The sequence below is a fragment of the Amblyomma mixtum genome, chromosome 5 (genome assembly GCF_055824585.1).
Source record: "Amblyomma mixtum isolate Tamu chromosome 5, ASM5582458v1, whole genome shotgun sequence".
Taxonomy (NCBI): Eukaryota; Metazoa; Arthropoda; class Arachnida; order Ixodida; family Ixodidae; genus Amblyomma; species Amblyomma mixtum.
In genome coordinates, this window is record NC_143016.1 from 119,600,020 (window position 1) to 119,672,108 (window position 72,089).

Below are 72,089 nucleotides of genomic sequence, written 5' to 3' on the forward strand. Positions count from 1 at the left end.
TTGTCGTCGCTGCGCATTTTCTTGCCTCTTTCAATTTTTTACGATGCTGATTTTGGTTCTCACCATCTCCAGTTGATTTTGGTTAGTTAGTTCCTTGCTTCCTTTTGCCTACTGATTTCCAGGTGTTGAGAACTGTTTGAACATCCCTTCCAATGAAATCTTCCACTTTATTTCCACCATTTCCGGAGCCCACGCCAGTTATTGTTGCATTTTTTCTTGCCAATTTCTTCCCGACTAGAACATAAAAATCATCCGTTTATTAATTAGTCACATTTTAGTGTGGTCTTTGCCGCCTTAACATCGGCGTAAAACCTTAAGGTGATTTCGTCTTTAGAAGTGGTGCGTCGTGTTTTACTATCTTGGATTTGTATAGCCTTTCAGTACAATTACCATGTCATATAACCGTTAATATAAGTAAAAAAATTCAGGAAGTAAAGTTAAGCTGCATTCTTTTGATAGGCACGTTGGCAGAATCAGTTTCTGCTGCCAGCTTGTTCGAGGTACTCGTGTTCACTGGCATCTTCTGCATCACTGCATTGCACCACGTACTTTTCACGAGCTTGTTCGAGGTACTCGTGTTCACTGACATCTTCTGCATCACTGCATTGCACCACGTACTTTTCACGAGCTTGTTCGAGGTACTCGTGTTCACTTGCATCTTCTGCATCACTGCATTGCACCACGTACTTTTCACGAGCTTGTTCGAGGTACTCGTGTTCAGTGGCATCTTTTGCATCACTGCATTGCACCACGTACTTTTCACGAGCTCAACAACTGGGGAGGATCGACGGACGAGTAATAGCGGTTTAAACAAGGTGGAGGGTGGAGAGAAGCAACTGTGCCACCACTCCCGCACCACAAATCTTTGAAGCCCAGACCAGTACCAGAAGCATTTAACCCCTGAAATTTGCGTCGTTTTTGTCTTTTCGCTAAGTACTGCCACGTGCTTTGAGATGCCTATCAACGCTATTAGGAGCGGACCTATCCCGGTACTGATCGAGCATGGTTGCGTTGGCGAGTCGAAGCGCATGGAATCAAACGGCTGCAGCTTCGATAGTGTCTGCCTGATTTCTTGATGACCTGCAACATCCATGTCATCCATACCATCTCAAAGCAGGAAGGTGAGAAAAGAGCTGAAATGAAATGCGTTTGATATCGTTTGTATCTTGGACTTAAGATCGTGCTGCTATTATTTTGCACCGCTTCTCTGCACATATCACGTTTTTCTAGGCGCCAATAAAGGTTCTGTCACCCTGGCGCCAAACCTCCGATGTCGCATTCCTGCGACACGGAGCGTTAAATTTTAAAGAGATAATACGACAAAGACTTTTTTTGTGTGAGAAATAAGGTGCTGATGAATGAACTCACAGCAAGAGCTAAATTGGAGAGCTATGTAGTCTTGGAATGTTTTTCTGTTTATGCTACTGGAGAAGAGAAATCGCACAGAGAGCAGCGTGCGGTCCACCGCACAATGTGTCCACCGCTAAAAACAGGAGAGGTGGTAACGCGAACACATTCGACCGGGGTTTCTGAGCAGCGTTCGTGTACTGCGAGATTGCAATATAAGCTGCTTGCGGAGATTAGTGTCAATGTGAACGACGCGGAAAGTATCTCAAATGGAAGCTTGGAGTTAAGAACGCTGCTCTTTGCTTGGATAATGACGGCACGGGGCGGTTTTCCTTGTTTGCTACGTTTGACGACGGCTCCCAAAAAGCTCTTTGTTTACCCAATTAATGTGGCCAGGCTACTGAAAACACTTCAGCGGAATTGCTCACTTGGGAGGCACCAAATAAAATGTCTGTCCTCACACCAAAAACACAGCCAGCCTGTCTTCCGTTCCCGACTGCTTGTGTGTTTAGAAGGGTAATTAGACAGTCTTCGTTGTAGCAAAGCTGCATCTAAGCTTTGTTTCCTTAACGCTATTATTTGAGCATTACTTAGTGAATGAAGCGATTCGTGTCGTCTTCACTTAGAGCTCTCGCAAAAGTAAAAACATGTATTAAATAATAGTAATTGGATAAAGAGTAACGAGTCTATAAAGGTGCTTAGTTCGTTTCATGAAATCTTCTTGTAGCAAATGAAAAACGGCATCATCAATGTTCTGGAGCATGACTGCGTACCACTAGCTTTTCTGAACAATGCATAAAGGACACGCTGTTTATTAATCTTCTTTGCGAAATCTAGTAGAAGAGGAGAGAAGGGTTACGGAGCGCAGTCACTTTTGTGGACGGCTATTTTTTGCCTCCACAACAAAACAAGTGCGAGGTATGGGCGCGTTTAATTCTTCTCCGTGCAGTAGTGCTTCCAACCTCCAGAGCCAATTCTCCCCAAATTTTCAAACATAAAATTCCTAGATTTCCCTAGATACAGAAAATAATGTTAAATTGTGAAAAAATGTATATTTATGCGTAGTTCAGTAGCAAGTTTTATCATGCAGCTACCCTATTACCAGGCGTTGGTAAGCAAATTAGCTGTAAATTTGAAATGAAGAACTTCTAAACGAAGCTACAAGATAAACCGTAGCGCTCTTTAGAAATTGCAAATTAAACGCTCTATATCGTGTATGTTTTTTTTTTCTCACTGTACAAAAGATATTAGTAAACATGCATCGGCATATGGAATTAAATGAATTTTTTTCCCTCATGTTGAGTCGGTTTAGACTTCAGCCGAAGGATACCACGTACAAAATGCCTGGAGATCGCTTGAGGAGTGTACTATCGCGCTCAATATGAGTTGCAACGCGCGGTCATCGACCGGGGTTCGTTCCGTGGTGTGCCTCCTCCAAACAGTCGCTCGGAATTCAGGGAGAAACTTTTTCCTGAGCGGGGGTGCTGTTGTTTCCTGGAACAGCAGTTTCTCCCAGAATTCCGAGCGACTGTTTGGAGGAGGCACACCACTGAACGAACCCCGGTCGATGACCGCGCGTTGCAACTCATATTGAGCGCGATAGTACAGAAACTGTGACATAAAAGCTGCTTGTTCATTTGCTGCGATTTCTCGAGAGGGTGGCTGACGTAACAGTTTGATTGGTTTGGTGGGGGTTTAACGTCCCAAAGCGACTCAGGCTATGAGGAACGCCGCAGTGACGGGATAGAGAAATTTCGACCACCTAGGGTTCTTTGACGTGCACTTACATCGCTTGCACTCGCACGTGATACAGGCTTTACTCTAGCGGGCGGCAGTGTTGTGCGGGCCTCCGTTAGCTGTAGAGCGAAAACAACGAAAAGCTTGTACTGTCTTCACAATTTGACAGTGAGAAAAAAAAACTCTCCGAGCAAATGAAATTTCCCTAGATTATGCAAAAAATCTCTTTTCCCCTAAATGACGTTCCAATTCCCTAGATCTAGAGAAAAATTCTTAGGGTTGGTAGCACTACCTTGCAGGTACATTTGTCCTCTAGTGCGAAACAACTTGCCTTTACGTTCCCTGCGTTTACAGCGATATCAGCATAATTAGTTGCTTTCTCTTGCAAATGATCATAATCAGTATAGCTGCGTCTACCACAATACAGGGCATCACTCATCGATATCCATTATTTTTTCGTTGTGTTAGCTAGCTCCTGCACTTTTAGTGAAGACTTCCACATGCAACTGCTCCACGAAAGCAAATTTGCGTGCGTGGCTCGAAGTTGAACTGGTATGCATGCCATGGACTGGGTGCTCTCGAGAACGTGTCGCACGTGCTCATGCAGCGCCTCCTAGGTTTCAGCGCCAAAGAGATAAGCTGGCTTCGGCAAATAAAGCCCTCTCGTGCTATCCCTCCCCTCACTTCTTTACTACTTTCCGTAAGCCGTCTGGTGCTCCTCACGTACAGTGACAGGGACAGAACGCCCCATCTCTAGCGATATATCGTGAGAACTGGGCCAACAAATTTCATTTTCTTTTTTTTCGAGCGGCCATGCTTAGTCGGGGAGCATACGCCGAGGTATGCCAGCAGATCGTGATATGACGTACGCCTCACTTCCCATCAGTTGCCCCTTATCGCCAGGGTAACCGAACCGAGGCGCCCACCGGTCTCCACAGTGTGAGGTAGCGAGGCGGCGTTGTAGCGTAAAAGTCTGACTTGTATTTCCGTATACAAGATGCCTAAATAATTACTAGCAACAACCCAAAAATAGAACGCGTCGAGCGATGCAGCTTAAACTTTTTCTTTTTTGAATAACCTAACATCACTTTGAAGGAAGTTTGACGCTGTGTAAAAGAGAGTCACAGCTGCGCTAAAGCGCACAGGCTGGAACCTCCTGCGTTGCTGTAAGCTTCACGAGCAGCTGAGGTTCTCTGAGAAATTTTAGTGGTGTCCTACATTTTTTCACGCACTTTACAACCGCTCCCAAGGCCACGAAGTTCCCAAGCTTAACGACACGCTTGCACGAAAGGCCGCGTAAAGGACGCTCTGTTTGTTCTTTTCGCACGAAGCGAACGCAGACCCGCTACCGAGAGAAGAGTGACGCAAATGCGGCGAGCCTCCTTAAATATGCGGAGTTGAAGGCAAACAGCGTTGCAGGGAAGAAAAAATGTGCACTGCTTGCAAAATGCAGCTGCCTATGACGTGCACTCTTACGTCTCAGCCAGAAGAGGTCCTGTGCCTGACGGCCCGGCTTTAAGCCTTCATTGTCTGTGCTTTGCCGCGCCGCTACAAATCGCTAGTCCTGACAGTAAAGAGCAGTTAATAGAGGCCTCGTTTGTCGCTACTCGATTACAAAGTGCTGAGAATATTGATTGTCTTTTTGTGAAGTGCGTGCTTGGGCCTCTCAATGAATGTAATGAAAGGGAACCTTGCCAGTATCACGCATGAGATGAAATGCATCTTTCTAAAACCGTGCTTTCGGAAATCGTGAAGAATTGGGCAGAACTTTACTCACGAGTTTGTTGCTGAAAGCTAATTAAGTGCAAACGTTTTCCTAGGCTATCGAATAACGAAAAAAAATGTAGCTGTGATATTTCCTCGGAATTTACAGTAAAATTGTTTCGCATCCGGTTTTCCTTTCCTCGTATTGCAGCGGCAGCGACTGTATAAGTGGCTGTACTATTTTAGTCATTTGCGGACTGTTAATTACTCGAGACAGTGGTTAAAACGAAACCAGGTATTTCGAAATTTTATACCACGTAAAGAAAATGCAATTTCAAGAATTTTCATCACAAACCACTGTGGCTCCTGTTTCGACAAAGTCTGTTGGGAAGAATAAGGATATGTGTTTGCTTCAAAGACAGGATTTCACAATATTGCGGTTACTACGGTCGCTAATCGCTTCAACACTGCAACACGTGAAATGCGCACAGTTTGTAAATAAGAAAGAAGACAAAGGTTCACACTTGTCAGCTCGTTGTTACAGTGTAAGACAGAGCTCGTTCCAAAGAATGCAGAAGATGTGATGGCTGTAACGCGGGCTCCAAAATGGGGCTTCCTTTCTGCATATCAGTGAAAAAGACACTTAGAAAGATTGTTACTGTAAAAAAAGAACAAATGAGGACGACAGTAGAGCTTGGTGCGACACCTCCAGGTACAGTCGAGCGTATTTAAGAGATGATTTAATGCTAGACAGGAGTGTTCACATAAATATTGCTGCATCACGTGTTCTAAAAATACATGGTTGTATGGAATAAGAATGTGCCATGGATTACTTTTGAAGTCAGAAGTTAGTGAAGCTATTGTTACGTGACAGCAAGCGGATGAAGACAGGACCACATGACACATGGCCGTCACACAACACTAATAATGCACATGTAAAGACGTGAAATTTGATTATCACATTATAGCTCTGATGTGATAAAATTGTTGAAATAAAATATAAGTTTAAATGTTTAAGTTTAAGTTTAAGTTTAAGTTTAAGTTTAAAAAATAAGTTTAAATAAAATATAAGTTTAAATGAAGTTTAAATAAAATATAAGTTTAACTTACATGTAGTCATGTGCAGTGTTCTATGTGCTAAATATAGGTGTCTTAATAGAAAAAGGATGAAGTGCGATACTTCATCCGACTGGCTTTGTTGAGAGCGGGAGTTATCACGGTCTAATTAATTTGTAAAAGTATCCATTTGAAGTGGTAATTAAGCAATATCCAACAATACACGAGTCATTCAACTACAGAATACAACAGACGAAATCTCTGATCGCAACAAAGAAAAGAGGTCGGAAGGAAAACCAATCACACTATTTAAACTCCCAATTGATTTACATTAAAATAAAGAACACATTTAGTCATTTTAGAAGCATAGAAACTATTATCAGACACTCGGATCAGCTCCATGTACTTTGTAGACGAAGAAAAATTTGTCTTTCTGCCATGTTCTCCTGCTATGGGGACTTTATACTGACGTTCTTTTGATGCAGTTTGATTGCTGTGTACTGCATTTTTCGAATTATTTTCGTTTGAAGGCTATGCTTCAGTGTGCTCATATGTGGGCCTGTTTTTGTACTTAAACTCATGGGGACGAAGGGCTTTTCCTCGCCGTCTGTGTGCGTTGTTTATTTTAGCTGTCCTAACCCATAAACGAATTTCATTGGACATGTTAATTTTTTTGAACGGCTTCTTAGCGTGGCGCGGCTGCTTTAACTTTTCGGCCCTGGCGGTGTCAACTGACACCAAAACAAATATTCCACTCGCACCTCAGTAACGGATGAAAATACTATAAATTTTTAATACCGTAGTTCCTCCGGGATCCCATTTGCTATCGGCATCGCTGTTCACGCATTTCCATGGAGCTGTGCGGTCTAAAGAAGAAGAAGCGGCAGCATGGTAGGCACGTAGTGAAGAAGCCAAAGTATAGAAAATTTGTAGGCTTATATCTGACTAACCATTCGTTCTTTTCCGCGCAGATTTTAAACGTTTTGTGAAACGCCTATCCAAGCTCACATCCGCGCAATAAATATTATTGAATGCGTAGACCCTGCGCTTGAACACATTCTTTACACATGCGATTTTGACACCACCAGGGCCCAACGATTGCCAGTGGTGGCCAATGAGTGATGATAGGTGGTCTTTGGAGAAGAGAATCTGCTAGTATTTTTGCACCATACTGATGCACTGATGCACTTATACTGATGGGATTGTTGGACTGCTGACAGGAATGTTCATCGAAGAAAATGGACGAAATCTTAAAATTAGCTTTCTGATGAAATACTAAATGAAAATTTTCGCTTTCTTACAAGGCGAATGTTCTATCGAGCATGAAAAAGACAATGAGATTGTCATCCGGAGAAAAGGAACAGAGAAAATAAATGCATGGCTGACCGTGCGTCTTTATTCTGTGTTTTTTTTCTACCGCTCTCCTCCTCCTGTGAGCATCGACTGTGAATTGCAAGAAGTGACCGGGGAATTCACACCGCAACTCGCACAGCGCTGCTCGTGGAGCAGTTGGTGAGGCACCCTCAACGCTGGGATCAATGCAGGGTGTTTAGCAACGGTTTCTCGAGAAAGCGTGTTTGGTGTGCTCACAATCAGCTGCCTTCTCCCCCGCCAAGAGATATCCACAACGCATAAGCCTACGGATAAGGGGGAATTTCTTGTCACCTCTAGAGAACAGCGTTTCGTCAAGATACAGACACGACAAATTATTGTCGAGTTTATGAATTCTTCTACAATAAACTGCTGGTTCGAAAACGGGCGCGAGCCAGAGGCATTGTGCCTCGCGCGAGCTTAGAACTTCGATGTGCTGAGCTTCGCGCTGGGCGTTACGCAAGCGCTACATAAAGCTCGGCAGAGGAGGGCGTAACAGATTTGGGGAAAGCCTTCATCTGGTCCATAGTGGCCTTCCATTACGCAAGTTTGCACATGAGTGTTGTAGACCTCACGTACACAAGCTGGAACACAAGCCTATAAGCAAGAAGAACGAAGAGGTATGAAACAAAACGAAACATAAACCGGAAACCTCTGTGGCAACTGCAAGATCCATTCACCCCTTACAAAGTAAAAAAAGGTTCTTCAGAGTTTATTAGAGATTACAGATTATTAAATACTAAAAACAAAAGCTGTCCTCATTTGAGTCTTGAGGCATTTCCGATGATGATACAAACTCGTCGGAGACACAACCGGAAAATCGGACCACATTACGGCGGCTCACAAGGTAGCGTTCCAGCCTTTCGTATAACATGTGGCAAAGTCCGTACTTTCTCATCTTCTTCAGACTACTACTACTACCACTGCGCCTCAAGATGTGGTTAAGCTCCCTATAAAAGTGTCATTGCCAGGCGAAAAGCAAAAGTTGATTGTGGACGTCAACAACTCGGAGTCCAAGCCATGCTATGATATGGTCAGGGTATGAGGTCAAATTCGTGGTCGCGAAAGATAATGTCCACGATAGCGTTATACTGTACGCTCTCGTGCCATTCATCGGCTTTCGAAAGAGTGCCGACAATTTTGGGTACAAATCGGCATTATCTCCGAGAAACGGCCGCTACCGCTGGCTGGCCTGGAACGCCAAGCCGCTCGGCCTCCAAGACAGCGTCGATTCCGTACTCGAGAAACGAGACTGTTTCATGGCCGACGCCCAGCAGTTAGCCGTTGTCGAGAAGACTATACGCTGAACGTATCTCTGCGGGGCTGTTTCGCTATAACCGCTCCTAAAGGCACATAGAGCGATGGACTCCTTGGGTGACTACTTCAGATTCCGCGGATATACTAGGCCCTACCGATGCACACGTTTGGCAGCAGGCACGACATCGCCAATGAGAGCTCACATTCTCCGAATACCTATCTCATTGTGTAAACGAGGCAACAGGAAAGATGATGCGAATCTGAAAGCTAGACGCACACGGATGGGGTTTTAGAGGACACTGAACACACTCGGAGCACTGCCGGAAAAAGCGCTGAGATCCCAAGATCCAAATGTAATGAAGGAGTACGAGTCGTGCGTGTTGGTAAGGATTCATACGGGAAGTAGTAGCATCATCAATACGAAAGCAAGCACGAAAGAAGAGCTCACAGGACGGGCACTGTGCGTTCGTGGTGCAGCTTTTTCACACACGAATCCAAATGTAAGTAACGCGGACATCGATTGCCAGGGTGGCTGATACCGAAATTCGTGTTACAGGTGCTTTTACTTCGCGAAAGAATCTTGTCAGGCGGTACAAAAGGGTGAATGGTGCTTAACCCAAAGGGAGGCCTGCAGCATGAACCATGCGAGTCTTTTCTTCCAATTCCAGCAGGGTGCGGTGCATAACATCCCGCTCTTGCACAGTGACTTGTGGGCTGTTCAAAGTCCCAGTGGTGTGAACGATAGCGCGAGGAGAGACACTGCATCAATGAAGTCGTCTGTGCCCATCCGAATTAGCATTCGTTAGTGGTCTAAGGTGTAGTTCTGTTTGCTGTCAAGCGTAAGACGTCGAAATAAGATATACAAGGACAAGCTCAGCGCGAAAACGTGGATAGCTTGCAGTAAATGTATATTTTCAGTTGTTTTTATTTTTGAAGGCGTATTGCAATTTTTGTCTGCATTATCGTTGTTCAAGTTTAATATGGTGGCAGTTTGGGCACGTTGGTGGCACATGACATACAAAAATAACGCAACAACACACAGCGCAAAGGAGGACAACGCAACGCCTAAGAAATCATTGAAACGTTCGTCTTCTGTATCTGCGCAATGCACACAACTTAGTATATATTTGCTGCCTCGCGGTTCACAAAAAAATGTTGGATGTTAGTACTCGTGTGTATTCTTTCTTCTGCCTGTGCGCTGCCGAGCTCTTTTTTTTTAACGTAATCGACGTCGTTCAAGTCTTGATAATTATTGGGCCACTCAAAATCGTTTTGAGTTCTTTGCTGTACTTATGTGAACCCTCTTTCTTGTGCAGCATTGACTTGCTTTATTTGGACGAAACAAAAATATCAAATGCGCTAGCTGCATGCTCTGCTGTGGCCGCCGGCATATGCTGCCAAAACCCCTTTAATTACAACATATCGGTGGAGCGCACGCTGCTTTGCGTAAACCAGACACTGAGTGCGGCTGAGTAGTTTGCATGATTCACGATCAATGGTCTGATTATCGAAGACCATAAAGAAAAAAAAAACATCACGGAAACTGCCACTCAGTATTCGATGGAGGCGGAACGTAAAAGGCGCCCGTGTGCGGTGCGATGTCAGTGCACGTTTAAGATCCCCAGGTGGTCGAAATTATTCCGGAGCCCTCCACTACGGCACCGATTTCTCTCTTCTTTCACTCCCACCTTCTTCCTTTCCCCTGCGGCACGGTGCAGGTATCCACCGAGACATGTGAGACAGGTACGACGCCATTTACTTACAGTTTTAGTACTCCCGATTGTCTAGTGCTGCCCTAGCGGCCCGGAGTTCTATTTCGCTAAAGGGAAAGTTGTAGTACAGCGGTATTTTAGCGGAGAGATGACATTTTGGGAACTCTATTGTTTCTGAAAATCGCGTAATTTCTATGATGTGGTGGTGGTAAAAACATTTATTAGGAAGGGGCAAGAGGTATGCTTTGATCATCCCGTAAGGATCGGATCCCTACAAGCACTAGGTGGAGGCCCCTAGTTTGGGACCCCAGTGGCGGTGGCCACCGCTCGGGCGCGCCCGACTAAGGCTTGTTGAGCTGCAAGTCGTAGCAGCCGTGCAAGAACGCCTAGTAGTCCTCCCGGGTTGGGTTGCGATCGGGGGAATAGGCAGGTCGGAGAGGCAGGCCCAAACCATGTGATCATGTGCCCACGAAGAAGAGGGTGAGCAGAAATCTTGTCCACGTCACCGGAGGCGCCAAAGATGTCCCTGGTGATGTCCACCAATGCTTTAGCCATGGACCTATGTTCGCTGTGGAGCGGAACGCTGCTGCGTGGATGGTGTGGATATTGTCATGCGAAACAGTGCTGAAGGAAAGAGGTTTCCGTTCAAAAAAACCATTTCGTATTTCAAAGAGAACAAATTGTCTTTGCTTGCCGCCGATAAAGAAGGAGGGTTTGTGATCCTACCGGAAAGCGCCCATGGGTCTAAGGCTGATAAAGCTGTCCAGTCTGTTTTTAACGTATGCCCTGATTCCTCTGCAGCCAAGATAAGAAGCACAGCAAAAATATTATGCCAGCAATTAAACGTAGCGAGGCTTTCTTGAGCAATAAAACATAATAGAATTCTTGTCTAGAAATGTTCTTCACTGTAAAAACGCATAAAGTTTCCGAGAAAAAGGCGTGGCCAAAAGACATTGCTTTATTCTTACAAGAGAAGTTCAGCTTGATCCCCACTAATGATCTTTTCCGAGTGAAAAAATGCAGAAGCAGTTCTGAGTTTTCTGAGGGGAAATCGTAGCGAGGCTTTCAGGGGTTCTCTATTGACGTTAAAGATTTATTTTATTCTATCGCTCAGGACCGCCTTATAAGAAGCGTACGCGACGCTATTTAATAATGTGGAGCAGTAGCCTCTCAAAACGAGTGTGCAATCTCTGTTGAAGGCTTTTTGCAGTTGCTCTTAGTCTAGCTGAAGTGTACGATCGCTGAGTGCAACGGTTCATGTTTTGTTAAGAACGACATTTGTATAGGGTCTTGCATTGCGCCTGTGCTCACAGCTTTTGCCGTGCCATGCACGACCGAGCGTTGAGGGACAACCTTGAGCAGTCACGTGTTCTAACAGTTTTCAGATATGTAGATGATTATCTGGTTCCTTTAGATTGCAGCAGCGTTGGTTTTTCATTCGAAGTGGCTCAAATCCTGAGTGTCTTTGAGATGACCTTGGCACCTCTGGGATTAACTCACGAGATTCCTGGCAATAGTTCCATTCGATTTCTCGAACTTAGACTTTCTTTCACGCCTGAGCACGTGTGCTGGGCTTTCGAGCCAAGGGGCAAATAACCTATCCTGGCATATGACTCAGCACACTCGAAGCTGGTAAAAAGAAATATGTTCAGTCTACTTTCAATAACCCACTGACTAAATCATGCGAGCATAAAATGGAGGAATGTTTTGCGACCCAAGTCAGCAGGCTCACTCATCAGGCTATCCGCATCAAATTCTTACCTCGGTTGCGGGAAAGATGTTAAGAAGCACCAGGAGTAGAGAAACCAACGCTTCAAATGAAGCGACAGCAAAATAAAAAGGTAGCCGTTATTTCCTATATGCATCCCACAACCTTAAAAAAGATAGGTAAAAATTCAGGTGTAGATGATGTTTTTTCGGCCCCCCAGCGCCTTTCCAGGCTGTGCCGGAGAGTAAATTCCGTGTCGAAAAAGAACACCGGTTCCACAACACGACACACAGAACCGCTGGTGTCATGTGCCTAGGGAGTTGTGTATTCTGTTCCTATGACATGTGGGAAGGAGTACATAGTCCAAACAGGCTGATGTATCAAAGAACTACAAATGGAACATAGAAGGACTTATCCGTAACTTCACTCAGGAACCTTCGAGCCCATTGTAGGGAATGCAAGCACGAACAGATAGACCCTGATTGAAAGTGCGTTCCTGTGTTTGAAAAAATCACGATTCTAGAGAAACGCCACAATCAGGTGACTTGCGAAATAATAGAGCAGCAAAGATTTTAAATCTCAAGTGTGAATGCGTTAGTACGCCCTCTGTTTTACTTTCACAAAAGAAGATTGCAACGGTGTCTGGTTTTATTTTATTTTACCTTCCTTCACCCACCGTTAACAGAAGCCATTCCATGACTTGTCTTCCCCCTGTAGTATTCAAATTTTAGATCTTCAGTTGTTACTTCTTGTTAATTTCCTCGATATTTTATTGCATAGCTGTATTCTTTGTTGGCTGTGATTGCTCCCACGTTGCGTTTTTTTTTGCCGTTTTTTGCCTTCACAGCTTCAAGGTTGCGTCTCTCTTTTTTCGCTTTTAATGACATGCTTGCTTGCAGGTGCATTTCGCGCATTTTTGGTCCATAACGCATTTGTCATCCTCCTCGACTTTCGTATAGCCGTGTTCCTTGATGGCTTTCAGGTAGATCATGTTTTTTTCCTCGGCTCCATGTTCTTAGTGCTTCCATATTGCCTTTGGTCTCGTCCTGTTTCTCACTTTTAAGAGCGCGTTTTTCGTGTTGGGTTTTTGTTAGTACCTTTTCGTTTTTTACGTAGAAAAGAGAGGAGGGGAAACTTCATTTGCACAACTTTTTCGCGCTGCTTGTTTTTTCACCCATCTGGGGTTGGCTTGTTATCTGTTTCTTTGTATAGTTCGACTCTGTTCGTGCCGTTTGATCCTGCTGATTGACGCGCGCTTTAATTTTCCCGTGTTTTTTCCTGGTGGGCGGCAGCTGTTAGGGTATATACGTAAGGGTATTGCGCTTTCCCAAATAAAGTTTCAGTTCAGCGCTCGTTTGTCTTTGTTCTGTGTTCCTTCGTCCGCGTCTTCCTGCGCTGGCCACACTGCATTTCTGAGCATGAAGGATTTTCGCCTGTGGCGTCTCTAAGCGTGCGCGTCAACCGGAGCTCTGTTCTCTCTGCAGCTCCTCCAGAGAGAAGTGCAGAGAAAAAGAAAGATGAAAGTAGTTTTGTAAAGAACTTGTGGCTTTGGTTCCCAACGGAGATGAGCACACCAAGAAAAGAGCCGCGACGTGAACGGCACCGCCCGAGCAGCTAGTCCGTGTTGTGTGTTGCTGCGAATCCCTCGTAATGTTCTGTAGCAGGCTGGGAAAATAAGGGTGGCTCAGGAGGAACTTGCTCTCGCCCTTGATGGAATCCCCGCCGCATGAAAGCTGCAGACGCACCTGCACCGTCGGCTCGCTGTGTATTCTTGCGGCTCCGTCGCTGCGCTGCTTTCCTGGGACGCTGCATCGATCCGGGATCGCTTACCAGGGGTCCCGCTCTTGTTCTCCGTATAGCTCCCTGTTTCGCTGTTGGCGCGGCCGCGGCCAAGCATTATGCATCAGTTGGCGTGGCTGGCGGCGTTGCCTTACACAAAAACTTATCGAAGCCTCAAATTACTTTACATAAAGCGACGTCTAACTTGGTGGTTCTATAAGGCTGCTCCCCAAGGACTGCAAGCAAAGCGCTGCAAGCAGCTTTTTACTTTCTGGGTTATAGCGGCAACTTTTTGGCTCTAAGTTTCAGTGCCATAGTGATGTGTACCGAAGAAATTTTCTACATCAGTTAGCTTGGGTGGCTGCTCTGCCTCTATTTAAGTAGACTGCAACCCTAAATAGACTGAATAAGGAGGTGTTCCGTCAGCATCCTCCTGAAAGAGCAGCGGCTTTCATTGCCTACAGTGTTTATAATGTGCAAACAATTTAAAACTAATTGGTGCATGTGCTGTCTTTCAGATAAGCACGTCTGACATTTTTAGCCCTGATGTTTCACGTTGCGACAATATCAGAATATAAGAATTAGCGAAAGGTCATTGTGTTTTTATGCATTTATTTCAGAGTTAGCATCTGATCAGTCGTAAAATTCGCTTATAGGACGAGACAGTGACGATGTCATCACACCACGGGACGTGCTACCTGCCACAACTGCCACTCTCCTCTCCCCGATGGTGCCTCTCTGCCCCCCGCCCCCCTCTCTAAACTCGGCGTTTCATAAAATTTGCTCATTGCTTGAGCTACCGCTGTGGTCGCTCATAATATTCACTGATTTGACAAGGTACTAATGACGTCATCAGGTTAAGTGATGCATCACCTGCCACTTCCCCACTGCCTCTTTCTCCACCCCCTGTCTCCACTTGTATCTCCGAAAAGTGAAGCCTTCTCACAGAAAAAAAATCTTCTTTTGTGGTGTTGATAAAACCCTCTGATTGGTTGAGATTATTTCGTCAACACGTGACGTTCTACCTGTCACACCTGCCTCCTTCCCCTCGCTTCCTCTCACCATCTGCATCGCCACAAACAAAAGCCAGAAAAGCTGACGTTATGGTCTATCATAAAATTCTCTGATTTTAATGATATCACATTCCCTACACGTAATGTAATTAAGTGTCCCCATAGTTAAATTTTTAAGACGCCTCTAGTTCTAAAGAAGCTGTGAATGAACGTATTATGTAAAGACACTCGCCGTCATACCCGTACGTTACTCTTCATTCAGAGAGGTAGAAGCGCAGCAATATCCTGGTGATTTGAGCATCCGACTCACATGCGTAAGGTGCGAGGCTCTATCCGGAGTGCCGCCGCATAACCAGCGGCGATGCGAAGGTTAGAAGCTGTCTGGCCAGATGAATGGCTTCTGAGGGGTGAAGTGCTTGCGAATGGGTGTTTGACCCGAACTAGTGTAACCCGGAAATATGTAGCAAAGATTGTCATTGCTACGTTATTTTTTGTACTTATCGGGTGTTAAGGAGTTTTCAAAGAATTTCTTGCTTTTTCTGAGGTAGTTTACGTCCAGCAGCCTTCTACGTCCAGAGAAACTAATCAGCAGTGACCAAAATCAAGAATATTTCAAGAACATTTAGATCAACTCAAACCAGAATAGCAGGGAGTAGATGCCTCCTGCTGGCAGTTAAGGCGGAGGAACATGGGCGCTGCCTCTATCTAACATGATCTGTCACAGTTGACCCTTGGGAAGTGAATGATAAGTCGTTTTTACAGTTTGATTTTAAAGGATTAGTAACATAACCAGCAATTCTGGGCAAAATCAAAGGGAAGTAGTTTATGAAAGTAATTCTTTCATATATCGTGACATTTCACTTATTACAGTTACTCTTTGTGTTTTGGTTATTATGTTACTTTTTGTTTGGTTATCTTCTACTTTTTCGATTACTACATTTTTCCTGTCGAAACCTTACCTTGTGGTTTTCTGTGGCAGTCTTAGCTAGTCGATGCGAACCAGGGGAAAAAAAAAACTTCAAAAGGAACCTCTTGCTACGCTTCAGTAGAATTGACCTTTGCCTTCAATATTTTCATACAGTTCCTTAGAGTATTCCAATATTCAAAATTTATGTTCAAGAACGCTGGACTTAGCTGGCATTCACAGCCAAGAAGTGCTTGCTGCTTTCACTCTAAGCCATTCTTATTCACCTGCAAATTACACTGTCATCGTCCTCAGCTGCAGTACTACTTGACGCCGATGAATGAAGTGCTTTGTTACCGTGACTTTTTGTTGCCCAGACAGCTCAAGACAGACTTACTACTCTTCATGCGATTCTTTAAGCCCTCCGTGGTACCTAGCTTTGTTTGCGTCCCTGCGACTTGCTCTAATTCATACCCTTAATTTTTTAGCATGACTATTAATTACCAGGAAATAATTAGAGTTATCAGGAACTTCTTAGGTGGTAACTCTGCGGTATTCTTCATTAATCCAGGTGCCTGATTCTGTTCAGTCTGATGGCGATAATAATTCAATGTGACAAGGAGAAAGTATACCAGTGTCGTGTTGGTGCCTTGCACTCCTGACCACTTAACAATTGCCATTTCGGTTTTCTTAGTTCGGACGACCAATGTGATGTAAAAGACATGAAGACAACCTCAACTCCCTTTTTGCACTACAGTTGCGTGAGCGGAATCATCAGCCCTGGTTGCATATCTACTGCAAGAGAATGCTCCTACAATTGATTTGATCTGCATTTAGCCATGTCCTGGGGAAGCCACGGCCACGTTATTCTAAAACCTGTTATTATCTCATCTGCCCACATTCTCAGTCTTGCCCTTAGAATCAGTTCTGTAATCCCGAGGCACCTTCGGTAATCTGTTCTGTGCATTCGTGCCCCTCCAAAATTCATTTCCTCCTGGTTATTTCTCACGCGAAATCATTAGCGCACGATTTTTCTGTGATCCACACTGCTGTTGTTTTCTGTCTCATGACAATACAATATAATTTTTCGTTCCATGCGTCCTTGTGCTGTTCCCAGATTAAATTCTAGCCTTCTGTATAGCATTCGCGTTTGAGCCCTTTGGTGTGAGTACGGGCGAGATACGTCCACAGCTTTCATATATGCTTCTAACTGAGAGTTAGCGATAAGTCGTTCTTCATCCCTTGATAGATTCTCTCGTTGCTGTTGTTTTTGTTGTGGGCTTTTTATGACATGGTGCATGGAAAAGACCAGTGCCTAGAATGAATTTGGCAGCGCTTGTGAAATGCACTCAAACGTAATCATGTTCTACCTCACTATTCCTTTCTCATGGCTTGGACTCCTGCGGTTACTACTGTGCGTTGATAGACGTACTTGCTTACTGCTTCAAATACCTTATTATCTGTATATTGAGCAGTATTACCTGTCCAGACTGTTGGCCGTTACATTTGTATTAACTACGCAAGCAGAACACTCCTTCTTAGGTGAAAAAGCCGTGGTCTGTGGGAAGCCGTCCCCACAGCGGCCCCCTGTGGTGGTGGGAGCAGAACATCGCTCCTTCCTGGTACTACCCTCCACCTTGCAGAAGGCTTACACCCTCCACCTGCTTTACCATTCAGAAGCCACCACCCACCAGAAATCCACATAGTAGCGGAAGGAAAAATCGACGGGGAGATCAAACTGGAACACGCATTGCGAAGGCGGTCAGTTTAAAAGTGAAGTGCTCAGCCAGTGGTGCTAACCAAGATCTGTATCATCACATCGTACAATATTCTGTTAGCTTTATTTGTTATTTTTTAAATATTAACGCCTATTTCCGTGTACGATAAGTTTTTACACGTGACTACATTATTTGTTGTTACCTGAGAAGTTTTATTCCTCTCTAGCTTGTAAAACACATATATCACGTGTTTCAACGCAGACTATAAGTAATTCTCAAAAATAGTTTTTTTTAAGTAAAAATTTGTCCTTTTCTGCATACTATTAGCAGTGTTGGCGGACACCGGTAAATCGCTGAATCGTTCTAAGAACAAATCTGGTTAAATCATTTTTAATAACTAACTTTCAGTTAGGCGCCTTGTTGCAATTGTAGATTTGTAGCTGGGGGTTAGTAATAGACATATTAGGCTTTAGAATTTAGAAAACCTTTGGCGATGTGGCTAGGCGAAATTCTGCGTTTTAGACTAGTTACATGGGCTGAAAAGGCTGGTTTGCTTGCATGCTTTTCAAAATCGTATGCATTTTTTGTAGTCAAATTTTGTCGAGCCACAGCGCTGAAGACAATCGCGTTTTAGAAATTCTAAAATCTGATATGCCTATGGCTAACGACCGGCTACCAATCTCTATTTGCAACCAGTTGCCTAGCTCTGATAGTGAAAAAGTTAATTATCACAATTTAATTAACCTGCTTTATACTTAATCGAATTCACTGGCTTTCCGGTGTCCGCCAACACATGTAATGCTATGCCGCAAAAGCCATATTTTTATCCCAAAATGCCTGGTTTTGAAAATTGGTTAGTCTTTCCTGAGGCACCTCGCTCGTTATATTCAGTGCAGTAATTATTTAAGTATTTGGCAGCACAAGTGTCCAAAGTGGTGGAGTGCCCCTAGAGGAAAAAAATTCCTGTTCCTCGATCGAAGGAAGTTCCCGCGCAGTTTTGTTCTGTTTCTCTGAAGAATGTTAAGACGGACAATAAAACAGTTTCACTCCTCCTCCTCTTAAAGAATGTTGGTAATGAATGGCTTCTTGGAAACACAGTGATCTCATAGATGCGTAGAATATGGGTGTTTTATATTATAGAATGGTGATCATGTACAAAAGAACGCTAACACAGTGATAACTTTTCTTTCTTCGTACTAGTAAACAGATATGACTGTCTTTTATGACCCATAAATTTTATGCATTAGTCAATATCTGCTACCGCGATATTGTAGCGCAATCTTAGCGTGCGACCTGCCGAAATGAATACGATTCATAGCTATCTGTCCATACTTGTATGAAGTAAAATCTGCGTTTTGTTTTCGGAAAGACTTCTGACTGCAGAAGGAGTGCGTTGTAATTTTGTACAATGCGTAGCAGTGGCTTTCATTACTGTAGTTTCTTACTACTGCGTAGCGAATGTCGTCTTTCGCTATCGCGATAGCGATATCCGAAGCCTTCCGTTTTCTACGATTCGTAACCGGAGGTTTTTCTGTACTCGTCAGCGCGGTTTACTCACGAGCCGAGCAGGGCAGTCAGAAACCCTGGAGGACCCCATGACGGTGGAACCAACGTATGCAGAAATATTAAACTACCACAGAGGGCGGAGATTCAAATACCCACCACCCCACACATCATTAACACAGCACGAGGCGGTCTGCTGGCGGAGACTGCAAGCAGGGACTTTCCACAATTGATACATACTACATAAGATGTTCCCTACACAATACAGGGACACATGTCCGTGGTGCGGAGCTACCCCCACGCTATATAACATCACATGGGAATGCGAACGTAACAGAGCATTTCACAAGCTAAATGACCCAAGTGCGGAACAATGGGAGGGCCTGCTGACCAGCAGCGAGCTCACGGCCCAAAGGGCACTGGTGCAGCACGCCTGCGAAGCAGCAAGACTCAGCGGTGCCCTGGAATAGGGGCGCCGACCTTGTGAAGAGGCCGAAGACATGAAGACATCGGCCCACCGCTAAAACCTGATTTTTGGAGCAATAAATGTTTTTCACTCACTCACTGCATATCGTTCCTCCAAGACCTATTCGAGCATATCGACTGCCTCTTTTTATGCCACATGGCAAGTATTTGAATACAAAAAAAAAACCCCCACAGCTGCCGTTTTATGTTTTAGTTCAGTTGTAGTTCATAAGAGTTTAACGTCCCACAGTGACTGAGGCTACGAGAAACGCCTTAGTGAAGGGCTCCGGAAATTGTGGTTACCTGGGGTTCTTTAACGTGCGGTGACATAGCACAGCACACGAGCCTCTAGAATTTCGCTTCCATCGAAATTAGACCACGTCTTTCCTGTCAGCAGCCGAGCACCATAACCACTTAGCCACCGCAGCGGCCCTTCTTATAATAAGGGAGTAATTGCTCCGGTGAAGCGGTGGTCCTGGGTTCGAATCCCGGACCAGGACGAATTTTTCTTTAACTACGAAGTTTCTGAGAAAGCTGTATAGCTTTCCTTTGTAGCCGTATGGCTGCGCTCGGGTGGATGCCAATGAGTAATTACTCCCTTATTACAAATCTACTCCACCTTGGGGGATTCCCCTAAAAATTTGACCAACACAGTTCCCACTTCGAGTTATTGATCAATTCGCTTTCGCCCTACCATAAGCTTGCCGTCCTGGTTAGCTCAATTGGTAGAGCGACTGCTCCGGTGAAGCGGTGGTCCTTGGTTCGAACCCCGGACCAGGACGAATTTTTCTTTAACTACGAAGTTTCTGAGAAAGCTGTATAGCTTTCCTTTGTAGCCGTATGGCTGCGCTCGGGTGGATGCCAATGAGTAATTACTCCCTTATTACAAATCTACTCCACCTTGGGGGATTCCCCTAAACATTTGACCGGCCCTTCTTATGTATTAGAAAGTGTGGCTATCAATAGGAATATGAACAGAAAGAAAATTTATAAATTATGAGTTTCGAGCTGGTAATTTACAGCATTAACGCTTTAGGATCAAGGTTCACGAAAGTATAAACATGGCGGCCGTCGGTAGCAGAACGCACACAACTGCACCGCAAATTACTAACGCAAACCAAAGCTCCCCACAAACGACTCTTTGGGTTCTTAAAGCACTGCGGCTTATCACTAGCTAATCACTTACTTGCCTTGCTTCTGCGGCACTTGCCTGTTTTATTAGGTTGTTTGTTTATGTTATATCCCACCCTGCTAAAATCTCCTGCGGGGATTGCGGTATACGTAAATATTCTAGAAGGGACATGTCGCGATGATGAAAGACGCCAGGAAGCGAGTTCACAGCTCGCCACGGGTAGGCAGAGAGTTTCGGCTCATACTTCCTCGATAATGGGCGCGAATTAAACGCAGAGAAATGGTTCGATTGCATATCAGAAGCACTGCACGCGTTGCCTGCATCTGCATGTTGTGCCGTAACACTCGATTTGTATGCGGGCACGCGCTTCTAAAAAGTTTAAGCTGGAAAATCTGGAAATGCGCCGTTATGCATTCGAGGAGTGCCCTCAATGTCTACTCTGAAGGATAAAAAAAAGGAACTTTAATTACCCGCATAGGATGAACTTTCTTTGCTGGCTTATTTTCGAGCTCATATCGGTGCACGTGTTTCATTTCTTTCCGCCTCGGGTGAGTGGCTTTTCAACAATGTGTTTTTAAATGTTTCGTTGCGACGCAATAACACGGCTTCTTTTCTAGAGAACGCGACTTCCTCGAAAAAACGAGGGTTTGAAATGTGCAATGCACCACTGCAATGACAGCTCCGAAATTACGCGCTTTGCGTGCCCCGTGAACAGGTCCTGCTGAAAGGCAGGTATCTCGAAACTCTCCACTGCCTAATCCTCTTGACATTTGCGCCAGAATTACTTTAAGATGCATTCATTTCATGCACCAATCTCTGGTGAGCGTTGAAAAGGAAGTAACAGTGTAGGGTTCGGCACGCTGCCGCCTCTTTTTGTACATGTGTTACGAACATTCCGCGGGAGGGCAGTGGCCTAGGCTGCGCGTCCCGTTTTGTTTTGTTTTGTTTTAGTGCGTACCGTTTGAAGGGGAGGAGCAGTTCGAACGCTCATGCTCTTCGGTGGGTTTCCCCGTTCGTTCTTGCGTTCACCCTTGTTACTCCAGACGGCGGGGCTCTCTGCCGGCATCGACCTTGGGCCCCTGTTCCTCGGCTTCCCGGAATCCTGTCTCCCGTGGGGGAGAAGCCGCCGCCCATAAACAAGCGAGAGAGGTCTGGGTTTCGTCGCGTTACGCGGCTTGCTGTGTACTAGGCCAGCACGGTAAGGAACCGAAAGTGTCTGTTAGCCCCAGACGTCTAGCGTGCAACCGGTCCACTTGGCGGAGGATTGCGCAACCGCGTAGGGAGGAATTTCGGGATGAGGGAAAAGACCCTGACATCAGTTCTGAGCTTTCCTATTCATTAAATCTGATGTCAGGCGGGAAGCTGTAGCACGGTTTATTTTTTCGTGTGGAAAGGGGCGCGGGTAGATCGATGAACTTGTGAAGAGACCCGCGCCCGAGGGCGTTTGTCTCTAGCTACTCCTAGCTGGCAGGCGCTCGGTCGGGCCGAGCGCGGTGGTAGCGGCCGTTGAGAGCTGGTGCAAGGCGCGCCAGTTTGACAGTTGGGACGTGGTGTCCCTCGCCTCTGTGCAGGCAGTCGGCTAGGCCGGCCGCGGATAGTTTGGCCGTACTGAATCTTGTACCCATCTGTAAATAGCCTCTATAAAAGTTCTTCGTCTCTCCCTGAATCGCTTCGCCTGGAAGTCAGTTCATCGAGAAGCCCTTCAAGCGGTGCACCCAATTGCTGGAAACCACCGGACCAACACCACCGGCACAACTTTACTAACAGTTTCATCGGTTACCAGCAGTAAGGCCTTCCTTGAAGTAAATGCTATGCTTCAGAATCTATCGTATTTTGGTTTTTAGGCCGAACCAATCAGGTCTTCATTTTCGTGATTAGTGGTTAGCTAGTACATGGCACCACCGATTTTACAAGCGTATGTTTGTAAGCTTCTATTTATTCGAGAATCTTAGACAGCAGCATCCATGAAGTTTAGAATTTCAAGCCTATAATATAAAAGGAAGTATTTCCGTAACCACTATAGCAGGCATGAAATGAACGCATCGCAGGCATAAAAAAAAATTCAACTATAATTCACTATACAATTTACCATGAAAGATATCAGGTTTCGTTGCGTGCAAGCTCTTGTATTTAACGGTTGGACCACTTGCGAAAAAGCTGTTTTCTCTGCACTTTGTATTTCTACGCCAGAAATTACTATGGTTGAAGAAAGTATTGGAAAAGAAGCGGCGACGTGCGATTAAGTGTTGTGGGTTTCTAAGTGGACACAGGCCACCACCCACCGCGGGTTCGAGCTTCGTGCGAGCCAAGGGCCCCGATCAGCCGTCACCACACACACACTGGGACACCGATGCGGTGCACTCAACCTCTGCTGGGAGGAGAGCGATTCGCCGCAAAGAAATAGGCCTCCAAGTTCACCAAGGAGACGTTTATTCACGTCGTCCTTCAGCAGTACACACACACTCAATCGTCACCCCGTCCCGGGGGCGCGCGAGGAGCAAGGCTCCGCTGGGTGGGCGCACGAAGCGACTCGAGCGATGCGCGCCGCTAGCACGCCGCTGCAGGAGAATGTCCCCGCGGCAGTGCTGTGATCTCTCTCTCGTGTCGGCCGTTGGGCCGGTTGCGAGAGAGAGTGGGCAAACAACGCAATGTACGCCTGTCGGAGGTCGCGGGACCCCGCTGGACAGGCTCGAGCCGCTGCAGGTCAGATGACACGTGCGGGCGAGCTCGAGTATGCACTGGTCCGAACGGCAAAGGCCGGCACGGACAAAATAGTTGCATACGCACCTTACGCGGTCTCGGAGGGATCTCTCTCTGGGCCCCGCTCGGACGGTCGCGGGGTGCGCGGCCGCCCAAAGCGGGTCCCAAATTCCCGCCAAAAGGCGCCAATGGCAAAGGCCCTTGGGGAGCCGGGGCGGAGCTGAGGCTAAATGACAGTGATTAGTCACCCAGCCGCCTCTCCACCGCCTGAGGCGGGAGCAAGGGAAAGAGGAGAAACAACGCGGGAGGCCGGCTAGCCGCGCAAAGGCGACGGCGGAAAGCCAGGATTCCCACATCCCCCTCTCCTTAAATGCCCTCCTACCCATCGGCAAAGCACGCGGCCAGAATAAAGAAATGAATAGAGAAAAAAAATAAGCTACACTTCAGTTCCAAAATAAAGAAATGAATACACACACAAAAAAAAAACTAGCTACACTTCAGTTCCAGCCACAACAACGTAAAAATAAAAAAAAAACACAAAGGAAAAACAAGGCAAACAAACAAACACTGGCATACGCTTCAGTAAATCAAAGCAGCCTGCAGATTATATACACGGTACACAAGGAGATGTGAATACCACTGTACAGCTGTGTTACAGGTGGATATGCCAGCCTCAAAGTTCGATGGCGCGGCCCAGTGGGCCTGTCGGCGACTCACCGCTCGCAGACTTCAAGTTGAACGGGTTGGGAGGGCCGACGACTGATGGCGGTCTTCTTTCCGTTGATGACGAAGGGGCAACGGCAGGGACAAACAGTTGCGTCGCCTTGGCTCATGGTTACGCGCGCACACAGTCACAGCCACAACCACGCATAAACCGGCAAGTGTGCGGACGCTGGTCGGCGACAACGATCCCCTCATCAGAAGCGTCCAGAGGCGCCGCGGCGAGGGTCAAAGGGTGCACTTTCCGCCCCCCATCGCAACCCATCGCCCCAAACGCCCCGCCAACTTCCCGTCCATACGGGCCGCACAAAACTCGCACCGCGACACACGGCTCCTTAACGAGCCAACCACCCACAGTCGGGCCGGAAATGAGAAAAGGCGCGCTGTACAAACGACACCCATCGTTTTCTTCTTGAAGATAAGAGCAAGCACGAGCTGGCTGAAGTTTGCCTATGTACAAGTCTGGTACGTTAGAACGAAAACAGACGAACAAGCGGGAAACGAAAGTGGCTAAAAACTGACTAAACAAAACAAATAAATAAACTGATAAACACACAAGGCTGGAACTGAGCATGCTGCAAAAACAAAAAACAAAAAAAAATAACACACCGTGCTTCGCCTAGGTAGGGCCTGACGAGAAAGCTCGCCAGCTAGCTGAGGCTACGTGCCTTCGGTTGCGGAAAAGTCCGCCGTCCGGCATCAATCACACCGGTGACCGTCGCCTCAGATTGTACCGGTGCTCCGTGCGCTTGCGTTCCGCAGCACCAGTTGTGCCTTTGCGCTTGCCTTTGATACCAATGGGTACCGGCGCAAGCTCGTCAGACCGTGACGCTTAGGCCTTCAGGTCATTGAACCCCTGCTTGTTCCTGGGGAAAGGCCCCATCAAATCGCAGGTGGCCATCTGCCACGGACGCACACTGTCAAACGGTTTCATCATTCCAGGCGGCTTGCCGCCCCGTGACTTCACCGCTTGACAGACATGGCAGGAACGGCAATAGCGGAAAATGTCACGCTTCATGCCAGGCCACGTCACCGAATGACTCAGTTTTGCAAAAACTTTGGAGCCACTCAGATGACCGGCCAGTGGTTCGTCATGAGACAATCGCAAAAGTGCGCCTCTCAGACTTTTGGGGATAACCACCTGGAACGGGTCGATGGACTCGTCATCGGTGGCTATGTACTTCAGCACGAGCCCGTCATTGTCCAGCAAATATGAATCCCCGGGGTTCGCCGCGACACACGCTGGCTTCTGCCCCCCTGCGCCCGCTACAATACAAGTAGCGTCACGGCGCTCCATCTCCCTGAGACCGTCGCTCACCTCGCGACAAAACGGGTCATTTTGCTGGGCTTTCAGTAGCTCTATAGGGCTGAAAACGATTCCAGTCATCCCAGAGGGGAGCCTGGTCTCGTCCCCACTCAGGTTTGCAGCAAAAATTTCCGTTCGCGTCGGCACTTCCGAGGCGCTCACGAAGAGCTTTGCCTCTCGACCGCTTTGCGAAGCGCTGCTTGCCTGGTTAGCGGAATGGGTTAACCCGTTTGCGGGCTCCCCCTCCTTGCCGCCCGGCGGCTCGTCCGCTGTTTCGCCCCCTCCGCTTACAGGCGTCAAGGCGCCGCTGGCGAGTGGGGCACGGGATAGCGCGTCAGCTACCACGTTCGTGCTCCCCTTTCGATACTGCACGGAAAAGTCGTAGTGCTGTATCAGGAGAGCCCAGCGCGCCAGCCGACCCGCAGGCTCGCGGAGCCGCTTCAGCCAACTGAGCGCACTGTGGTCTGTCTGCACCACGAATTGCGTTCCATCAAGGTAGACGTCAAATTTACGCAGTGCAAACACGATGGCGAGGCACTCCTTCTCGGTCACGGAATAATTCCTCTCCGAGGGCAGCAAGGAGCGGCTGGCAAAGGCCAGCTAGCGGTTGCAGCACGCCATCGAATTCCTGTAGGAGAACTGCTCTTAAACCCAGATCGCTCGCGTCAGTCTGGACTACGAACTGTCTGGTCAGGTCGGGTAGCCTGAGCTGCGCTGTCTCGACAATGGCATTAGACAGGAGGCGAAAGGATCGCTCTTGCTCGGGCTCCCATCGCCACGCGGCAGTCTTTCCCAAGAGCTAGGTCAGGGTGCCTGCACGCGGGCACAGGACGATAAAAGGTGGCAATTCCCACACAACGGCGCAGGCCGCGTACGTCCTTGGGCGCGGGAAATTCGAGTATGGCTCGAAGTTTCTCCGCATCTGGCTCAATGGAGCCCCGGCCTCAGCGACTGCACCCCTGCCTCAGTGGAGGCTAGGGCGGGCTGCACGAACGAGGGAGGCAAGGCTCCTAGTTCGATGAGCGGCGCGGTTTCCACAGGGAACCGGCCAGCGCCTCGCCGTTCCCAGAGCTGAATTGACTGCTCGCGGGGCACGGCTGCTGCTGTTCGAAACTGCCGGTTGCGGCAGCGTGACACGAACTGCTTTCGCACTGGGCGGAAAGCGTGCACAGCTGAGGCATGTGACCAGCGGATGCACCGCAGGGTGCTTCCGATACAGCTCCAATGGGAGCCACGTGGTCAACATTTTGGGTTGTGTCACCGTAAACCCCAATGGGGGCCGCGGCCAACCACGGTGTCTAGCTATTCGAAGGAACAGCAGCCAGCGGATCAAACGACGCTACAACTCCGTAGGGAGCCGACATGTAGCTGCCGAGTGCCGCGCTGGGGGTGGTAGACACGGTGCGCAAGCGTGATCGTCAAGGCGACCTGCTCGGCTAATGTGCCATCAAAGGCGTAAGCGCCAATGACTTAGCACGTTGGGCGCCAGTTGTGGGTTCCTACGTGGACAGAGGCCACCACCCACCGCGGGTTCGAGCTTCGCGCGAGCCAAGGGCCCCGATCAGCCGTCACCACACACACACACTGGGACACCGATGCGGTGCACTCAACCTCCGCTGGGAGGAGAGCGATTCGCCGCAAAGAAATAGGCCTCCAAGTTCACCAAGGAGACGTTTATTCACGTCGTCCTTCAGCAGTACACACACACTCAATCGTCACCCCGTCCCGGGGGCGCGCGAGGAGCAAGGCTCCGCTGGGTGGGCGCACGAAGCGACTCGAGCGATGCGCGCCGCTAGGACGCCGCTGCAGGAGAATGTCCCCGCGGCAGTGCTGTGATCTCTCTCTCGTGTCGGCCGTTGGGCCGGTTGCGAGAGAGAGTGGGCAAACAACGCAATGTACGCCTGTCGGAGGTCGCGGGACCCCGCTGGACAGGCTCGAGCCGCTGCAGGTCAGAGGACACGTGCGGGCGAGCTCGAGTATGCACTGGTCCGAACGGCAAAGGCCGGCACGGACAAAACAGTTGCATACGCACCTTACGCGGTCTCGGAGGGATCTCTCTCTCTGGGCCCCGCTCGGACGGTCGCGGGGTGCGCGGCCGCCCAAAGCGGGTCCCAAATTCCCGCCAAAAGGCGCCAATAGCAAAGGCCCTTGGGGAGCCGGGGCGGAGCTGTGGCTAAATGACAGTGATTAGTCACCCAGCCGCCTCTCCACCGCCTGAGGCGGGAGCAAGGGAAAGAGGAGAAACAACGCGGGAGGCCGGCTAGCCGCGCAAAGGCGACGGCGGAAAGCCAGGATTCCCACAGTGTTTCCTTGAAGCGCTCGCTGTAGCAAGAAAGTTGATTTGCTGGATGCTTACAGCAAAATAGTTTTTGTGCGCACTTCGCGAGTTTGGCATTTCTCATAAAATATGATTATGAGAAGAAATTTCCGGAACTACTATAAATAATATTTGAGCACTGTTAGCAAGCGGAGTAGAGCCTGTCTCTAAAGATTTGAACCAAGGAGGTTTCCCTTCTGAGCCGTGTCATGGTACTCCGGTGGCATTCGTGAAAGTCCAACCCATTGGAGGGAACCGTACCGAATGTCTTCTTACCTTCACGAGATTTTTGTTTCTTAGGATGCATTACCAGCCAGACAGTGTAGATCAGAAGCCAACTTCCTGGGCTCTAGACATGTGACATTTGAGGTGAATGAACGCTAATAAAAGCGCGGAGTGCAAAAATTTGGCGCAGAAGCTCCGCCATAATGACGTGGTAGCGTTAATGGGTTAATGCACCTATTGGTAATTCTCGATTTTACCTTAACGGCTAAATGGGGTCTTTATACGACTCCTGTTGCAATGGTGCCGCGGTTAAGCGATGCTCGATGGCACGCTCTGCACAGGTACAGCTTTGGTACAGGAACAGGTACAGGAACAGTCGTTAATTTAACTGCCATCTGGCACGGTGGAAAGTTTGCTCTCAATCGAGTGGACAGGTTGTGATGATGCCGCAATGGCACGTGACCTGGCTCACAACGCCAAATAGGATGCCGGACTTTCTGCAGAACGGGAGTCTTAACGCTACCGCGTTAAGATGTTTCGGCCCCTTAGCTAGCTGCACCGGAACACCGAACACGTCTGCGTTCATGTACTGTGCAAGCAAAAGAAACAAACTGACACATGATGACGGCAGTTGGCAATGAAAAAATTTGAGCGCAGCTCTTCACACCGCTATACATCTAGATTACGATCGCACATCTAGGCTAGGGTGACCCTAGTAATCTTGGTTATAATATGTCATACAGATTGGGCGGAAACGTCGTTGGGCAAAGGCTACCGGGTTTAATGTATGCGGACGGTATTGCACTGTTAGAAGATAGCCAGGAAGATTTGTAAACTCTGGTTAATTGGGGTGCAGACGAAGGAGACGCTCTAGGTTTCAGTTCTATTGCAACTAAGCCAGGTGTGATGATTTTCGACGATACAACTGATCAGGTGCTTACAATACAAGACCATGAAATACCTAGAGTGGCTGAAAACAAATACCTTCGGATATGGTTAAGCGAAGGACAGATATACAAGGAAAAACACGAACAGTCTCTTATTACAAAAGGGCGAGGAGATGCCGGGATAATGAAACACAGAACATTCTTGGGGTGCAACAAATATGAAGCACTGAGAGGTATTTGGAAAGGAATAATGGTGCCGGGTTTATTTCGGGAATGCGATTCTGTGCTCAAGGGCAGAAGTTCATTCGAGATTAGACGTAAATCAGAGAGCTGTCTGAAGATTAGCACTAGGTGCCCACGGTAAAACCACAAACGAGGCAGTACAAGCGGATATGGGCTGGGCATAGTTCTAAGCACGGGAAGCTCAGAGTAAAATACTATATGAAGAATGCCTGAGGAAATTGGACGATAACAGGTGGGCAGCTAAGGTATTTAAATACTTATACAGAAAGAGCGTTGACTCACAGCGGCGGAAAAGAAATAAGAAACTAACCAATAAGTATGCCGGACACGGGGCGGAGAAAGAAAGAGCATTAAACTAAAGGTTAAAAACGCGGGAAGGAAAAATTTGATTAATTAAATAGAAAAGAAGTTAGCGTAGAACTATATCAATACTCGAAAGGGTAGATCAGGAAGGAATTCTTCTATGATTACTCATGAGGCAGTTCCCTGCTCTTTGAAGCTAGCTCAGGGTGTCTTAGGACGCGCAGCTACAAAAAAAAAAACTTTAACGAAGAAGACACATGTGCTGTGTGTGGTAGAACTGTAGAAACAATGTAACATTTCATACTCGAATGTGATGGTATCCATCCGGATGTCGATGCAGGCACAGTCACTCTTCCTGAGGCCCTAGAGTTTAGAGATAACAATGGTCATGTAAATAAATCTGCGGTAGAAGTTGGCAAGAAGCGATTGGAAGATTCGGGGCTTAAAATAGTAAAATGCGACATAACGTTATAAGTGTAGAAAACCGTATTGAAAGAAAATGTTGAATTTCAATAATAATTTAGAGCACAGTTAAATGGTAAGTTAAATGGTTGATGGTAAGCCCTCGTCCTTGTCTACTTCTATGTCCGTGTCTTTTATTGCGCCCCTATGTCCTCCTGAACAGTTAAAGGAAAATTTGAAAAAAAAAAACGAGCATGATGGTAACTGCCACCACCCGGTTTCAAAGGGGACGTTTCTATCTTCCATCCATCCATTCATTGCACTCGGGGTTCTTCCCATCGCTTCCGCCGTGGCAGGTGGCGTTTCGCTCTGCTACTGCCTGGCAACACACCACCTGTCACACGTCGCAACGCATCATAACACGCCGACTAAGCCGACGATGACGTTGACGACGGCGCCGGCTGGACGCGGGACGCAGGAACGGGCACCTAAGAGCCGCGCTGTAGAAGGGAGTGAGGCAATTCGGTGGTCCGCTTTTCACGCTGTTCCTAGTAGAAAACGTATCATTCGATCGCTTTTTGGAACGAATTGCGAAATGCAGGCACGGCTGGGGGGAAACCTGAGGTCTCTGTCGTATCAACAGCGCCTTTTTTGGGAAAGAAGCAGGCCATATTTCAACCCCTTCCCTTTAAGACATCGTTCATAACGCTACGTTACATCGTTTTATTCGTGTTTTTAGTTTAATGCAACCAGTTTTCTTTAAAGTATGGAGCTGCTCAAGTGCATGAGATTAGGTTTATGCATGTTTCAGCCATATAAGTTACCGTACAAATTTCTGCGACCACCCTTTGCACGGCACATGCGATAAATGCTGCTAGCTTAACCGTTGCTAAGCGTGCGTTGTGGATAGACACTTCATTGGCAGTTTCCTCCAGCACTTACATCACGCACATAGCCTTTTCCGGCAACGAGTTGAAAACGTACTAATAAATTCAACCGCAAGCTTACTTCTAGACGCTGCAAGTGGTCGTGTTCGCGCCGTGGTATGAAAAGGTACGTGCATTTCTAACGTGCTGACTCAAACGAAGTCAACCGATAGAACTCAGTTGTGACGCCTAAATATAAAGGGAAACAGGATACCTCTAGAACATGATTCGAAGCCCTTTCAATGGCTATGAATCGGTGCACTCTGCACTGTCTACAATGGCGGCTACAAAGATGCCCACTTACATGTACTTTCGTTGATTTAGTTCCTCGCTTATGCTGCCGGTGGGGTTCTTACAACACAGCCTCTGAAAATAGCAGTCATTTCTGTCTGCGTCAGCATACAAGCGCATGGTTGAGAGCATTTGCTTGCGTGCACGCTGACTTTGACTGTAATTCAGTAGCAAACACGTATTCGCAGTCTAACCTCCGAGGTTGCACAGGAGACTGGTCATGCGAGGTGCATATCGTAAGCGGCTTGCGTGATGGGTCAAGGTGTTGAGCAAGGAGAGCCACTACGTGGAGGCACGCTGTTCCCTTGGACAAAGAGCTGGAGAACCAGGGAAAGGAGCATTCATTGCAGCCACGCAACGCAGTCACGCGAAGTGGTGCAATCAGCCGCCGCCAGGGCGATGACTTACCCTGATGGCGGTATGGAATGCGGTGAAAGGCTAGCACGCACGCACGCACGCACGCACGCACGCACGCACGCACGCACGCACACACACACACACACACACACACACACACACACACACACACACACACACACACACACACACACACACACACACACACACACACACACACACACACACACACACACACACACACACACACACACACACACACGCACATAATGAGCGAGCGTTGAAAAGCGACGAAGTTGTAAACGCCACAGGGAAGACCCTAAGGAGCGGAATACCGTGGTTTGCTGTATACCATTCGAACGTGTAGGTACTTCCTTGAGGGGGAGGCATTCGTTAGAATGGGGTGAAATGAAAATAAATAAAATAAAGTAAAAAAGTTAAAAAGAAAAGGAAATATTGGTGCTCTAGGGAGCGAGTTCGTCTCAGAGAACACACTGACATATAATAAGGGGACCTTACGTGCCCTTATTGACAGCTCAGCTGGTATGGTGTGGCCACTTTTATTTCGTGGCTTCCAAGAAGTGCGTGTTTTCAATGTGTTTGCTAGAACTGGCAGAGACGACAGTGCTTGTATGTGCGTCAAAGGCAACGTGCGAAGATGCCCAGCGTATACTCAGCAGAGTAGTATTTACAGGCGTATAGATGTCACGCACGAATTTCTGTAAGAATGGGTGCCATGAAGAGCTTCGCGATTAGCTGCAGTTCGACTTAGCGTACCTCATGCATCAGAGAAGAAAATATTTTCCATTTGGCTGAAAATAGGAAGATTGAAAGCGGCGTGGATTGTAATATTCGCTCTGGAGAATAAAATGCATATGCGCATATATTCACAACTTAATTTGGCCTCCCACAGACGCCTTCGCTCCCTCTATCGATTTACCCGTTAAACTCTTCCATCGAGTACTGAGATCCCGACAGCGGCGAAGCTCTATCATCTCACGTCGCTTTCCCCGTCAAGCCCTTACGCTCGGTGTTGCGTTCCCGGAGAGGCCAATGCCCTATCATCTAAAACAGCCTGCTTTCTCACCGTACTCTCCTGTGTATTTTTTACTTTTGTCTGCGTTCCAGATATTGGGAGGATGTGCCAAGTCCTTACTTTACTTTCTTTTCTTTTCGCCTTTTTTCTTTATAACCTTCACCATATCGCTTTGATAGGCATATGCACCGTGGGAACGTGCTTCTTAGTTCGAATAACGGCCCAAAGGGCGTTGTTGGGGTGTCTTTACACCAGGATGTCTGTTTACGTAGGACAATGTTCATGTACAAAGAACGTCCACTGACCTAGCTCTATTGCACGTTACGCATTTCCAGCGCTGGGAACTATGCAAGCATTCGCCTTTATTCGATCGGTGCAGAAATTCACGGAATGTGTGATGGGAACGCCATGCGCTTCAAAATGGATCTCGTCGCTGCGCGCGTCCGGGCGTGTAAGAAAAATGGCAGAAAATTACAGCGTTCCGTTTTCAACGTGAATACTGACCTGCCGCTGGTCTATTATGTTGGCCTACGCTGGCTGAAAAATTGTTTTCAGCCAGCGGCAGAAAGCTGAGAGAGGTGCTAGATACATAGACCTTTTTTATGATCCAGCAAAGAACGGAGAAATTCCATACGAAAGTACGATTATGCTTGCCAAACATACACATGCGCTAATTATATTTAACGAGAAGAAGTACTTTTACAAAAAGATGATGGAAGGCGCATACAGGAAGAGAGATCCGAAGAGCCGAACAACAAAAGGGGACGTAGCCCAGCGCCGGAACACACAATTGGTACTCGTCTTTAAAGGGATTGCATTTGTTAGGATTGCAACCAAAACGAACTACAGTTGAGGCCACTTATAACGAACTTGATCGTCACGCGGCATTTGTTCGTTGTATCCAAAGTTCGTAGTAAGAGGACCACCTATAATACGGGCAAAAAGAGCAAGCGAGACGAAAGTTAACTTTATTTTTGAAAAAGTCAGTGATGCCTGTCTGCTTCTTCAAAGCTGATTGCATCACTGCCGTTTCTAATTTTTCCAGCGCGGTAATATGTTCATCGCCAAGGCCTCTGATGTAACCGATCGCGTTTGAAGCGTTCACAGCAACCGGCGGTAGAGCAGCATCCTCGTCATCGTCCTCGTTGGTCTCTGGGCAGTCAGGAAGGGCTCGCACTTCACGCACAATAGCTTCGTCAGTGCATGGCTCCGCAATGTCGGCGTCGTCATCAGCAGAAAAGAAATCGTCCCAGGCAACGTCAGGTCCGGCCAGCTGCGTGTCAACGACGCGTTGCCACAAGTCCTCGTGCGACCGGCCTTCCGGTGGGTCATCTATGGCGTCCTCAGTGCCTGGGCCCATAAAGCCTGCCTTGCAAAAGCAATTTGCTATGCAATCCGCGGTGAGTTCCATCCACGCCGCTTTCAACATCTCCACGGCGGCAAGCATGCTGATGCGAACTGGCATGGCAGCGTCAATCGCGATCAACAAGCGTTGGATGACGCGCCGCCGGTAGCACCTTGACCGCATGAATGATGCCCATATCCAGCGGCTGAATTTTGCAGGTTGCATTGGGAAGCAAGAAGAGCACTGTCACCGCACTCAAGGAAGGCTGCACATGGTGCGCCGCACAGTTATCCAGCACGAGCAGGACCTTCCTGTTTTTTCGTGCCATGTCGCGGTCGAACTCGACAAGCCACTCGGCAGATAAGTCACGCCTCATCCAGGCTTTTGGATTGTTCCTGTAGCGCACGGGCACGTAGCTTACAAAGCATCGCGGCTTACGTGACTTGCCGATGGCAAAAGGCAGCCGCCGGTCACTGCCGTCCATGCCACTGCCGCGTCGTGTCAGGGAACACAAAGTGCGCGAAATTCGCCTGCCGCGGGTTCGCAGTCGAGCGAAACCGCGCCAAACACCGCCGGCTCGGTCAACTACGGGGGCCCGACAGCTTCGCGTTCGCTCTAACCGAGTGTTGAGGCCACAACAGTTCGTTCTATGTGAGACACTGTGCCATTGCCCCAATATATATTTTGACGGTAGCACGACCCTCGTTCGTACTAAGCGAGCGTTCCTTATATCTGCGGCTGTTATAAGTGGGCTCGACTGTATTCTCATATTCATTCTTGTATTCCCTCGAGTACCGCCAGATACGCGCTGTAACCTCAGGATCGACTGTTAACACGTAAGTCTACCTCCGGGTCCGTATTTATGCAGGGAAGTTAAGACAATGAAACCAACCAACCTAACCGGAAGAACATTGTCCTAAATGAGATGCGGGTTCATGCGATTGCTGGAGATGTCGGTGCACGCTAAAGAACCCCAGGTGGTCGAAATTTCTGCAGCCCTTCACTGCGGTTTCTCTCATAGCCTGAGTCGCTTTGGGACGTTAAACCCCATAAACCAAACCAAACCAAACCAAACCAAACCAAAACAATTGCTGGGGATGTCTATAAGCAACCAGAAAACCTTTGTTGGAAAATTCAGCCCCGGGTTTTGAAACAGCGGTTATTACATCTTTTCTGTCGTGGTGTTCAGTCCTAAAATCAAGTAATGCTATCCACTTCTCCCTCGCTTGTCATACTTCATGGAGGGCACTCCCCTGCACAATCTAAAATGCAGGGAACGAACACACTGGCATTCAGCAAGCGATCAATTCTCGGTACGGGTAACAAGCACACTTTTAGAGCAGTATGTGTGGCGAAAGAAATTCACAGGCACAAGTAATTATATTGAGTTCGCAATGCGGTAGTATTAGAAGCTGCTGATGCCTTTACCGGCAGTGGCGTCACATTCGTTCTGGTGACCTTACCCCCGGCCTGATGACGTCACTTACCTCTACTTACCTCTATTTACCTCCAGACAATGGGAATTATTCTGTCTGGAGATGTCACTTTATTCTTCTGTTCGTTTTAATTTTGCGAATGCGCGTCCAACTGTATGTCTCCTGAAGAGCTTGTTGAAGATTTGCGGGGTCGCAGCGGAGCCCCAGACCAAGATGACCAGCGTGGCAGGCTTCTAGCTCCGAACAGCCTGTGCCGGGCGTGCGCTCCGAGCACGCGCTGTCCATCTTTATTTTCTTCTATCGCGGGAACGCCGATCGCATCGCCTGCGCTTTATAGCGTCGGCGGGCGCTATAAGCTAAAGATGCACCCAGAACCCAAAGACTTTTTGTGCCAGCTTTCCGTACAGCTTGTCTTTGTTGCTCCTTCAGTGATTACTGCGTTTTATTGGAGTCGTGCGTTCCTTAGCAACCTGTGTCCTATTATGCATTCTGTAAGAGAAGTCTCTGAATAAATTTTCAATGACTTGCACCAAAATTTCACCAAAAGCATCGAAATGTTCCCCCAGAATTTGACCCAAATACCACTGCGCGGAATTTCTTCATCAAAATAGGTCTGCCGCGACATCAAACTGAACCCGGCTCTAGCAGCTAAACTTTTTTCCTGTCTCTGTAGAGAAGGAAGCTTATCGGGGCGCGTGATTTAAAATCTGACCTTTTTCTATTTGGCTCTGTAGGGCAACTAAAAAAGAAGCCAGCCAGGGAACAGGAAGTGAAAGACGATGCTGCATATAAAATGACTGTGCGATGTGAATTGAAATCTTTACGTCGGCTGCACTACGTGGATATTGGACTGTCTTAGAGGCGGCATATGCTTGCAATGATAGAAAAAAAAGCAGCCTCTCGAGAAAATGCCAGAGAAAACAAAAAGAAAATAAGCGCGTGCGACATGGCCATTTTGTGCACCATGCTCTTGCTAAAACGCATTTTCAACACGTGCGGATATGAGCAAGAAAGAAAAAAAACAGCTCTAGAGCAAAGGAAACCAACTTCGCTCTTCACCGTGCTAAAATTTCGTTATCCTAAACAAAAAAGAGGTAGGAGACGGGAAATAGGACAGAAGCAAAAAACAAAAACCAAAAAAGCCGTTTCGTATTACATTCTGACCGATGGACAGAAAAACATATCCGATTTCTGATTCGAAATACTCCAACGGAACACCATCTCCACGTGCGAAAGTTGCCGTCATTTGGGACACTCGATCAAAACTGCGCATAAGTACGTTACACACATTTCTACTTTTTTATATCTCTCGTTGTGGCCTTTTTCTCTCGCTGCGAGAGCACCTGATAGAAATGAAATGCAGTCTGATGCCGAAGAAAACTCTAGGAAACATGAAATTCAATTCCCACAACATTTTCACAGCACTCAGGTGCAGACGTTGTTGGTCTGTAGGGACGCTGTCGCGGGCAGCCGACTCGCCTACAGGAGCAACTCTCACGTTTGGCAGTGGTATTTGCTTTGTCAGCGCTAGCTCATCGGATAAAAAAAAAAAAAAACTGAATTTGATCTCTGGAAAGCAGGCTTATTTTCTAAGAGATTTTCAAGGGTGCTTTTTATCTAAGGAAAAAACTATTAGGAAAGCCTTTGCCACACACTCCTCACCAACCTTATTACCAAATAATGCAAAGGGATGTGATAAGTGAGTCATCTTGTGTTACCAGCGAAATATCGAAACGATGCAAAAATGAGAAAGTTCTAGCTCGAGCCGCATACTTCAAACCTCGTTTTTTACCTCGTTCATAGCACAAGTGGAATTCAGTCCGCGAACCGGCGCAGAAGTTTTCTATATGCTTGTAGGAAAATTTTCTTGAATTCTTGGAAGTAAACTCGGCTATGAACCATTTGCTTACTCGCATGGAAGTGAAAAGGTAAATTTCAACTCCATAAGCCGCAGTGTCTCGCCATTACTCACAGGTTTCGGAAGAGTGGCTATGAAATATTTTCGACGGAGAATTAACCACCTAATTCGACTTTTGAGAGAGGGAACAGCAGAAGAAGATTGAATATCTGGAAGAGTCAGCCGGAGCGGCATATCTGTGGCCCCGGTCTTTGCCCATATATTTGATTAAGAACTACAGAAGATACAAAGAAAACAGTGAACATATTCAAGATCATGACGTCCTAGCCCAATGAGATACATATGCATTCTGTAAGCCATAATGCACACATAGACAGACGTGCATGTTACACCGATTTTATAAGCGTAAGAGCCATAACTCACATGACATGAGCCGTCAGGATAAGGTGTTTAATTAAATGGGAGTCATTCGTGTGTTTTTTACCAGAGTCGACATGATTTTGGTACAGCCTGCTGTCCACTGCAGTGTGTCTTCTCGTTACGTTCCATCACCCAGTCTCTGAAAACTGCTATGCACCTGCTCATTATTTCTCTACGAGTCGTTGCCGGGAGCAATGGGCGCTGTGCCCGCATATGAGACATATCCCTGCTAGGAAAACGGAACACGAAGCACGAAACAGGAACGAACTGGATAGAGAGGTCGGCATTGAACACACGAACTCTGACAGTGTGATCGGGCTAAAAAATTAAATAGGCAATCGCTGACCGCTATTATTAACAGGGCACGATCTAGACCACAGTCGCAGGTCGAGGCCTTAGTGGTAGCAGCTACAGCTTTCCCATCGCTTGCTCCTGTTCTTCCATTGAGGCCAGTAATCAACCTGCAAAAGAAACTCTTGCTACGCGCCCGTTGTTTACTCCCCAGAATAGAGGATTATAGCTTAGAGAGATCCGTGATCCGCTACCGTGGTCGGCTTGCGCGAGGAGCTACTGCGCATGAGCAGGTCGCCCTGAGGGTGCCAGATGGCGCCAGGGGCCGGCAAGCTGCGCGCCCGCTTCCAGTACCGGGGCCAATCAGCGCGTGCGCACTGACGGTGCGCGGATTGCGGATCGTGCTAGGATAGAAGTCTCTAATTACAAAGGCGCAAGACGCCTACTAATAGGCCCGTGTACAAAATGTGCACACCAGCATATTAACGTGAACCTCATCGAAGAAAGCCACCTGATATTGTCACCCGTCTAGTACAGGTGATGTACTAAAAGTATGAAGTCAAAAGTATACAGCCCAAGGGGTTTGCTTCTAAGCTTCTTAGCGGGGATCGCTAGCATATCTAGCAGTCCAAACCTCGGGAGGCTTGGGGACTCAATGCCTTTTCTCTTTCGAGAGATCACGGTTGCTGAGGGTGCATAACGAGGCATGCTGCAGGCCTCACAATCAAACCCCTTGGGCTGCTTACTTTTGATGGGGGGTGTACGTTGTACATCGTATATTAACAGCGCGTATATAATGTGTATTCTGCTTCAGCCGCACAAGAAAGCGGATCAGGGGAGGGGAAGCGCTGCAACATCTTCAGGCACGGCGTTCTATGTAGAGACAGCGCTGCACGAATGTGCGCACTTTTGTCATAGTCAGTATGTTGCACTACCGCGTCCGTGGCGCTCTGATACTCATGCTTTCCGGAGTGCCACATCGGGAGCCCTCTGTGAGACGCTTTTCTGAACGTTACACAACGCGTCCAGCGGAAAAAAAGCATATCAACTAGCTAAAGAAATGAACAGAAGATCGAAGGCAGTGGCCTCATCAGTGGCTGACGAGGCTGTGCAGGAAATGCGTGAACTCGTAGGCGTGGAGTCTTTGGTCAACTACAGGAGGCACGCAGATAGTATATACGGGTGGAAGTTGAGACAGAAAAGAGTGCTGGTAGTACAAATGAACACAAGTTTTCGGAGAAGAGAAGGAAAAGGCAAACAAAAGCTTACATCCTCGGACTCTACTCGTAATCGTACCTAAGGGCGCAAATCGTCAGTGTAAACTAGGCACCCCTTTTGGTAAACGCAACCCGATTGCATTCGCTTCTGGTTTAATCAGAATGGCTTTAATTTAAATGAGTGAAGACATCAGAAGGATATCTAACAAGGACAAATTTTCTAGAATATTCTAAGGAAATGGCAACGGCAGCGTCCACATTCTATCACAGCTGACTCTAATGTCGTGTGATATAAACTTATAATCAGGTTTTTTTGTAGCGTTCAGATGGTATGAGCGAAAAAAATGCCTGCAGTCTAGTTAAATTTTATTCATACTCATGGCATTCCTGGCGCAATTAGACCCGGCATAATTTAAAGCTTATAGTATTGAAGATAGTTTATGGTTTACAGGGGTTTAAGGTCCCAAAGCAACTCAGGCTATGAGGGACGCCACAGTGAAGGCCTCCCGAAACTTTCACCACCTGGGGCTGTTTAACGTGCACTGACGTCGCACAGAACATGGGTCTCTATCATTTCACCTCCATCGAAACGCAACCGCCACGGCAGGGATCGAACTCGCGTCTTTTGGGCCAGCAGCCGAGGGCCATAACCACTTAGCCAGCGCGGCGGCGCTATAGCGTTGAAGAATTTTGTGATTAATGTCGCAATTCACAATGTATGTTATGCTTGAGGTATGTTTATTGGGGATGTAGTTTGTAGCTTAAGTGCTTTTTTCCGCGAGTTCGGAGTTCTGCCAAAAAACACCTCTACTTGTGAATGGTGTTCGAGGAATGTGTCTCCATCTTCTACGGTCATACCTCACTGATCGAAAACAGGCTGTTTTCTGTGATGGACATGGATCCACTCTTCAGGCTATAAACTGTGGCGTGCCTCAGGGCAGCCTTTTAGGTCCTTTTCTCTTTAACGTATACATAAATGACCTCGTAAACATTGACAGTAACGTTAAATTCATTCTGTACGCAGATGACACCAGTATTTTCTTAACGGGCTCCTCAGGAGATCATTTATTAAATCGCGGTAATGCTGTTCTTAAAAATTTGCATGCGTGGTCCGTTCAAAATGGGTTGTCTATTAATACCAATAAATCTAATGCTGTTTTCTTCAGACCTAAAAACGTCAAAATTAACCTAAACGATGATCTTCAACTTGGGAACCATAAAATAGAAATAGTGGACACCTTCAGATCACTCGGGATAATTTTTGACGCCTGTATGAGCTGGACCACACACGCAACACATCTTCATAAGAAATTAGCTCCTTCCGTTGGTTTTCTTGCTCGGTACCGCACTGAATTTCCTCCCTGTATAAAACGAATGATTTATCATGCCCTATTCCAATCACACATTATCTATTGCCACATAGTTTGGGCTACCACATCCAAAACAAATCTACAGAAAATTCTAATTCTCCAAAAGAAAGCTATCAGGTTTATCGCAGGTGCCAGTTTTACTGCCCATACGGCTGAATTGTTTATTAAGTATGAAGTAATTCGTGTAAATATTTTTCTTCAGTACCGCCTATTATACTATCTCAAATTTTCTTCACCATCAATATGTAATTTTTTGCTTAATATCGCAATGTTAAAGCCCATAAAAAAGTATGTTCAAACCCGATCAACTGCAAAATGACACTTCCACGCGCTAGAACTAATTATGGTAAACAAGCACTTAATTTCCTTATACCTAATGTTCTAAACAGCTACGAATCTAACCAGCTTAGCATGTATAACCTCCGACCACATGATTTTAAAGTGTACTTTGTAAATAATATTCCATAACTTCTTATCATATATTGTAGTTTGTGTATGTATCGGTGTCCTTTTCCCATTTGTCATCAACCCAGCAGTATGTATAACTTTGAAATGCATTTGTTCAGTTCTAATTGTTTTCTCTAGTTTCAAACTACATCTCTGTGTAGCAATCCGTTCACTTGTAAATATTATAAATTCTTTCTATAGTATGCTCGTATGCGACCTGCCACCGTTGTATGTATGTGTTTATCTTGTTTATTATCTTGTAATGGCTCTTAGATGAGCCACAGGCATTTTAAAGCTATTTTCTTTAGCTTTTTGCCTGTGGCTCATTCTAAAGAATGTGCACATTTGTGCAATAATGTATAGATTCAATTCAATTCAATTCAATTCAATTTGGTCGTGTACACTGCCTCAAAAGTAATGTCTGGGCGTCAAAGCGATTTCACATACCATTATCCCCCCCTTTATTTGCTTTCGGCTCCGTGAATGCTTCAAAGGGACACTGAGTAAAACGCCATCGAATATTTTTTTGTTACTAAAATCTGATAGTTTGACATTTTGTGGCTTTCATGCCGCTTCTCTGGCAGCGAAGGGAACACTTATTCCTAAGAGACTTGGATTCGAAGTTGTTAATTTTTTTTGAATATCTACGATTCAAAATCGGGGCTCTTTGATTACGGAACAAGATGCTTTTGAGGGCTGAGGCATTGCGCCTGGGAAGAAAATCCTAGTGTCGATGAGTCGGCAGCGTCGCTGTCGCCGCCAACCCACCGTCAGAACTCATGTGTAGCGACTGGTTCGTGCGAGTGTAATTAAATGTAAGTGTAATAATAGTCCTCATAGGGATGTTGGTGCAACATAGCCTCTCGGTACGTTGACGAAGCGAAAACGCCTAGCGATCCGTTTGCTAACGTGAAGGCGCGTTGAACATTGGCTATACACACAGCTCTTTTTCCTTGTCTCAGTTGCGTGCCGTTGCACAAACTTCGTGCGAGGAGCACTTAGAGAGTCACTTGGAGGTCCTCTGCTACTCCGTCCCTGTAAATCGAGCCGCTTAACGAAACCACGGGGGCGCGCAGAACGCGCATCGCGAAGCACCCCAAACATGCCGAAACTGAGCTGGCCGCCTGTTCCGCCAGCATTTGCAGGTTTTATTTGATTTCCAACATGCAACTTGTCTTTTTTTCTGTCTTCCTCGTGTGAGAAAAGTGCGCTGATGGTTTCAAAACAACACTTATGTACTTAAATATCGATCAAACGTGTACCCTTCATGCACGTTTCACAACCTCAGATATCTATGGTATCTTTTCTCCTATTTCATCATCACGCTTGCAGTCACGAGATTGATGTTGACGATATAGGCACTTTAATTCTTGCCCTTTTCTACCTCACAGGAGCTTTGTTTATTTTAAAGAGAAAGGGGTGTTTTTGTGTTCAGGAGCTGGTATTCAATCGATACAAGGGAACTTCAATTTCTCCGCACTGTCTTTTTAAGGACAGTTTTCAGGAAGCAAAATAGTATGAAATTTGGGAGTTTAGAGCTGAGTATTTCTACAATTTTTTACGTTGACATGATGGTAGTTCGTGCGTGCCGTGATTACGTAGTGTCCCCCAGTGATGTGGAATTCTAGCAAGTCACCGATCACATTCCACGCATTTTTTTCTGAGTCTGGTTGCAGGAAAAAGTCATTTCACACACGTGAACTTGTTGCTCAGTTGGGCAGTGTTAGCAGCTGTTTTCACAATCACTTGCTGCGTATTCGCTGAGACGCGCCGCGTGTATTCTGCAAAATATTCTGCAGGTTTTGGGCGCCGATGAATCAATTTTCCTGATGTCACCTTCAATAATCTGCGCAGCAGGCGCGCTTTGACTGTATATTTCCGAGCCGTGGAACGAAGTGAGGCCAATAAATGCCGTTTAAGTTTGGAAGTCCTACGAAAACAAGGAGAGGCGTCTCCACCTACTTCTTTCTGCTTTCGTAGGCGAAGTTCTCCTGTGCTCTCCGCTTCGTGCCGCCAGATCCGCTCCTCACGCTTCGTTGGTCAAATGACAAAGGGCTTAATCTTCTCACAGCGTCATGAACATAATTCCCTATGGTCTAGCTAAGACTTCAGGGTCTCGGTTTACGCCTTTGTTTTTTTAAAAAGCGAGCGTTGCGCTTACACGCACAAAAAAATTAGCGCAGCCCTTTTAACAGTAACAGGCAAAGCCCTTTCGAAATGAGCGAACGAGCGTTAAGCATTATCTGTCGTAAAAGTTTACCGAAGCCCTACACTCGCAAAGAGATTGTATGCATTTTCGTTTCTTAGAGACCAGACGGAAAGTATGCTTTGGTAATGCAAGTTTCGTGCCTGCAGTATTAGTAGTGACTTAAATTCTGCTAACATCGTCAGATTCTGCCGTGTGTGTAACCTGAATACAACAAAAGTACTTCAACAGGTGTTTGTGGCACATGTCAGGGAAGTTGTGGGGCTCTATTTCTGAAAGTTGCAGGAAAAGCTCAGATGGCTTTTTTTATAAATAATTTTCAAAGTTGGACATTTGGGGTAATGTATGCGTAACTAAGGGCGTTTTGCGTTATGAACAGTAATTCATGAATTAAGAAAAATAATTAAATGAACGGCGGCGCAATAAGGACACTAACAAGAAAGTTAGTGTCTTCTTGTTAGTGTCCTTGTTGCGCCGCCGTTCATTTCAATAGGCACCAACTCGCCCCTCAGGCCATTCTTCTTAAGAAAAATAAGCACCAGCATTACTAGCCTAACGTCCGATCATGCATGAAAACATAAGCCTTCTGGGTGGTTTAGCCGTAGAGAAATAAGGCTGATTATCTAAAGAATTCTTCAGAATGTGCAGAGTGATATTTTTCACTACAAAATAAAGATCCTTTAAAACGAAACTAAATGCATTGTCTTGTTTAAGACTACAGGAAATGTCAAGGGAAAAATACTTGGATTGCTAGCTAGAAAGGATCATTTATTGTAATGGTCGAATGGTTAGAAGAACCGAAAAATCGGCTCTGCTCCAAATCGGATTTGTGTTTATTGTGGTAAGGGAAAATTTTTTTTTCTTAAAATACGTTTCGATATGCTTTTCCTGGTGTACCATCTGCATTATACATGTTTTTCGTGAAGATTAAAATGTCGGCTGGATATGCCTGCTCGGTCTGTCGTGGACACGTCCTTGTGTGCGCTGGGACAAGGGTAATAAAGGAAAAGTCAAAGGGGTGGACAGCAGAGGGAGCTTGAAGCGCGCTAGCGATTTGGGTGCTCATTAAAGCCGGGGTCTTAAATGTGGAAACTTGAGTACACAAGAAGAACTCTAGTTTGGGCTAGTTGGTTCATGATTCAACAGGAGTACACAAGGAAATATTTTTGCATTTAAATGGCTGTTCGGTTGCTTTCGAGGCTCTGTCGACCAATTTGAAGGCTCTAAGTAATTAGTGAACGTCAGGTTTTTCCAAGCCATTATCGTGCCTTTCTACAGACGCAGCTTCCTCTCTACATAGCCCTATACTGTGCCAGCTGCAGCCACCGTATGCCTCAAACTTCGTTATCTCATCCGCCCACATAACGTTTTCCGGCGGCGTGTTACGCTTGCCTTCTCACAGTATTCAGTCCGTTACCCTTGACGACCATCCAGCCAGCGCAAATGCGCGAAATCAGTGATGTGAAATGTCCGATGGTTTGACGCAGGACCATCTGCGAAAAGCGCTTCCGAGCAACTGACTTTACAAAAGTGCACAGTGTTGGCCGCGCTGATAGAAATAGCAGTAGCGGCAGGCATTCCTTGGCGCCGTGCCCGCACAGGGTAATTCGCAGAGGGTGCATTACCTCAAGCGTCGTTAGAGCTTGCGACCGTCAAGTGGAGGCGGCTGCTGACTCGAGGTCGTTTGCGTGAAGCCCCTGTGGTCGTGTGTTGCCATGACGACCACTGCTTGATTATGGAAGACGAAGAACACATCTTAGTGAGCCCAATCTTGTTTTTTTTTTTACTCGGCCTCAGAGTCTACGCGAATGCAACATTCCTGCAAGGAGAATTAAGCTAAGTGCAGTCGCTAAACTGCGCATATCGCCGAGCGGTATTATGTAGGTCGTTTGCAACTATCGGATAAGGCTACAAGTGGCGGCACCCGCCGAAGATTTGCTGAATGTACCCGTTCTACCAGTTACTGTAATTTACAGTGGTATATGAGAGCGGCTGGTGGATGATACTTGTATGCATGGAGCGCCATTGCAAGAACGGACGAATTTTTTATTGTAACATGGTCAAAGCCAGAGTTTAGCTGTTGTTGTGTTGGCATGTATTGTAAAGAGCGAACTTAGCATTAGCTTGGGCACAATGCTCTGTGGCCGCTGTACTTATGTTTAGAGTCAGCACGCAAACAAGATTAGACTAAGCAAACTTATGGTTATGCCGCTAACCGTTTCTTAGTTTTAGCAGTCCCATACTGAGTTTACTTCTAGTGGCTGTAAGGTACTCGTAGGATCTTTACCATGCTCATCGTAAACACTAAACATGTTTGGCTCTCATCTCAAACGGCGGCAGCAATCTCGCAACTATGAACAATATTCCAGGACCACTACCGTCATACGTAAATGAATCTGTGTTGTTTCAAGTGATTAACAGTTTCAATGATCATTATCGCCTCCAAGAATCATGCTAGGTTTTACAGCAGGTGGCACAGATTGCAAATGAACATTAATTTTGATAAAGTCGTCCTGATGCTATTCTGTAACAAACCTTCCCCATTCCCGTTTAGTTAATCTTTCAATGGCCATGCCATAGATTACGTTCCTGAGCATAAGTATTTTGGTTTCATTTTTACGCATAAGGTGCCGTGGTCACAACACATCGATTACACCTATAGCAAAGCACTAAAAAAAATTGGAGTACTTACTGCGAACGCTAACCAATTCTTGAAATGACAAAGTTACTAATCTATAAATGTTTAATCCGACCAGTTTTTGAGCATGCGTTTGGTTTAATCCCGTATAAGCAGTTAGAGATTAAAAGTTAGATACTATCGAGGAAAGCTCTGCGAAGTCCAAATGTGATCGTTATGATCGCGACTTTTCACCCTCTTCTGCACTTTCTTCCTGGAACGTAATACCCCTTTCTTCACTTTACGGCACTGAATAATTATAGTTATTGCGTCTTCAATTCTTCGGTTAGGCTCCCAAATAAAATTAATGTTAGCTTTGCGCTACAAATATCAACGAAAACGCATCAGGACCTAAACTTGATAACCTACTACGTATGCACTAAGGTGTTCAAACTCAGCTTCTTCTCCCGCTCCATCACTGGCTGGAATGCATTACCTTTGTGCATTTGCTCATGTCCATCCGAAGTTTTTGCATCCTCTACCGAAGCTGCATAATCCAGCACATCCGTGCCTTGTGGTCCATTGCAAACCTCTTTGTTTTATTTATCTTTATTCCCTGGTTAATTGCATTTTTTGCGAGCTTTCATATGTGCATATGGTTGCATGTTATACCATGATATATCTGTTGTGTTTTTCTTTAACCCACTCCTGCCATAGTGCGCAGTGGGCTATATTATGTATGATTGAAGAAATTAGTAAATAAATGAGTACCCCTTGAAGCCCCTACAGGCACCTAGCCTTCTCGCGAGCCAAAAGGGCCGCACATACAAATGCGCGTGTGCTGATCGTAGTCTCCGGTGAAAACAGCTCTAGATAGCAACACGAGTCAGTGCGTTAAGAGACCTCAGCGTGCACTATTGAGTTTAGGGAAACAGCAGAATACCAGGTCGATGTATTTTCTTCGGAAAAGTGGTGGAGCTTTAGCATTTATCAGCACGACATATTGTGCGAAACTACAGTTATTTCCAGGTGGACACCATCGCCACGTACCTGAGAGCGCGATTGAAGTGCCCACTGATCCAAGGGGCCAGTTATGCGCCTATTCAAGTTTTTCGTCGTCAATGCCAATTTAGCCAATGTACGCCGGTGGCCTACGCTCCAGCGTGGCGTTTTAGCAGCATTGTTGTCAACGCCAACGATTATTGCTCTAGTGCCGTGTTTCTTCCAGAGCGTTGTCCACGCCGACGCATGCAGCGCACATGTCTCTGTCACTATCGGCACATAGCTCAAGCCGTGAATATTAGTTTGATAGTAGTAATAGTTGGTGAAAACAGCAGGCTGCAATGGCAAAGCGGGAGTGTGTGTTGCAGTCCAACACGAGGCGTGATCGGCTACGTCTTAAGCCTAGTGCTCTGGCGCAGTGGCCAGCGAAGCTGATCTCTTCGCACCGCGGCGTGTTGAAATCCCAGTCGCGAATATTTAATTTCGTTTTATTTATGTGTTTCGCTTGACGCAAACCAGAAAACATCGCGAACCCACAAACATCACAAGATCGTGCTCGTGGTTTACTCATCGGAAGAATGTTTTCGCGATAAAACTAGATGGTACGTAGCTTGACCATAGATATTAATATTTTCGCAGCGTCCCATTAAGGTGGACATCGCTATGGCAGCAGTCCTGCAAGAATATTTATTCGTACCTTGGGCTGACGGAGTGATTTCAGTCTGTCGGCGAATGAAAATACAATTCAAGGCTACACCAATTTTTTTTTTAAATGTTGGAGTGGCCACGAAGTTGCTACTTCCAAAAAATACTAACTCTAAGGGACATGTAATGGCTTCTTTTATTCCATGTGCTCGTTGTGACCGCGGCCTAAAAGTATTTGTGATTGTACCTACCAGAAAAACTCTAACTTTTTCTCGACTGTGCGAGGCCAATATGGTTCATCAGTGTTTCATATGCATGAAGACTCGGCGCTGTTGAGTGCGGGGTTGCGGAAATTCCATCTTTCACACCGTAGTAGCTTGTGCTGCAAGCAGAGTTCGTTATTCATTTATTCCCGGCCCTCCCAGGAATTACAGGCTACTTTCGCGCGCTGTCCGTCGAGGCTTACGATCGTTGCGGTCTAATGCAAGACATCGGCACGTGTCAGGCGTTCATGTCTATCATTTACCCATAAGTTATGCGCCATTTCTATACTTATTACCGCCACATGCCTGCTAAAGACGAGGCCGGGGACCACAAATAGGGCACCAATGCTCGATCAGAAAGCGAATGCTCCACTCTTGTTCCCGTCCGCATGCAAAAAAAAAAAAAGGAGTCGTTTTCTTTTCCTGATCTCGAAGACCTGGCACCAGAAAAAGTGGCCCTACTTCCTCTTTTTCTTCCGTCCTCTCTTCTTGCGAAGCTGTCGAGGAAATCCAGTGGCCACATTATCCCAGGACGTCCAGGACATCTTCCAAAAAAGAGCGACAGCCGACTGTTTTCCTAACCAACCCAGACTGGGATAACAGAGAAAGATTCTCTCCCCTCTTGCGAGTGAACAATACACAGAGACTCCCAACCTTTATCTTCACTCTGTTTTGCAAGTCTGTCGTGTATACCGCCCCGCTGCAAAAAGTTCTGCCGGGAGAGAGTGCGGGTAGACGCACGGCAAACGTGCTCGTGTTTGGAAGCCTCCTTCGCCAGGCCACCGGTCAAGCTGGCGGAAGCGGAGACTGGGAACAGGAGCTGCAAGACGAATGCGACGGCGTCCCCACCAGGCTGGGACAGCAGCGAGGAAGTGACGGTATCGATCCGCACGGGACGTCGGAAGCTGCGAGTGCTGTTTACGTCAATCTTCTGCCGCGGCCAGGCAGTCCCCTGGGTCGCTTCGGCGGCGTTGGGCCCGTTCGCCGAGGGAATAAATCGAGGACACGCTTTTGACGAAAGGCGACGAGAAAACAATGGGAAATCAGGCTTGATGGACGATGCTAGTTCTGGCGAAACAAAGCCGCACTGTTTTTTAATAACTTTTTTTTCCTGATAAATGTGACGTTTTTGGATTTGTGTCTCTCTTTATTACATTATCTTTTCTACTTTTTTTTTCATTTGTGGTGGTGACTGTGTTTGTTATATTTTTCGTTTCTCGTCAACGCCACTTAGTAACTTTCGCGTGGCTAGGCCCCAGTGCGAATAGACGAGTGGACTTGCTTCGAAAATTACAGGAAGCGGTCCAAGTGACACTGCAGGGAGAAAATGCGTTGCGAATGGCTCCAAGAGTGGACAGATTGGTGTTGTCTATTGCAAAACATTATTATTTTTCGAGCTTTAGCTTATATTAAGGTTCGAGGACAGCTCTGAAGTTAAAACTTAGCAATTTTGAGCGCGGCTTTTTATCACCATCCTTCCACGAAAAACGGCATAGTCATAGCGTTTATTCATCCTCACATGAATTTGGACTGCCTTAAGCGAAATGAATACAATATTGTATGGTATGGTGCGGTCTTGTTTAGTATGGTGTGGTGGGGTGTTTTCATTGCATGCAAGGTGTGGTATGGTATGATATCACATGGTGCCGGCATGGTGTAGTATGGTGTGGTTTGGTGTGGTGTGGTGGGATGCTGTATTGCATGGTACGGTGTGGTGTGATTGCTGTGATGTGGTATCCTATAGTATACTATGATATAGTACGGTACAGAATGGTATGGTATGGTATTGCACGGTAAAGTGCGGTACCGTTTGTTGCGGTAACGTATGATATGGTAACGTACAGCACGGTATGGTACTGGACTACGTGGTATGCTATTATTTAGAATGGTATTACTTTAACGTCCCGAAGCGGCGAGAAAGCTAAAAAAGACGCAGTAGTGAAGGCTTCCCGATTAATTTTCACCACTTGAGATTCCATAACACGCACCAACATCAATATAGCATACGGAAATGATTTATGTTTCACCTCCATCGCATTACGGCCGCCATGGTTTGGAATTCACCCGTCGTGAGTGAGCCGAGCAGCCGGACGCCATAGCCGCTGAGCCATTTCGGCGAGAAAAAAAGGCTGCAGCCTTGTTTCAGAGCGCAAAGCAGTGTTCGAGGGAAAGAGAGCGTATGTTACTTTCTTTTTTGTGAAGCAAAGTGCTTAAAGTGTTGGTGAGCCTTTTTTTTTTTTTCACGTCCTGTACCTCCATTGCTTCGATTTTCTGAAACTCGTGCGGGGAATGTACGAACAGGAAACAAAGCTACGGCTAAATGTCTCGTTTTATTGGCTCAATAAGGCGTTTTTCGCTTCATAGCTGGCGCGACAGTTTCTTGTGTTATCTGGGCTTTAAGAGGGCTTGCCAATATCCCCTTCAAGAGCCTCACCGAGACAGAAGAAAGTGCAATGGCTCCAAGGTTTACGTCGCACGCGTTGATGGATGGGTGCGCGAAAATATATGGGACAGCTTACGCCTCCCGAGAGATAAATGTGACGACGAAAAGAAGTAAAGAAAACCAGCCAAATGTGCTGAATTGCGCAATAGTCGACTCATCGCGCTTTCTGGAGGCCGCAAGTAGACGGGAATTTCACAGCGTAGCTGAGTTAAACAATAAAAAGCGAGGAAAAATAGTTGTTTCCGCAAATCGCGGGAGAAAAAAAAACAAAACAAAAACGCCGCGCAGAAAACATCCCACTGAGGATATATCCCACGGCTGGAAGCTTTTATTGTATGCTGCAATTTTCCATTCACCTCTTTACTGGGTAATACGCTGGCAACGCTATTTCTTTCTAGATGTTTCTGTAAGTTTAAAGCGCGGAAAATTGGTTTGATTTGGTTTATGGAGTTCAACGCCCCAAAGCGACTAAGGCTATGAGAGACGCCGTAGTGGAGGGCTCCGGAAATTTCGACCACCTGGGGTTCTTTAACGTGCACTGACATCGCACAGTACACGGGCCTATTAAAATGAGCATAAGCGTATGCTACCCTATGAAGCGAAGCTTTGTTCATTGGTTCTTCATAGATAGCCGTGTGGATCACTACAACAGAGCTTTGTGTCTATGCGTCGGTGTTTAGTTTTGCCATTTGTACACTTTTCGCAGCTTGTTTTTTGAATGGCGTACATAAGTGACTCGGAAAAGGATAAACTCTCTACCCGCTGATTTACGAGACATACTGAGAAACGGTGTCCTGCAAATTGGTTGGAACATTTAAGGCTTGGCCAGTAAGAATGCTGCATTTATAAAATTCATCGAAGTTTCGTTGCTCGAATATGACCGCGGTATACGAATTTAACTTCGAGTCGGAAATCATTTAAATGCAGCCCATAGCCGATGAGCAGCTGTCAGCAACAGCTTGCTTTCATCATGACTTGGCACTGCTGCGGCCGACTGCACCCCCTAAATAGCTACAAAGCTAAGGCAGCTTTTCTGTTTTATTTTGCACAGGCTGACAGCGGAGAGCTTAACGTTCCACAATCTCGCCTCCACCTAGCTTCTTGAACATCAGCACAAATCGCCTAGGCTTACGTACCTTCTGACGCCATTTCTAATCCCAAAGGTAGGACTGCAGCCGGCGGTGCCGTCGGTGCTCAATTTCCGCAGGACTCAAAGCCGATGAGATCCCGGAGGTGGGGCTTAACCTTCGTTCTCTTTCATGTCCTAGGAGCCGGCGCGATTTGGTTAAGAAGAGACAGCTGAACAATAAAGCCGTCGCAAAAACGGTAAGAAGGAAGCTACTGCGATCGACTTCGCTAGGCCGCGTAGCACCGCTAACTCGAATTTAATGAGTTCGTTTGCCCCTGCCGGCTGCCCCTGTTAATGAGCTTGGCGGATAAAGAAGTTCTCTGTCTTGGAGAATTAATTTTAAGACTGCCTTACATAATTGCTAGTTAATGAATTTCTACACGACTGCTTACAAAAGAAACGAGCGATTTTGAGAACTAGCGATTGAAGGGCTCGATGCGTTGGAGTGTTTGCCCCCGTAATGTAGCCCTAGTCTCCATCGTACCCTCTTGTTTCGCCAACACCTACTGGCTAATTACGAATATTAATCATAAAGCTGCCATTTTTTTATAACTGTATTTGGCAGCTACCAAAAAAATAACAAATAATTCATACAGCTGCGTCACAAAAGTTTGGTGGTTTGTAACTACTGTAGAAAAAGAAAGGCTGGCAGCTAGGAGTGGTTGAAATTGAAAAATATAGATAAAACAGCCATTCAACTAAAGAGTGCACAGGAAAAATGTATCGTCATGTTGTGCTTTAGACGACCGATACCTTGAACAACGAAAATAGAGAGACAAATCTTTGTGTAAGTATAGGTGAGATTCTAGATATATTATACCTGCACTAATATGCATCTAAAAAGGAGCCTTATTGATTGGCTAAAAAGAGCCGTTTCTAGGAATGCGTTTTTGGAAAAAAGATTACAAAGTGTGAGGTGCCACCGAAACGGCAGACGGCAACGCTCGGCGCTGCGGCTGCGAAAACGTCGATGACAAGAGCGTCATGCGTGTTCGGAAACCACGGCGCCGCTCCAGGCGCGCGGCGCGATTTCGCCTCTCCTGTGGCGTCACTTGTACTATCTGCTTTCTCACGCCGGTACACATAGGCACACGCGTTGGACGGTTACTGCGCAGCTGACAGCACTGCTAGGCGTCATTTTTTTTATTTATTTCATTGATTTCCTACTGCCGACCAAATCGCAGTTCCAAACAGATTTGAGAACGTATTCAAGCAAGCGAGCGGAACTCCGTTATTATTTATTTATTTCTTTGTAACGATGAGTGTGCCGCGCGGCATAAAACGTGGTGTTAGTGACGAACGGTAGAATACGTTACAAAAACGCATGAAGCCCGGTCGCGTGTAAAAACTCACATAAGCTTCGGACGTAAATGTTTTTGTTATCCACACCTGCAAAGTAGAGTCATTGTTTGCAGACAGGTCAGCCTCTTGTAGAACTCGAGCGCGCACCAGTGAAATTCCTTGACATGTCCACATTAGGTGGTGGACATTGGTGTCGGAAGCGGGTGCTTCGCAGTGAGGGCATTTTTGCGGCGCAGGAATATTGTCACTTTGCCACTGGTTGCGAACTGCAGGCGTAAGGGCCACTCCGGCACGCAGCCGCCTCAGAGAGACCTCCTCCACTCGTGATAGGTTGGGGGGAAGGGGGTAGGTACACGGGGGAATAAGAGCACGTGTACGCTGCCTGAGGGAGGCTGAAGATGTTAGATGTGTCACAAGTGGACCTGGTGGCAAAGAGGCAGGTGGAGACACATCATTCCCTTCCCTTTTCCTTCACATCCATTCCCTTTTCTGCGCCTTATTTTCGACGTAGCTGATGAAAATGCGCCGATGTGCGCATTGTCACACTTCTGGGGCCGTATATAAGCTGTCCTCACCACTGGCGGCCATTGGTTACGATATCCAGTCAATGGTGAGGTACAGTCGTCTTCCACCCAAGGTTGGGGTCGCTTTGAACAGACGCTTGAAACCCGCGGATATGTCTGAGTGACCAATGACAGATGACCATACGGACGCAAAATGGCCATTTTAAAACGATCAGCTTACTGAATACGGCCCGTGGTAGCAGGGGCTCTACAAGAGTTAGTCATCAGCTTTCACGCATGGGAGACCACACGAAAGAGACCCGATCGCGATGAGCGAACAGCTCCGGACAGAGGAGACAATCTCTGAGCTGTTCAGTGACCTACGTTTATCCTGCATTCTTTTTTCTTTTGCGCCCTCTTGAAGAAAAGGGAAACATAACCGACAGCGTTCCGCAGCCAGCGTAGGTGTCTTCAATGCCCCGGTGTACGATTTCAATAGGCGGTGTCACAAAAGTGCCACGAAGTAGGTGCTGGGATGAAGATATTTATTTGCATTACCATTAACTTGCTTTCGAAATGACCGCTGGAACTTTAAGAAGGAAAAGGATGAAAAATAATAAAAAATTAAGTTAATGACGCTTGGGAATACAGAAAAATGGTTTTAATAGACGAATTTGTAGAATTGCATTGTCCTGTGATGGCATCAAGCTGAGGAAAGATCATTCTCGTGAATGGTGTGAGAATGGTGAGAAGGCGGGCGAAATGTGTAACAGGGTACAAATAATGCATAGCGCTGCCGTAAATTGTTTTCAGAGCGATCAGCTCAATTGTTATCGCATTTATGAACAGCCTTGGTGTAACTGCCTTTCCTCTTATTCTTTCTCTTGTCCCGTTGATTGGTCTCACTCAGCTGGTCAAAACGAATACAATCGTAAATAAAAAAGTGGGTTTCCTGGAATGAACGAAGGAAAACAATATTCTTAGGAACAGTCATATCCAAAATGACTAGAGGAACAAAATCTGAACGCTCCGCTTTAAAAGAGATGAACGCTCGTAATGTGGCCTGTATACGCGTATTTCGCATTCGTAAAACAGAATGAAGTTTAGGATAACGGATGCAATAAACCCTTTTTAACCCCTTTTTGCGAAAAGCAAGGATTCATTGAACGCTCCTGTTTAAGTCTCACGAAAAAGAAAAAAAAGCATTTTTCCCTCATCGGCGCTAGCTGCTCTATGTGTAATTGGGTTCTTCCTTATTTCGCGTTCAATGTTATTTCGCGCCGCTTTCCGCAGAACAAACAGGAAGGCTCCGAACACGAACGTCGCCTCTCACCGGACACCAAATCGCTGGCTCGAACCAAGCAACGCATCTGTCGCGCGCGACACGCTCGACATCTTTGTTGACGCTCGGTATCGACCGGTGTCGAGAGTGTACCCACTGGCAACGTGACCAGAAAAAAGAACTTAAACCCGCAGGGACAAAGGGCTGGACGGGCGAAAGCTGATCGCGCTGGCCTTCGGGCTATGCCTGCGATTACTTATTCTCAGAGAACCATAAGCTTGCAGGAGAGCTGCCCAGCACTGAAAAGAAAATAACAAGAAGTAAATAGCGGGAACTTTTTCGTTTTAGTGGCCCGCTGTGCGGAGTTAGTGAAGTGGTCTAGAGAATCGAAACCGTGCGCTTCTGAAAAGAGGGAGAGAGTGCGAAGGAGGAGGGTGGGCGGGCTGCAGAAAAGAGAGACAAAAGAATAATAAAGTTGTCAGCCATTCTGCGACAAAGCAATGTTTATCGTCTTTTTCGAATCCTGACGGGTTGGAACGACTCGCCTTCCACGCCTAGTATCATTTACGCCTCTCTGCCCGCCTCATTTTCGCTTCCCTTGTGGGCAACAACGCCGCTCTTTCGTCGCTCTTGCCGCCGCACGTGATTTTTGCACGCTGCATTTCGATCGGAGGCTTGCACACAGGCGCTATATTTAATTCGTATTTCGACTCCGACATCCTAGGAAGCTTCATTAGCAGTACACACCTGATGCGTACAACACGACTCAATCTATTTTAGTTTCTTACTACCTTCCTTATATATCGCTCACACTAACGAAACTCCATAAACTTAGCTCAGCTCTACAGACTTTTTACAAAGCTACCCCAAACCTAGTTCCTCAAGTCTCTTCGCGACATCTTTCTGATACCAGTATCTTTCATTAAACAACGCTCTTTAAATACACACAGATAGGCAGATAGCTCGACTTTTTATTACACATCAAGGCAGGTGAATGTTGACCACACCCCCCATAAACTCAACTCATCGGCCTTCCCATGCTGACTTCCTCATTCCCTCATGTTTCCGACCTGCGCATCACCCAGATTCCGCGGAGCATGTACCCGACCATCTATAAGGGTCCTCGGGTGGCATATAGAAATAATCTCCGTGCACCACTGGGCGCAGCAACGGTGACCTACACTGATGGCTTTCACGCAAACGCCAACGGGTCTGCGGCAGCAGTCCTCTACCAAACGTCATCAGCCGGTTCTCTCCGTTTCAGTAGTGGTTCATTCTCGAAACCTCCCCGACAGCCTCCAGCTAGAACACACGACACTATCCATGCTATCCAATATTTTCTTTCCCTCTCCCCTTCCTTTGAACTCAGGAGGCCTTCAGATCTTGCCACCGTAGAAACCATCTGACAGAGCTCCGCACGGCCCCAGATGACACTCATTGAATTGCAACCACACTTTGAAACCCTTCAGTGGATTCTTGGCCATATGGAGCACTGGTAATGAGTTCGCACATGAGCTCGCCTGCGAAATTTTGCAGGAGGTACCAGTAACACCAGTGATCCCACCGACGATGGTCGAAGGGGTGGTCATCAAGAAGGCCATCAAGCTGCGCAATACACACATGCGATCACATCTAACTGCCTTAGTCGGCCATATCCCTTACTCACGATCGAGGAGCTCTCGTAGATAAAAACTTCGATTCCATTTATTCCTGACCCGGCTAAGCTATATCGATAAAACATATACAGCAGCCGTACTGCCCTAATGCCCTTCCTCCTAATCCGACATGGAACACTGTCTATTCCTTCGATGCAGCGCTCTCATCCCCATGTTACCCTACTGTTCCAATATCCTTGCTACCGGTGGTACCTGGTTTGTAGACCCCAAGAAGGACCTCTAACGAGCCGTGGTCGTACTCGCCATCGATATTCTAGGAGTGTAGATTAAGACGGCCAGTAAAAGTTTTCCCCTTCCTCCCAGAGTCACGTGGAATGGTTCGCAATCCTCCACTTTTGCATAATTGCACTGCCTATATCGAGCTTTCTGTTTTAGATTTATGCGTGAAAATCTTGACATCCCGTTCAAAAAGCTATGCTTGCGTCTACTACCGCGTTTCCTTTTATGAAAGCGATATAACCGGGTGGTCTCCTTTAGGAAGAGTATGCGATCTGCGTCTTTTATCTTTTCTGTTTTTCTGGAGCCTGGAGAGAGTACCAATTCCAGTAAATAGCAAAGGCTTGCTGGGGTGCACAAAGGTTAGAAACTAGCCCAGCTATGTTACATTCCTTTCATTCTTTTTCTATCGGTACGATTAGCGTGGGATGAAACACGTGCGTAATAAGTGAAATTCTAACGCAAGAACACAGATATTTCAGCTGATGAAAACGAAACACTCGCGGGGTCCTTTAACACTTCTGCGAAACTGTCTCTGCGCCATGGAAATGAAAATAATGTGCGCTAGTGCACAGCCTCCGTCAACTAAAATTTTTTTTTTTTTTTCTCTGCTCTCGTTTCATTTGACAATGAAAGTAAATGCAGAAAACCGGATACGCAGTGTTTGGTCAGCGTCGAATCGCATCCCTTTACTTGGATTGGCTGTTGTTGCTCGCTAAAAGAGCGCTGTAGATAAGTCAGGCAATTAAGATAGGCCTCCTCAGACACGTTAATTTCACTTCTACGCTAATATTTACTTCAGAGTGCACTGTTTTGAACCTTGCCTTGATGAGATAACATTTGGCGTCTCGAATATTCTTAATAGAACGGCGTCGTGCCTATGGCGAACTCGAAGTATGTGACCCGAAGGCCGCCCAGCATAAGCTTGAGACGAGAGCCATGCAGCGCCATGCATACGAGAGCCATGCAGTGTTTTAGCCTTTCATGTGCGCAAAGTATTTTTTCAATATAACCAAGTAATGCATTGCAGGTGCGTTCAGGCAGGTGGGCCTAAGGCGCCTTTGACAGCCCCTGAGACCGACTACAACGTATACCAGGGCTCTTCTGCAGTCACAACGCACACTCTTCCCTTGCCCTCCTCCCTCCACCCCCGATAAAAAAAAAAGGGAAAGAAAGAAAGTAAGAAAGAAAGGAAGAAAGAAAGAAAGGAAGAAAGGAAGAAAGAAAGAAAGAAAGAAGGAAAGAAGGAAGGAAAGAAAGAAAGAAAGAAAGAAAGAAAGAAAGAAAGAAAGAAAGAAAGAAAGAAAGAAAGAAAGAAAGAAAGAAAGGAAGGAAGAAAGTTAAGTGAAATACCTAGAGCAAATATCTCTTACGCTAAGTATATTATGAAGTTTCGCACCGGGACTCGCAGAATTTTGTGTGTTTATTGCTTTGGATGGTGTGCTACATTGATGTAGGAGTGAGCAGTAAGCAAAATTCGGAGATAAAGAAAACTCTACCAAGAGCCCATAATTCGTCCCCTGGGAGCGCCGGTGCTTGTTGTCGTATGCAAATCACCGGTGAGTAATGAATCCCATGCGGCAGTGCGCGCATGGATCTCTTGCTTAGTGCAAACGAACACTTGACTCGTGAGAATTACAGCCGAGCCCACCCGAATCGTTGCTAAGCTTCTGGCTCCAGAGCGATAAAAAAAATACAGCGCCACCGACCCATATGCTGGGCAGATACGAGTATATTTCTGCTGCCGTTTATTGAAGTTGGGGTCGACGTCTAGTTTAGGAATGCTTGTTAACACAGCATGCATAAGTGCAGTAAATTGTTTATTTAAAAATAGGCTCGGGCACAGTGGGAATGTGCTCACATTACAGTCGTCAAAGATCTGTACATGTGGGAAACTACTGGTTCGAACATCCAAACTGAAGAGCTTTGTCACATTTTGAGTCCAGGGAGACATACTGATATTGCTTCTGAGAAGAGGTGCTTAGTACACATTCAGTGACCGAAGAACAGTGAGTGAGTCTCTTATTTGCCATATATAATTGAAGCGGCAGCTTACAGAGATAGGAATGAAAGAGGTCAACGTTTTCTGGGTTTCTGATGGCGGTTGACACGGAAGCGCAAGGCGGCAGAGAAGCCCAGAGAGGTGACTTTACCGTTCATGTTGCCCGAGTGTTGGTTTCGGTCTAAAAAAAATCCTTGCTCACATCATAGCTGTCTGATGGTGCCGGGCTGAGTTGCAGCTCCTTTCATACAATTTCATAGTCTTATTCCTCCCTTCCTTCTAATTTTGTGCGTCGAAATACTGCAAGAAAGTTTAGCTTTACGCTCTAATTTACAACGGCCTTGGAACTTCTCGGTCGCTCAATTCAGGTGCACTTTTCGTTGCTTCCAATGCCCAGTAAAACAAGCCAGGCGTGCACTGTTATATGCACTGAATTTCGCTTATGTCCCAACATCGCCCAGTCTTCCTTTAAAGACACTGTGACCGAGGCTAAGCTTATGACAAGCCAAGAAGAGCGCCCCCACTAGCGTCCTCATTAGGGCCTGTCATGCACACGCGTTCCTGTAGCATCGCATTAAGGCAACGTGGTAAGAGAACTTCGACTAAAGTGTTTCTGGAATAGCGCTGCCTGAAAGGCGTTCAAAAACACGTGGACAGACCCTTATGTATGGGTTTCTTGTTTCTCTGCTCCTGGTCCTCTTTGACGTGAGTCCTTTTTGACATGAGAGGACCCATGTAATCTTTTACCTTCCTTGAACGAAGCTGTGCGGAAAAGTACGGAGGTAAACAACGAATTCCTGCCCCTGGTGATGATGGCATTGGGGGCGGTGGGATAGCTTTTTTCTTTTCATGAAGTATTTCGGGCAGGAGCCGTCGGCATTGAGGGTCTTCCTTTGATATGCATGCGCCTGCTCAAGCGAAAATTCAGGAGCCATGGGCATTCTGTTTTATAAAGATAATTGCGTTTGGTTTCGTGTTTTTTAAGCTGAGAAAAGCAAAAATAGCTGAAGCGAGCAAGAGGCTTGAGGATTTTCTTTATCGTCATCTCTCCTAGCTATTAAAGCAATGCTTCGAAATGCGGTTCGTCGTTCATATCCCCCCCGCTCCTCCTTTTTTTTTCAGGCCATACCTTTCAGAACGAAGCGCTTGTGCCAGTGCAGCTAGGAGCGCCAGTTTACAAGTTCGTGTACTAACAAGCTGAAGACTTAAATGCTGCGCGACATATTGGTAGCTGATACATCCAACTCATGTTTATGTTATAGGGATGTACATTCCATGTTTTCCAGCAAATCTCGCATACTAGCATTACGCTGAATTTACTTCTGCATAGTGTCATCTGTTCAACAAGTGGTTCCATGTTCCCCGGCACGCTGTTCCCCACTGTTTTGCCTGGAATATTATCGACATTTTGTGTAGTGTAGAAAATATAATTTGATTTGATATCATGTGTCAAACGAGGAGCACACGGGACTAGTGTCATTAGACGAATGAAAAAAGGCACAGACCCTCAGGCGCCGCATAAGCTGCCCATCTAAACCGCTGAACCCGCCGTTAAAGCTGCGCAAACGCAAGCCAAGCGTGCGAGGCCAGCATGGTAAGCACTGTGGGCGGGAGCGCCTCAGAAAACAAACAAGCCACAGAAAACGAACTGCAAGACATAGATATTGGTCACTGGTGTTGGATGCCTATATGACATTTCTGAACTGCTGTTCAGGACAGGACCCGATGTCTCTACGGTGATCGTCATTATTACCACCATCACTATCATGATAGTCATAATAAAGAGTGAGGCTAACCCAAATAAAGCACCAATGCCTCTTTAATTGATCTCCAGTCAGTCGGGTTCACGCACCTCCGGGAATATTTCTTCATCTCTCTTCATCCCACAAGACTAATTATACCTTCTTTCCATTTTAACCATCTACTCCTACCTAACGGACCACCAGTTAGTCATCCTCAACATTCGAGTCCGTTTCCTATTCTTGACTCCCGCTATGATCAGTAAAACGCTTGGCGCAAAAGTGCGACGCAAACACACGCCTCGGGTGCGCGGAAAGTTTGCCGAGGAACAACGAGTTAGCGAGCGTCGTCTGCGACCTAACGCGACTCAGTGCAAACAGGTGAGACGCTACCAGAGCCGCTGGCTTTGTATCAGTCGATTCCGCAGGAAGTTTGCCGACTGACCTTGCCATCTAGAGGCTGGTATCAGCAAGAGTCATCCTTACTCAGGACCGGCGGATGTATGCAGAGGCCAGCATCGGGTCTCTGGTAAATAAACCTAACGCTCTATTTGCGCTGCAAAGCACTGCACGGAAGTACTTTCTTTTCTACGGCGCGCAAATGTACTTAATTCTTTCTGGAGCCCCAGTGCACTTATGACAGTAAATATGCCTGAAGGCTTAAAATCAGGTCTTTTTTATATATCTGTCGATTCATGCTCTTATTGTTTTCCACCCGGGGGGTACCTGCTCCCTGAAGGCTTCTGGCATATTTATGGAGTATCGTAATCGGGTCCTTATGCTCTAGGGATGTTTACCATTGTTCGTGAGAACATGCGCGGTTTTTTCGTAGCTTTGACGGAAAGTCCTCAGTCGTCACAATAGAAGCGCGGTTCAGGACCGCCTGCGATGCTGAGCTGGAGGAGTGTAAAGTGAGCGTATCGCAGTCGTCGCCGTCGAGTTCCTTTGTTTTGTTGCAGGCACAAGTTTCCCAAACACAGTTTGCCTTTAAAGCTCTTGTTCTTTTCCCGGCGTAACTATCTGTCACCGGGGCCTCGAAATTCTTATATCTGTAGCTTTGTTCAGTACGGGACGCTCACAGAGGTCATCATTACTATCGGAGTACACCGGATGGTATTTGCCTTAAATACCCTTTTCAGGGGTACTGTATGGAAAGTGGGGTTGACAAGAGGAAGAACGCTTTGGAAGTAACGAAGATAGATGCGCAGACTATGGTAGAGATACGGTGGGACATACGTGGTGGGGCTGAGAAGATGTATGGTTCTTGTCTTCGTGGCGAACAAACCGATATTATATAAATAATAATATAATAATGCTTTATTTTCACCAAATCAAATACAATTTGATGGAGGAGGGGAGAAAAAAAGCGGCTATCCGCTTGACGGAGTTCTGCTCTCCTGTTCAGACGGCAGTGACAGAAAACGAGGAACTAAATTGAACATCAAGTTTATGTTCTTAATAAGACAGTGCAAAAGACGACGGACGACAGAAAAGAGAACACTGGAAGAATGCATACTCGCAACTAAAGGACTATTCTTTAAACGTTCGAATATATAATAACAGACAAAAAGGTGTGAAAAAAACAACTTAAAAATAGCAGAAAAACATCACTCAAAACTGCGCACACCCTCCTCTCTCAGGCACTATGGAGAAATTCCAACCAACTAGCCCAACTTAACGTTTTGCTGATAACATGTTGCGTTAAAACATGGCACTGAAAACGTATGATAAGATTAGACGACAGCAGCGACGAAGGCAGCATTTGTAGCGAGTATGCTACCAAACAGAATAGCCGTGAATACTTGCAAATATTTGGTTATATTTCAAATATAAACTCCTTGTCCTCGACCGAAGTGTATCGCCAGGAAAGGAATGTATTAAAAGAAAAGATTTGTTTGAGCATCACGTTTTTAATATCCTTTCTTTTCTCACCGAAAGGAGTGAATGGTTTCGCGACAACTTTCATCTTAGAGCCCTCAATTTACACTTTATACACACAGTACTTATCCTGCGATAATTTATTTATTCTGACATAACTACAAAATAGGATCATTACATTACAACCTGCTATCAGTGCTGAATCAATACGGAAAATTTTGTTTTAGATTTAAGTCATTAGATATTCTTTTTGTAACTGTTGAGTTGGCCCCAGTGGCTTTGGCATTCCACTGCTAATGTCAAGGTCAGTACATCAAATAGCAGCTTCTCTGGCACAGCATACCTGCATTGTTTCATGTTTCAAGACGGCTATGTATGTTTTGAAGTTTATGATTTTAGCGCCATTCATATCAGGTAAAATGGGCTTTTATCCGATTCTTGCATCCTAAACATACTTCTTGAAACAAGGGTGAAACTCGATTTGTATTAAAAATAAGCCGTGCAAGGAACATAGACTTATTGTGCAAAAAAGCAGAAGAGATCGCGCAAAAAGAGCGGATTTTTCATGAAAACCAGTCAAAAAAGATGAAGCACAAGAAGAGGAATGCACGCGACGAAGACTGGACTAAAAAGAGTGCTTTATTGAAAAAGAGTACGTTCCGAGCAAAGCTAACAGAGCATGCTCAGCACACCCAGCACCAAACGCCGAATAATGGTCACAGAAAAGATATAGATCAAATCCATCAGCAGCGATCTAGAAAAGCAAATTCTTTTTCGAGCAGGCGCACCGGACTTGTGTTGATGCAGTCATCGCCATGCTTATTAATGAATGAAAAAGGCTTCAACAATCTTTCGCTCTCCTTTGCTGCTGCCTGACTCTCCTGAAAAAATAGCAGACGTCTTGTGCTTATTCCTGAGTAGAGTTATAACTCAGTTGATCATTTAAAACTTGTTTTACTTTTTTGTGGCGGTACTTATTATGCGGTGTACTGCGATATGGAATAACAATTTACGAGAACTGTACAATTCGCTGGCAAGCCAGATTAAATTATATGATGGAATTCCTTCTAAAGAACATATCTTATGATTTATGTCTGCGTGGTGACGTAAATTGTTTCAAAATGGTTTTGATGCCGAATTTGAATAATCTTTTGAAGCAGACAGTTGTTTTGAAGCACTTATGGTCCAAAGAATGCCTAGTTCCGCATGCTCCCTCCCGTTGCTTATGACTCAAAGAAAGTTTCTGGAGGCCACAGTTTTCCACAAAGTATGGTACCAGAACACGTGCTCATTACGTGCGTACAACTTTTCGGTTTGCCTGTACTGCTTGCATGTGCATGTGCGGTTCCTGCTGTACTGTGTCAGCCTGATAGACATGTGCAGGTGTTTATTATTATTATCATCATCATTTTCTACACATGTTGCTGTTTCTCTGCTTGATGAAAAATTAACTTCATTAACACTGTATGAACTTGTCATCTAATGTACTGTGAATGGTTTTGCTGCCTGCCAGGCGCTGCCGCTCAAGCGAACAATGGTTTTGGCAGGCCGGTATATATATTCTTTTTCATTATTGTCAATAAAGGTATTATTATTACTAATATTATTGTAAAAGTGTGTTTTCGAAGCGCAGGTCACTGGTCTCTGATCGAGGAGCGTCACAACAGGCACACGCCTAGGAGTCACCCAGGATCCAGAACTGCACTTCATCCACCTCGTCGTCCCACCGCTTAAACCGCTGCCGGTCTTTCTCATTACAGTTACTTCCCCGCCTAAAAAAGGAGCCGTCCTGGCGACTTACGGGGACGAAAGAATTGACGGGTCATAGTAGGGCTTAAGACTCTCAGCGTGTACAGTTTCACGGCTCCGGCGACGATGATCCGGAGAGGGGTCAAGGGGCTCAACTATGTAATTCACGGGCGAAGTTCGTTGTAGAACGCGGTAAGGACCTTGCTAATGGGAAAGCAGTTTCGTGGTGAGGGCGGGAGTGGAGGAAGGCACCCAAGGCCAAACGGAGGGATATGACGCTCCGGAGGGATATGACGCGGGAGGGTCCGAGGAGTCCCGACGGTACTTCTGGTGCCACCGGAGCTGTGTGGTGAAAGAGCGTGCAAGTTGCCGACATTCTTCGGCACACTTGTGAGCTTCGGAAAGGGATTTGGTCTCGGAAGGCTCAGGGCGATAGGGAAGGATGGTGTCCTTGGTGGATGTAGGCTCTCGACCATATAAGAGGAAGAAAGGGGAGAATCCCGTCGTTGTCTGCGTAGCCGTATTATAAGCGTAGGTTACGAAAGGGAGTACTTGGTCTCAGTTGGAGTGGGCAGTATCAACGTACACGGCGAGCATGTCACTGAGTGGGTGGTTGAACCACTCAGTTATGCCGTTGGTTTGAGGGTGATAGGCGCTGGTACAGCGACGAACGATTCCGCATTCCTTTAGCAGCGCCTCGATGGCTTCCGATAGAAAAACACGGCCGCAGTCACTTAGTTCTTTCGGGGCGCCGTGACGAACAAGAAGGCGGTGTAGGACGAAAGAAGCAACATCCTCTGCGGTGGCAGAATGGAGAGCCGACATTTATACGTAAGAGAAGACGGTGCAGGATGAAAGAAGCAACATCCTAGGCGGTGGCTGATTGGAGAGCCGACATTTCTATGTAACGGGTGAGGTGGTCAATGCCCACGATGACCCAGAGGTTGTTAGCAGAAGTGGTTGGAAGCGTGCCGTAAAGATCAATGCCGACACGGTCAAAGGGGCGGTCAGGGCAGCGTAGCGTCTGTAACGGAGCGCCGTCGTGGCGGGAAGGGTTCTTGCAAAGTTGGCAGGCTGCACATGACCGCCGAATGTACTGACGTATGAAGCGGTACATACCGCGCCAGTAGTATCGCAGACGCGGGCGAGCATTTGTTTTAAATACACCGGCGTGGTAGCATTGCGGGTTGGAAAGAGGCGCAGATGAAAGCACGGAGGTGTCGAGGGATGACCAACAGCCATTTCCGCCCCTCGGAGAGAGTTACGGTATTATAAAAGGCCGTCATGAGCGGCAAAGTAGTGGGCTTGGCGGCAAAGTGTCCGGGGTGAAGAATGCGGCGGGGGATTAGAGAGTAAGGTGAGGAGCGAGTTGATCTAAAGATCCTTTAGTTGTTCGGAGAGCATATCAGGGACTCCGAACGACGAGAAATCGTAGGCTGACTAGGGCAGAGGAGGAATCGCATGGGAGCGGTGAACGTGAAAGTGCGTCGGCGTCTCAGTGCTTGCGTTTAGAACGATAAATGACGTTTGAACGGCTGCTGGGTGTTCCCATTAGGTTATAATTAAATTTGAACAATGCCTACTTGAAGCGAGAAGCCAATAGATACTGACCGTACTGTTCTGATGGCATTATTTTATCAAGCGCCACCCATTCCAATGACGCAGTACTGTGAGGCCGTTTTTCGTAAAAATGATCGCTGTGGCGTGAAATGAGCAGTGTCGCAGCTTTCAAAAAAGGCAGGCAGGTCTAGCTCGTGCACTGCAGTGCTGCGTCGAAGGTGATAATATACATGGCGAATTAATTGCAGTAAAGGATAACAAAGAGAAATATTTGATTTTGCGAAAGTATTGCTGTACAACCTGCCAATTTTTGTACAGCTTCCAATGAAAAAACTTGAAACAAATGTGGAACACATCTTATATCATACACGAAAAAAACTGTTCAGGAAGATGAATTGGACTGATGCGGAAAAAATGCGATATAATTTTTTTACTCACGAATCTGTTCTCATTCTCATCTTATTCTCAATTTTTATTCCATTGCATTTCTGGTGACATTATTTTTTACTCACCAATCCTGATTATATTCCACATTTGACTTTATTTCAACTCTGATCCAGTTACCTTTCACTCACCAATTGTGATTTTATTACAGTTCTGATTCGATTCCAATTCTTTTCTATTCTGAAACTGATTCTTTGCGTATTTCGTTCTATTCGGGATCGCTTCTTCAAATTATTTTTGCTCCTTCTGCCGCATATCAACCGTGGCAAGTGGTGAGAGGGATCTCCCCCAAAATACCACCTGGCATGGCTGGCAGGGGAATGCTTCACACACGGACACCAACACCGGAGTTTTCTCTCAAGGCACTCCTTATTGAATATACGTAGCATTAAAACGAGCGCTTTTGGTGCAAAATAAGTCCCAATAACACCCAACGTACGCAACGTTTTGCCAAATAACCCAAATTTTATCGAAGTTGGAGAAAAAAAATTGCCCGATTTTTATCCCCCGAGTTCCGGAAAACAAAGAACTAGGAGACAAAGGGCTATAAGTATGATCTATGCAAATGGAAAGCGGTATGCTATGGATAGCAAAGTGTTGTTTTTTTAGTATTGTTTGCATAATGGTGCTCTATACGTTTCTCCGCATTCATGATGCATTATTCTATATAATTTGTTTGGAACGCCAACTGCAAGCGCGCAGGAAGGACGTTTACTTTGATTTTTTCTCATCACTGATAATATTATAAACCTTCTATATTCATTCTTACTGCGCTGCTGTGTCCTGTAATGGTCACTTGTGCCTCATCAAACTACTTTTTAACAGCTTTTAATAGCTCTTGGTGGCATTTTTATGAGAAGAAAATGACAAATGAAATGAGTCATTTATCCCTAAACTTACCAGAAATGGCTCCCAAGTACCTCCGAACTCTTTCCGATGATTTTTAGCTCGATATTGAACTGTGGCTGGAGAGTTTTGGAACTGTAATTGGAGAAACAAGTTGCATAAAATCGAAAATCGCAGATGGCGCTTGTCAGGAGCTCAGGACAATCGCATGGACTCGTTTTATGTTTGAGGCTTCGCGGAACAGAGGAATTAAAGTGACAACCTGCTTTGAGTGTTTGTTTTAACCACAATCCAACGAGATCAAACGCACGCCTTGCGGTGGAAGTGCTTGCCGAACTCAGTCTATTTGCACCTGAAAGAAATATTGCGAATTGCGTTATGTTTGTTCGTTACATATAATTTACTGTCGTTCATGCATTGCGTTTTTCAAGACCGCGCTTCTTTTGTCCCCGTCTGTATCAATCCGCAAAGAAACGCTCAATAGAATACCATATTTATGCGCGAAAAAGCATCTTCCTTCGTGCAGAAATGCGCTGTTCAAGACTGTCTTTCTAGAGCCTACTTAAGCGCCTGAAACTGCCCGCAGACGAGCAGGACGCAAGTCACTGCGTAGACTGATATGTGATAGCAAAAGTAGGCGCTGGAGCTCAGACCCAACTCCTCTTTCTTCTTAAGACTAGTTCCCCATTGTTTCAGGCTCCTCCCATTTTAAACTAGAGCTTCAACTCACGCCGTGTATTCTTGCGAAAAGTTAATTCGAACTGCGGAATGTCATTTCAGTACGTCGGTAACATTGACGCTATTTTCTCAACTATGTCTTACGATGGGCGCATGTAATTCTTTAGAAGTACCGGTTTGGAATCGATAACTTCCCCGTAGCAGCTCATTGACAGAGAATCGTCCTGCAAATGCTAAGCTTACGAGACTCCCCCCATCCCTCTTATTCAGCTCGACGTGAGCATAATAATAATAATAATAGCATTTTATTGGTCCCGCACATAAACAAAATATCTGTCTAAAAAAAAGCATCTCTCTCAAATTCACAGCACCATTCACGCCACCTCCCAGTCAAGCGTTTCCTTTGAAGCAGTTGAGGTCGTTGCTTTCGCTTGCAGCGTCTCTGAAATGCCGAGTATGTAGCTTTTCAAAAGCGTATCTTGTTCTGCTCGCTGTCTTCACTAGCGTGAGAGCAAAATCTTCCCCCGGGAAATCTCGCGTACGGTTGGTAAGCTTCTATAACGTCTTGATGGGTGGTCTCCAAAACGCCACTCTATTGCTTTTTGTTATCACAACCAATACAAAGAGAACAGACTGACACGGGAAAATTAAAAAAAAATAGAAAGTTAAAAAAAAACCTGCTGTCTAGAGACATTTTGCGGCGCACAGAAGCGAAGTTCGCTATACCTGGGATGGCGCATTCTTTGAGTTCCTAGCAGCTAGGGCGAAACGTCGACAGTTATTGCTCCTGAGAAATTCCACCGCTGATGCACCAGCATTGGCCTTCCTAGTTTCGACAGAAATCGAGAAGGGAGAATAAAAGAGGCCTGAAATTCGCGTCCAGATATGGTAGAGGCTAAATTCCTGTCTGAAAACAACCGTCGGCGCTTACGAGACGACGGAGTTGTTGCACACGCCTCCTATCGGCGCACGTGGAGAAGTTGAGCAAGAAGCGAAAGGCGGGTTTCCGCTTGAAATCGCTCTGAACAACGAATTTAGCTTTTAATACTTGCTTTCTCGCGACAAAGTTCGACTTAGCAGAGAAGCAGAAAAACATGCGTAAAAATTTTGTGATCAGTTGACGGGTACTTGTAGCTTCGCGTCGTCGGCTGACGACATAGAAGCGTCTGCTTCGATCAAACAAAGATAAACCGCAAGTAGCACGTGTGAGAGGAACTTCCTCTGCAATCTAATTTCTTTTACAACAAGTGCTCTACTCCCGGTGTATAATTATGCGCGTGTGGTGACGGCCATGGAGCGCAACTTAAGTTGTATGAGAATCTAATGGCATCCAGACAGCTTGCTCAAATGACGCTGTCTTAAAATTTCAACTCATTCCTTACAATGTATTTATAAGTTGCACAGGCTGTCTGTCTGTAGGCTATGTAGACTGTCTACTGCAATTTTTATTTTATTTTGCAAGTTTTCACACTACTCGTCGTCGCTTGAGTTGTGGCTTCTTTTTCCGCTTGCGCCCGTCAACAGCTGGGGCCTTCTTTTGGGCGGAACCCTTTCCCTCTTCCCCTCCCCTCTTCCACTTCTTTTACTCACTGTCGCTCTCTTGCCAGAAATTATCTACTCACACGGAGACGCAGTCCCCGGGTTTGCTCTATGCTCTAACTGCTCAAATCCGAGGGGTCGGCGCGGAACCCGTGCATAAATCAGTGCAAAGCATTAAGTTGGAACTTGCCATTAAGAAGTGAAGCCCTGCATGCCCGCGTTTTTAGAGACATGCTCTGTTGGGGTTATTTGTGGGAACGGAGTGAAGAGCACGTTCAAGCAAAAGCAATGTTTTCAATCATTGCGGAGTTTGTGTAGCGTTGTGCATTTAATTCTTTTCTATCATCAGACATTGTGATTTTCTACGCTTCGTCGAAACATCCCGGAGTGACATACTGTTCGATTTGCACCCTGTTATTGGAAACTCTGTTTCCTTTGCTCTTTGCAGTTGCTCTTTTCTGACACTACAAATGAATTCTGTCTCACGCTCCTCTTGCTGCTTCGGCATGCATTTCGCATCTGTAAAGCTTGAAGCGAACGGAGCGACTGCCATCTGTTTTTTTTTTTGAGGTTTTGCTAATCACAAGATAGCTCGAAGGAAGGAAAGAGAATGACGTGGGGTTATAGGTGAGGCCTGTTAGAGAAGTCCTACGGTAAAGAATCGCGCTTATGGGGCAGAAATCAGCCGCTATGTAAAAAAAAAAAATCTGAAGCTCCCGTGCACCCAAGGGTGTCGGAAGCGTTTTGCACATAGCTGTTTCTTCTAACATAAACCTAATTTCAGCACTTTAGTCCGAAGTGATAGCGTGCTCCTTGCGCACATCGAAAGAAAGGAAACAGTGAAATCTGCGGTCATCGAGCTTATCTGCCGGTGAATGACGAACAGTTTTGCGCCTTATGCACATAAGTGTTTTACTGAAATGTAGCCTTTACGGCGCATGTTCTTCCTGTATTTATCAAATAACGCCCCCTTTACTAGAAGCTGACTAGCTAGTCTTGATTCACCGTCTCACCGAAAAAATTTACAAGCACCAGGACAAAATTGTCACGACAAAATTGTTATTATTCGCTCAGCACTGAAGAAGGCTTGCTTGCTGAAGAAAACAACCTAAATAGAACAAAGAAGCTCGTTTACGACAGTTCAAGATTAATGGTTTGCTTAATGCCAGTAAAATGCCTGCTTGGGACATCTGATAAATCTGGTTTTTGCAAAGTTTAGACGCGTCCAACAAGCATTAGTCAACTGTACTCAAGGTTTATATTAATGTACAATGGCGTCATGACAGTGAAATATGGTAGGAATATGGTAGGGGTCAGTTCAAAACATAATTACTGCGGTCAGCTTGTGGGTTCAAAAAAGGAAAAAAATTGGCCCCCGATTTGCCCTGTTAAACTCAATGCGACTTGGGTGTCCTCGAACGTTTGCCCTTGTTTAGCTCTCTTTATAATTCCTTAGCTTTTTACAAGCGTGAAGTTTCGAGTTGCACCCACATGTTCTTGCAGTGGTTCCTAGGCTTTCCTTTTGCGATTAGCCGCCTGTGCTGCTCGTTGCCATTCGAATCGTCGTTCCCGTTGTTGGGCATCCACTGAAGCCACTTTATTCGCCTCTGTACTGCACGTTCCTCCCGCGACTTCAACACTCACCGCTTCTTTCTCCATTTTCTTGGCGTTTCCCGCTCTTCACCTGTTTTTGCATTCAGTTGAGCAAGATTATACTATCTTCGCCCCACTGCTTCCGCTTGCAGCCTCGCTATATCCACTGGTATTGGTGGACCCAGGTTCGCGCTCCCTTCTTTTTAGTCGCAGTTCAGCTCGCCTGGCACGTCATTCATCTTTGTAATATGTGGAAAGACCGGCTTCATCCATGATTTACAGCTTGCTCACTGGATGTTACGGTTGTTGACCTTTTAAAAATGACGCATACCAACAAGGGGGATTGGCCATGACATAGCGGCACACTCTTTCGACGACTTCTTCTCCTCAGTAAAGAAAAAGAAGAAGTCGACTTCAACCTCCGCCTCTACTTTCTTGCATCTGCATGTGCACGCAACAGCTTTCTCACTCTTCCTCTTCACGTCTTCTCTCCACTCGGCTGCAGCTAGGACGTTCCTCCGAGCATACCCGAGGTACTCCGAGCTTTACCAGAACATAATGGCCTTTTTCGCTAGTGACCCAACTAGTTCTACCGCGAAAAATACGAACAATCACAATTTTCCTGGTTACAGTTGCTACACAGCCTTTGTAAGGCTAGACGAAGTGGAACGATCTGGACGTACTTTGTATGCTTCTGGCCCCACGATGTACAGGCATCTCAGTACATAAGCGGATTTGCATTTTTGGTTTCTTCGAAGGCTGCCCACCAAGGTCGGGACCGAATCCTTGAACTCATCTCTAACGGCGGAGGCGGAAAACGTTGATATTGAAGCAAGAAGGTTGGCCATAAGAGAAAAAAAAAAACCCAAGACGTTCCGAAGGAGCGATAGGTACCACGGGGAAATCAGCCAGCTCTCTCGGATCTTGAGCCCTGTATACAGCGCAAAGTCACTCGACCGAAAAACATCCTGTGATGCGGTTTAAACGCTGTCCGAGTCTGGACGTGCGTGTTCATTTCCAACGCGCTGCGTTTTGCACAGCCCTGTTCTATCGTAGCGCTGGTAAACCGTCCAGTAACATTTAAATATGCAGTTATGAAGTTCTTAAGCTAGAGTAGTCGCTCTTGCGGCTTTGTTTTTCCAGTAGTTGCGCCAGTCACAGAACGGGCGAATGGAGTGAATGGAATACAGGTAAACTCACTGACTTTATTCGAATCGCTAACATTCTACCGAGTATGGTTAAGCGCCTGGGTGGAATCAGAGATTTGTAACCGCCCTCTGCCCGTATACTAATGTCAGTTGTGCAAACTACACCAACGCGATAAGGCTCGATGCTGTGATGCAAAGTGTTCTGAGCATTTCCGAGAGTCTTCGAAAGCCCGTACGGATGAGAAGGACGCAAAGCCGCATCCACCAGCAGCAAATGTTCTACGGTACTGTAAGATCACGTGACCTGCCCTGCCCAACGCGGGAGGGCTGCTCGCTTCTTCAGCCTTGCAACCCGGGTGCGAAACAAAAGGCTCCTTGACACGTGCGCTGCGAATAACGAGTGGTGGCGAGTGCAAGTGGGGCTGCGAGTTCACTGAGCCGGCAGTATCGGCTTGGCACTTCGGGATGCTTAGAGTCCGTTGCACTACATTTTGGAGCGCAGTAGTAACGGTTGTGAATTTCGCATTTCTGTACACGAGCTTCTTAGAGTTCCAAAAATGATGTGTGGCCATATGTGCGCATATAAAACGTGCTGCATCTTGTGAATTTCCGTTTTAGTGCCGCTATTATAGGGCGTAGAGAAAGAAATGGAGGCGTATTTAACAGCAACGCCACAAAAGCACAGTACAAGCACAGTGCGAAGGTCAGGGCGGTCGCCATGCGACTACTGTTCCATCCAATGAGTACAATGGGGATTAAATATGTTGGATCGAATTTTGTACAAGTAGGGGATATTGTTGTTTCCCCGGGCAATAGTCGCGAAGCGATCACGAATGCCGCCTGAACTGGGGCCTTCTTTTATCATGAGCTTAGGTTCAGACGCACACATCTTGCTTACTTATTAAAAAAAAAAAAATCCGCTGGTGCCACAGATGCTATTCTTATGTGCGTCGGAAGTATTTTAATCTTTATGAACGTTGCAGGAGCCCTCCAAGGGATTGAGTGACCATTCAGAGTTCTCTATTGCGGCAGGCACACAATGAAAGCTTCGGTCAATATCACCACTCCCCAAACTCTGAAAACTGGAGCAAAATTTATGAATAGACGTTCGAACCTCTTCATTCGT

General features: G+C 46.3%; 1 protein-coding gene across 1 annotated transcript; it reads right to left on the reverse strand.

The window, feature by feature from the left end:
- Positions 1 to 473: 473 nt before the first annotated feature.
- LOC149343510 (uncharacterized) lies at positions 474 to 33,814 on the reverse strand. The gene is made up of 2 exons (XM_089546986.1): positions 33,055 to 33,814; positions 474 to 738 (listed from the first exon to the last, which is right to left on the reverse strand). Exons 1-2 carry the CDS (start codon positions 33,687 to 33,689, stop codon positions 474 to 476), a joined length of 900 nt encoding a protein of 299 aa, XP_089403112.1. The 5' UTR covers positions 33,690 to 33,814.
- Positions 33,815 to 72,089: the final 38,275 nt, after the last annotated feature.

What these genes read in the sequence shown, in the direction of transcription:
- LOC149343510 (XM_089546986.1), bottom strand. Translation starts at nt 33,689, where the DNA reads ATGCAACCTGCAAAATTCAGCCGCTGGATATGGGCATCATTCATGCGG. An exon ending in CTCGCTTGCTCTTTTTGCCC is followed by an intron (nt 739 to 33,054) that starts GTATTATAGGTG and finishes GGTGCAATGCAG; the next exon opens with TGATGCAAAAGATGCCACTG.